At 42.4% G+C, this 72,089-nt stretch overlaps 1 long non-coding RNA gene and 1 pseudogene across 1 annotated transcript; one reads left to right on the top strand and one right to left on the bottom strand.

The window, feature by feature from the left end:
• Window positions 1–42,780: 42,780 nt before the first annotated feature.
• LOC129150173 (uncharacterized) lies at window positions 42,781–51,656 on the bottom strand. Its single transcript, XR_008556921.1, has 3 exons — window positions 51,628–51,656; window positions 43,139–43,202; window positions 42,781–42,792 (listed from the first exon to the last, which is right to left on the bottom strand). It is a non-coding gene; the product is annotated as an uncharacterized LOC129150173 (long non-coding RNA).
• Window positions 51,657–65,930: 14,274 nt separating this feature from the next.
• LOC103303429 (squalene synthase-like) lies at window positions 65,931–67,180 on the top strand (annotated as a pseudogene).
• The last annotated feature ends 4,909 nt before the right edge of the window (window positions 67,181–72,089 follow it).

Below are 72,089 nucleotides of genomic sequence, written 5' to 3'. Positions count from 1 at the left end.
GCTAATATTTTATTGAGGATTTTAGCATTTATGTTCATCAGGGATATTAACCTGTAATTCTCTTTCTTTGTAATGTCTTTACCTAGGTTGGGGTTTAGGGTAATGCTGGCCTCATAGAAAGAGCTTGGGAGTATTTCTTCTTTCTGAAATTTTTAGAATAGTTTAAGGAGGATAGTTGTTAGTTCTTCTTTGAATGTTTGGTAAAACTCCCCTGTGAAGCCGTCCAGTCCAGGGCTTTTGTTTTCTGGGAGTTTTTGTTGTTTCTTTTTTAATTACTGCTTTGATTTCATCAGTAGTTATCAGTCTATTCAAGTTTTCTGATTCTTGCTGATTGAGTTTTATAAGATTGTATTTTTCTAGGACTATGTCCATTTGGTCAAGGTTGTCCAGTTTATTGGAGTAGAGTTGTTCATAGTATTTTTTTACAATCCTTTGTATTTCTGTGGTGTCAGTGATTATTTCTCCACTTCCATTTCTGATTTTACTTATTTGGGTCCTCTCTCTTTGTTTCTTGATGAGTCTGATTAATGGCTTATCAATTTTGTTTATCCTTCCAAAGAACCAGCTCTTGATTTCATTGATTTTTTGTATTTTTTAAATCTCTATATTTATTTATTTATGCTCTAATCTTTATTATTTCCTTCCTTCTATTTACTCTGTATTTTCTTGTTGTTCTCTTTCTAGTTCTTTAAGTTGTAGGGTTAAATAATTTATTGCTGATTTTCCTTGTTTTTTGAGGTAGGCCTGTAGTGCTATGAATTTCCCTCTCAGGACTGCTTTAGCTGTATCATAGAGATGTTGTGTCATTGTGTGTTCATTTTCATTTGTTTCCAGGAAGTTTTTTATTTCTTTCCTGATCTCATTGGTAACCCATTCATCCTATCTAATAAAAGCCTAATATGTAAATTGTCCGCCACTCTAAGACACAAGATGGCCACCCCCATGTGGTCAAAGATGGCTGCCCCATGTGGACACAAGATGACCACCACAAGATGGCCTGCAGGGGACGGCAGTTGTGGGCAGTTAGGGGTGACCAGGCCAGCAAGGGAGGGTAGTTGGGAGGGATCCAGGCCTGCAAGGGAGGGCAGTTGCGGGGGACCCAGGCCTGCAAGGAGGGCAGTTGTAGGGGACCAGGCCTGCTGGAGAGGGCAGTTGTGGGGGACCAGGCCTGCAGGGGAGGGAAGTTAGGGGGGACCAGACCTGTAGGGGAGGGCAGTTAGGCGTAATCAGGCTGGCAGGGGAGCAGTTTGGCGTCAATTAGGCTGGCAGGAGAGGGGTTAGGGGGTGATCAGGCTGGCAGGCAGAAGCGGTTAGGGGCAATCAGCCAGGCAGGTAGGCAAGCGGTTGGGAGCCAGCAGTCCTGGATTGTGAGAGGGATCCCAAATTGGAGGGTGCAGGCTGGGCTGAGGGACAACCCCTGCCCTCCGCACGAATTTCATGCACCGGGCCTCTAGTGTCCTTTAAATGTCAATTAAATACATCTGATCCAGTATGTCCTTTACAGTCTCTGTTTCCTTGTTAAGTTTTTGTCCAGAAGATCTATCCAGTGAAGTCAGAGGGGTGTTAAAATCCCCTACTATGACTGTATTGTGTTTATCTCTCCATTAAAGTCCTCTAGAAGTGTTTTATATATTTAGGGGCTCCTATATTGGGTGCATATATGTCTACCAGGGTTATATACTCTTCTTGGACTGATCCTATTAGTATTATGTAGTGACCTTTGTTGTCTCTTGTGATGGCCTTCATCTTACTAGTAAAGTCTATTTTGTCAGATAGGAGTATTTCTACTCCAGCTTTGTTTTCTTTTCCATTTGCATGGAAAAATTTTTTCCATCCCTTCACTTTCATCCTATGTGTGTCTTTTGTTCTGAGATGGGTCTCTTGTAGACAGCATATATTTGGGTCATGTTTTTGTATCCATTCAGCTACCCTATACCTTTTGATTAGAGCATTTAATCCATTTACATTTAAGATTATTATTGATAGGTATTTATTTATTGCCATTTTAATTCTGTATGCCTAGGTTTCTCTTTCTGTTTCTTCTTCTCATTACAGCAATACCTTTAGGATTTCTTGTAATGCTGGCTTGGTGGTGATGTACTCCTTTAGTCTTTTTTTTTTTTTTTTGGTCTGGGAAGCCCTTTATTTGACCATCTATTTTGAATGATAGCCTTGCTGGATATAGTAATCTTGGTCTCAGATCCTTGCTTTCCATTACCTTGAGTACTTCATGCCATTCCTTTCTGGCCTGTAGAGTTTATGATGAGAAATCAGATGTCAGCCTTATGGGAACTTCTTCGTCGGTAACAGATTTATTTACATTTGCAGCCTTGATTCTCTCTTTGTCTTTACATTTAGGCATTTTTAATATAATATGTCTGGGTGTGGGCCTGTTTGGGTTCTTCTTGTTTGGGGTTCTCTGTGCTTCCTGCACTTGTGTGACTTTTTCCTTTACCAGGTTAGGGAAGTTTTCTGCCACTATTTCTTCAAACACATTCTCTATTCCTTTCTCCCTTTTCTGGCACACCTGCTATTCTAATATTGTTATGTTTCATGTTGTCCTACAGCTCCCTTAAGCTGTCCTCATGTTTTTTCTTTTTTTTCTTTTTGGTTCTCTGATTGAGTGATATTTTCAACTCTTTTCTATTTCACTGATTTGATCCTCAGCTTCCCCTAATCTGCTGTGTATTCATTCCAATGTGTTCTTTATTTGTGTTATGTCATTATCTCAGACTGTTCTTTTTTTCATAGTTACTATATATATTTTTATGCTGTTGAGCATTTTACCATCATTACTCTGAACTCTGATTCAGATACATTTCTTATCTCTGCTTCATTTATCTCATCTTCTGGAGAATTCTCTAGTTCTATTATTTGGGGGTTGTTTCTTTATCTCCTCATTTTGTTTTTCTGTTTAGGGTGTGACTATGTATTAGGTAGATCCTCTAGACCTCTCAATCTCTAGTGCAGGACAGTGTTAAAGGCTGTTTCTGACTAATTAGATCAGGCAGAGACTCAAAGCCTCCAGAGACCACCTCTGCCTACATACTGATACAATTCCAACTTGAATTGCGCCCCACCCCCGGGCAATTGTCCTCAGGTGTGGCAAGAGTATTTTTCAATAGGGTGGGGTATTTGCTTCTGCCTGGAGGCTAATTGTTAATTTTTAATCTCTTAAGTGACCTCACAGCAAGGTGTTTTCCAATAGGGTGTGTCAACTGTCTTCCCCCCAGGCAAGGCAAATGTCTATGTGGGAAAAATGCCTTCTGTTGAGTGAGGGAATGACTCTGCCCAGGAATCTTGTGTGTCTGCTTTCTGAGCTCTATGTCCCAAGTTCCCAGTCCTGGCTTCTGCTCTTCAGCTCCAGTCCACTTCACCCTCCTTCTATCAGAGCATAAGGTGGATGGCTCCACAGGGAGTTTAGTGCATGGGCCCATTAAGAGGGTGCCTGAATTTTTACCTGTTACTCCTTGGCAGAGAGCACCACACTACTTTTTGCAGCTGATGTTATGTAGGTACCTTCCTCAGTTTTGGTGCTTCTGCTGGGGGACCCAGCTTGGGGATTAGATCCCAGAGTTCTCAGTGGCAACACCCCACAGCTGAGATATCTCTCTGGGACTTCAGTTGCTGTCTGTGGGCCCCTGGCCTGCCCTTTCATGTCTCTGCCCTTCCTACCAGTCTCTATGCAGTCTCCACTTTCAGTCCTCGTGTATCAGGGTTCTCTCCTGCGAGTTTTCCATTGATTATTCAGGAAATTTTTCTGTATTTTAGTTGTAATACCAGTTTGTTTCTGGGAGCATGTCTGTGCAGCATCCACTTACGCTTCTGCCATTTTTATTCTTAATTTTTTAAAAAAAGATAAATACTAGGGATTTAATGTACAGCATAATGACTATAATTAACACTACTCTGTGATATATTGGAAGGTTGTAAAGACAGTAAATCCTAAGAGTTATCATCACAAAGATAATTTTTTTCATTTTTCTTTTCTTTTTATTGTATCTATATTAGATAATGAATGTTGCTGAATTTGCAACAATCATTTCACCATCTATATAAATCAAACCATCTTTTTATGCGTTAAGTTTATCCAGTGATGTCTAGCAACTATTTCTTAATAAAACTGAGGAAAAATTGTAGGCAAACAGTAAATAAATAAATACAGTTTTGATATACACAACAATACATACATGTATTAAAATAATTGTCTCACATGAAAAAGTCAAAATCTAGAAATGCAAAGTAATCTATATTGTCAAAAGGTGACTGGGAAATAAATAATGTTGGACGTCAGAGGAATGGTGGCATAAGGGCCCGTCTATCCTCTCCCCCTAACATTTCAACAGAATAACCACCTATAATTCAACAAAAAAAGTCCCTGCTCAACACGGAGACCTGCACACTGAAACAGCTAAGGTGGCCTCCTTGGAATAACTGGGGAGATGAGAAGGGAGGGAAGCTGAATGCGGCTACAGTGTAGCATTGTGTCTGAGCACAGCTGGGAACTGGCAGCAGCAGTTAGGGGCACTTTCCTCAGCCAGTTGGGATGAACAGAAAGCTAACCTGGCAAATGGCTGACTGTGGGAGTAACTACTAGAATGGTGGCATTGTGTGGTCATGCACACAAACAGTGCGAGTGTCTGAACCATGGGGGTGCATTGTGAATGGGGTCTGAGTTACATGCGTGAGCTGCAAGACAGCAGACACCCTCCCTACAGAGTTGCTCCCCACTGCTGGGCCTGGCTGTGGGCTTTCAGGCAAAGAAAATAAATCACAAAGCCCTGCCACTGATTAGACTCCCAAATCTCGCTTCCTGTTGCCCTCAGAGTTGGCTACAGGAGTGTATTATCTGTAGGCCAAGAGCTGTTGCAGTAGAAACAGTTTCTCTCTGTGACTGAACCCTGGGAGGGGTGCTTAAGCTGGACCCATGAAGGTCAAGGGTCACCATTACTGTGAGGGAAAAACAAACTTCACCCCCAAGTAGCAGAGGCAGTATAGCCCTATGGAAGCCGCTGCAGAGGCTCAAAACTGTGAGGCCACAGAAGATAAAAATCTTGCAATTCAGTGCCATCTACTGGAACAGAGTAGAAAAACCTCCTCAGAGATAAATGGGAAAATAAAGGCAAACAGCGGATGCCATGAACAACCACCACAACAATGATGACCAGAAAGAAAATGAAAAATCCCCAGAAAACAGGCTGGAACACCACTTGTATATGGAGAGATAATTTTTGACAAAGGAGCCAGAAATGCACATTAGAGTAAAGATAGTCTCTTCAATAAATGGGGCTGCGAAAACTGAAAAGCCACACACAAATGGATGAAACTGGATTCCAGTTTGTCCCCATGTACAAAAATTAATTCAAAATGGCCAAAACCGGTTTGGCTCAGTGGATAGAGCGTCGGCCTGCGGACTGAAATGTCCCAGGTTCGATTCTGGTCAAGGGCATGTACCCTGGTTGTGGGCACATCCCCAGTGGGGGTTGTGCAGGAGGCAGCTGATCGATGTCTCTCTCTCATCAATGTTTCTAACTCTCTATCCCTCTCTCTTCCTCTCTGTGAAAAATCAATAAAATATATTTTTAAAAAATTAATTCAAAATGGATGAAAGACTTAAACCTAAGACCCAAAACTATAAGTTATATAGAAAAAATATATATAGGTACCAAACGAATGGACCTGGGTGGTAGAGAACATTTTATGGACTTGACCCCAAAGGCAAGGGAGGTTAAGGCAAAAATAAATGAATGGAATTATATCAAACTGAAGAGCTTCTGCACAGCAAAAGAAATGGACAAGAAAACAAACAGGCAGCCAACCAGATGGGAGATGATATTTGCAAACAGTAGCTCTGACAAAGGTTTAATTTTCAAAATATTTAAGAACTTATAAAACTCAACACCAAACAAATAAACAATCCAATCAAAAAGTGGGCAGAGGACCTCTCCCAAGAAGATATGCAAACAGCCAATAGATATATGAAAAGATGTTTAACCTCACTTGCAATCAGGGAAATGCAAATTAAAACTACAATGAGATACCACCTTATACCAGTTAGAGTGACCATTATCAAGAAGACAAGCAACAGCAAGTGTTGGAGAGGTTGTGGAAAAAAGGGAACCTTCATTCACTGTTGGTGGGAATGTAGACTGATAGAACTACTAGAAAGCAGTCTGGCTATTTCTCAAAAATTAAAAATAGAGCTAACATATGACCCAACAACCCCTCTCCTGGGTATATACCTGAAAAATCATTTATACACAAGAATATATGCACCCTTGTGTTCATTGCAGCATTATTAACGGTGGCCAAGAGATGGAAACAGGCAAAGTACCCTACGATAGAGGACTGGATAAAGAAGATGTGGTATATATTCACAATGGAGTACTACACAGCCAGTAAGAAAGATCATTGAAAACATTATGCGAAGTGAAATAAGTCAAACAGAAAAAAACTAAGAACTGTATGATTTTACTCATATCTATACTAACAAAAGAGTAATATGTTAATTAGATCGGATAGACTGGACGTCTTCTGGACGTCCTTCTGAATGTCCTTCCAGACAAAGCTGTGGCAGCTGCGAGGGGCAAGGAAGGTAGGCAGCTGCGGCAGCTGAGAGGGCCGAGGAGGGCCGGGGCCAGCAGTGGCAGCAGCAGCAGGGTGATGGGGGCGGCACCTTCCCCTGATCGGCCTGGTCACCTCCCACTGAGGGAGGCCAGACTGTGGCTTAGGCCCACTCTCTACAGGGAGAATTATCATGCCCTGGGCCTCTAGTGTGGAATATAAAACTGAAACTTATGAACACAAACAATAGTGTGTTGGTTGCCAGAGGGAGGGAGGGTGGGGGAAGAAAAGGGTCCTAATATGAGGTGACAGGAGAAGATTTAACTTTGGGTGGTGGGCACATGGTCCTATATACATATTTTGTAAATTAGTAATCCACATATGAAACCTACATGTTCACCAATAAAATAAAACTTTAAAAAAGTGACTGGAAGACGCTTTGGTAATTGAGGAACATAAGAAAAAAGTTCCCAAGGGAACAACTGGAATGATGGGTATGTTTATTACCTTGACTCTGGTTATGTATTCATGAGTGCATATATATCCCTAAAAATGTATATACACTTTAATAGTTGATAGCTCAACTTAAAAATGTGATTTTATTTTTTATATATTTTTTATTGATTTCAGAAAGGAAGGGAGAGAGAGAGAGAGAGAGAGAGAGAGAGAGAGAGAGAGAGAGAGAGAAACATCAATGATAAGAGAAAGAATCTCTGATTGGTTTTCTCCTGCACACCCCACACTGGAGATCAAGCCTGAAACCCTGGTATGTGCCCTTACTGGGAATTGAACTGTGACCTCCTAGTTCATAGATTGACATTCATCCACTGAGCCACGCTGGCCAAGCCAATAGTTCTATTTTGAAAATCAAATGTATTTTAATAAAGACTGCATTTATAATGATTCCAAAGTGTGTGTATACATTTTTTGGGTCTCTCTCTCTCTCTCTCTTGATATAGATTATAGATATAGGTATAGATAGATATATTTGAAAATTGTACATTTGAAATTGTGTAGTTTATGTTATATGAATTATACTTCTACTAGAGGCCTGATGCATCTAAATTCATGGACTGGAGGGGGGTCTCTCAGCCCAGCCTGCCCCCACTCACAGTCTGGGAGCCCTCAGAGGCAGGAGGCAACCCGGCGATCAGGGGAAGGCAATGCCTCATCACACCTCTGCTGCTGCCATGGCCGGCAGCGCAAGCCTTGGCCGGCCCTGATTACCTGAGCCTCAGGCAGCCCTGGGCAGCTGGGCAGCCACCATCCGAGGCTTGCCTGTGCCTCGGGCCGGCCCTGGGCAGCTGGGGGGCTGAGGGGACTGGGGGACTCTGGAGGCAGGCACACAGAGTGGCCGGACCTGCCTGGGGCCGGGTCCAGTAATGCTGCATGCCTGCTGCCCCAGTGGGGCTGAGGGGACTGGGCATCGCCATCTTGTGGCTGTGGGCACCACCATCTTTGAGAGTGGGGCACTCAATTAGCATATTCCCTCCTTATTGGCTGTGGGCGCTGCCATCTTTGTGACAGCATGAGGGTCAATTAGAATATTCCCTCTTTATTAGATAGGATAAGGTTGTTTAAAAGTAAATGAAAACAAAAGAATGATCAATCTTGTGGCTTTAATAGCTGGGGGGATGGTGACACCATTGGCTGCATATTTGTAACTATCTGCTCATCTAACAGACTTGGTACCACTTCAGTGGCCTGACTGGCCTTGTGGACTGTGCTTTCCTTCACATGTAATGTGGTAACTTAGCTTTGAATGACATTCAGAATGTATGTGTACTATTCCATTTAAATTTTGTGTATAATACATTTCTTATAACTTTGAGGTATCCAATTTATGCTAATAAAACAAACAACTTAGAGGCTTACATCATCTATACATATAAAGAAGTAATATGCAAAGTAGGTCGGGACGCTGTAATGGTCATGACCAGTTCAGGAGGAGGGGCCAGGTGTGGCCCCGAGTCTGAGAGAACAATACGCAGGCGCAGCCTAGAGCCTGAGAGAACAACACACAGGGTCACATGATCCGAGCCCCTGCAGCACAGCTGGGAGCAGGCCCCCAGCGGACACACACAGGGGTGTGTGGTCCGAGCCCCTGCAGCACAGCTGGGAGCAGGCCCCCAGCGGACACACATAGGGGGATGTGCTCCAAGCCATCAGTAGGACATACCCTGAGGGCTTCTGGACTGTGAGAGGGGGTGGGCTGGGCTGAGGGACCCCCCCTCCCCCAGTGCATGAATTTCATGCACCAGGCCTCTAGTCTATTTATACTCCAAAATTTTCTTTTGGCCTGATAGTTTCAAATGATGTTTCATATCGGCAGAATCCTTAAAGCTATTTTCTAAAGCTTCATAAAATAGTGAGAACTTGGGCAATTTGATCATCTTGGAAAGTGAACCCTCATAAAAAATAAGTTGTAATAGTTTAGGATTTTTTGTTATATTGCTTGCATGCCCTGCTGTTGATAGAACACATTGGAAGCATTTAGTGCTATGTACTATAATTTGTTATTGATCTTGAGTCTGGTCAATCTTTCACATTTATTCTCAATTACAAAATATTTTTAGTTTTAAGTAATAATCTATTTCAAATTTTAAGAAAAAATAGTAAATAATAAAAAATTAAAAGTGGTGAAAAAGTTACCACTTATAAATATTAGAATAAAAATATCCCAATCTCAAATTTTATAATAATTTTGTCCTACATATCATAGTCAAACAAAAAACATTCCAAACTCTGCTTAAAGGAACCTATAACAAGATACTAGGAATATATGCAGTGTTAGATTCACTTGTTATTAGGAAATGATTATGCATTAACAAATGCCAGACCAAGCACATGCTTTGGGTTTTTCCTGGCCTTGAATCAAGAAGGTGCCCTTGGCCCACCAGGTGAGCTGCCTGCGTGACTTGAAGGGCATGGGAATCCACAGGCCTCTGCGTTAAAAAAGATCAATACAAAATTATACTTTTTAACCACTGATTTATAGATAGCAAGTTAAATTTTAAATACAGGTATTGGGAGAAAGTAATTTTTGGTTTTTTTTTTTTTTTTTTTTTCTGAGACTTAAACTCATAGCCCGAGCCATTGGCAAATGCATGATGAGTTTTAGGACACATGTTATTTTCTATGTCTTTTAAACAGTTCAAAAATGTGTTTTTCAAATTTATTAAAAGAGAATGTTTTCAGAACCACAGAAGCATATCTCTGAAACCCAGGAATTCCAGAGACATGGTTCAAGACCACAGAAGCAGACAATACCTGGAAATCAAGATGCTGATAACTTCTGAGGGCACTTAGAAGAGGTAGATGTTGCTCACTGCAGGTTCTGCTCTGCGGTCCTCTCCAAGCCGTCTCATCACTTCTCAGGAGTGCTCAAGGCCATTGTTTTAGAAATAGAGGAAAATAATATTTGCAATTTCTATGTAGTATGAAAAGGAAAACAAATGTGAGGCAGGGGAAGCTCAGACTTTACCACTCTATAGTTGTGTTGCCTTTGGATGAATAAACTAACCCAAATTCAGTTTCCTCATCTGCTAACATCTGCCTCATAGGGCCATTCTGAGTACAAGTGAGGAAATCTGTATAACTGATCCAGCACATTTCCTGATTATATTAAATATTCTCTAAATAGTAAGCATATTAATTAATCAATAAGGGCATATTAGGCATCTACATGTGCAAATTTCAATTATAAAAGCTGTAAGCAATAAATGAAGTGGACTGCAGAGCCCTGCCCTCTATGAATGTAGGTCACAATGAGTGGGAAAAAGCAAAGAAGACATGGCAGTCCTCGTGTGAGACTGTGCTAGGCTCAGAGTGATGGACTTAGTCTAAAAACAAAGTGACTGAAGCTCATATTTATTTATTTTTAATTTAATTTAATTTTTTTTTACAGAGAGGAAGAGAGAGGGATAGAAAGTTAGAAACATCAAAGAGAGAGTAACATTGATCAGCTGCCTCCTGCACACCCCCTACTGGGATGTGCCCGCAACCAAGGTACATGCCCTTGACCGGAATCGAACCTGGGACCTTTCAGTCCACAGGCCGACGCTCTATCCACTGAGCCAAACCGGTTTCAGCTGAAGCTCATATTTAAATGAGTCACATATTAGACTGCTGTTTCATTTCTGAGCTGTTGGTTTCTTTGTGCTGTACTGATGCTGTTCCCAGTGACTAATGAGGAGCTGGAGTTTACTGTTGGATGGTGGACTTAAGTTGTAGCACCAGTAAATTGGGGGAATTACATGACCTCTATACATAAGTCACTGTGGATAATAGGGATTCAAAGTTTTTATTCAGTGAAGAAATTGCTTTGACATATGTCTGAGATTTTGCTGCCTGTGGATTCCTCTAGTATTTTTATGGTTTCCCATCTTATGTTTAAGTCCTTTATCCATTTTGAGTTTATTTTTTGTGTATGATGTAAGTTGGTGATCTAGTTTCATTTTTTTGCATGTATCTGTCCAATTTTCCCAACACCATTTATTGAAGAGACTGTCTTGACTCCATTGTATGTTCATGCCTCCTTTATCGAATATTAATTGAGCATAGTGGCTTGGGTCGATATCTGGAGTCTCTATTCTGTTCCATTGATCTATATGTCTGTTCTTGTGCCAGTACCAGGCTGTTTTGACAACAGTGGCTTTGTAATACAGCTTGATATCTGGTATTGAGATCCCACCTACTTTGTTCTTCTTTCTCAGGATTGCTGCAGCTATTAGGGGTCTTTTTTCATTCCAAATGAATTTTTGGAAAGTTCGTTCTAGGTCTGCAAAATATGCATTGATATTTTAATGGGCAGTGCATTGAATCTATAGATTGCTTTGGGTAGTATGGACATTTTAATGATGTTGATTCTACCAATCCATGAACACGGTATGTTCTTCTATCTCTTTATATCTTCCTCTATCTCTTTTTTCAGTGTCCTGTAGTTTTCCGCATATAGGTCTTTTACCTCCTTAGTTAAGTTTATTCCTAGGTATCTTAATTTTTTTGGTGCAATGGTAAATAGGATTGCTTTTTTAGTCTCTCTTTCTGTAAGTTCATAGCAATTTCTTCACTGATACTGCTCCTAGGGCAATGGAAACTAAAGAGAAAATAAACAAATAGGACTACATCAAAATAAAAAGCTTTTTCACAGCAAAAGAAACTATCAACAAAACAACAAGAAAGCCCACTGCATGGGAGAACATATTTGTCAATGTTATCACTGATAAAGATTTAATCTCCAACATTTACATGGAACTCATACAACTTAACAAAAGAAAGATAAACAACCCAATCAAAAAATGGGCAACGGACCTAAATAGATACTTTTTGAAAGAAGACATAAGGAAAGCCAAGAGACATATGAAAACCTGCTCAAAGTCACTAATCACCCGAAAGATGCAAATCAAAATGACAATGAGGTACCATCTCACACCTGTCAGAATGGCTATCATCAACAAATCAACAAACAACAAGTCCTGTCAAGGATGTGGAGAAAAAGGAACCCTCGTGCACTGCTGGTGGGAATACAGACTGGTGCAGCCACTGTGGAGAACAGTATGGAGTTTCCTCAAAAAATTAAAAATGGAACTCCCATTTGACCCAGTGACCCCCTTCAAGGAATATATCCCAAGAAACTAGAAACACCAATTAGAAAGAATATATGCACCCCTACCTACGTTCATAGTGGCACAATTTACAATAGCTAAGATTTGGAAACAGCCTAAGTGCCCATCAGCAAATGAGTGGATTAAAAAAACTGTGGTACATCTACATAATGGAATACTATGCTGCAGTAAAAAAGAAGGAGTTCTTACCATTTGCAACAGCATGGATGTAACTGGAGAGCATTATGCTAAGTGAAATAAGCCAGTCAGAGAAAGATAAATATCACATGCTCTCACTCATTTATGGAATATAATGAACAACATAAACTGATGAACAAAAACAGATCCAGAGACAGAGAAACATCGATCAGACCATCCAACCTCAGAGGGAAGGTAGGGGAGGGTGGGGTTAATGGGGAGAGATCAACCAAAGGACTTGTATGAATGCATATAAGACTAACCAATGGACACAGACAACAGGGGGGTGAGGGCATGAGTGGGGGGGATGGGGGGGTAATGGGGGAATAAGGACACATATGTAACACCTTAATCAATAAAAAATTTTTTAAAAACAAACAAACAAAAAACAACAAAGTTTGTGTTCAGCCCTGGCCAGTGTGGCCCATTTGGTTGGAGCATCTTCCCTTGCACCAAAAGGTTGTGTGTTTGATTCTCAGTTAGAACACATGTGCAGGTTCCGGGGTTGATCCCTGGTCAGGGACCATGTGGGAAGCAACTAATTGATGTTTCTCACATCATTGTCTCTCTCTCTCTCTCTCCTCTCTCTCTCTCTCTCTCTCTCTCTAACTCTCTCTCTTTATCTCTCCCTTCTTTTCTCCAAAATAATAATAATAAAAAAAAAACAGAATAAAACAAAAACTTGTGTCCAATATTTGGTGTGGTTCTTAAAGAAGAGACCATGTCAGTGACCAAGACAAGAGAAGGAGCTGGCTTCTCACTCAAAAGATGCACACACACATATAGAATGCTCAGCAGCAGACACATGAGTCCTGAACTAAAGAACAGATAGATCTGACTGGACCCCAAAAGCTTTAGTTTTAAAGTGTTTCTGGTTCAGTTAAATCACAACTATGTTTTGCTTAAGTGCTTCCAACCCCTATTTTTAAGCACAAGCTTTTCCAATGATATTTAACAAACTGACACTAAAGATTCTTTTCCTAAATCCAAACTTAATTTTAACAGCTATAAACAATACAATATTTACTAGTCCTCAAAACATATGTGTGTATATATGTGTATATATATATGTATATATGTGTATATATACACACACACACATATATATATATATATAATTTATGTATGTATGTGTGTATGTATATGTATATGTATATAAAGATTTTCCCCCTTTAAATAAGTGGTTTAATTTTACCCAACGTAAGGAAACTCCAAGTCCATGAATTCTGAACTTGCTGTTCAAACTTTCAGCAAATCCATCAGCATCCCCACTCCTTTCCTAGGAGTCTGAACATTTGTGGAAGGTGATCAAATGCTTTCATACATACGTGAAATAGGTAAAATAGACATCACTGTCTTTTTTTTCCCAGTGAAGAGGAAGAAGTTAAATGTCAAATGTCACATGGCCAATGATGTTCAAGCCCAGTCTAATACTGGGAGCCAGGGATTTCAGTCCTGTGTCAGGAGGGGGAGGAAGAACCGGAAGTCAACTTTTTGGTGTTTGACCTACTGTATACATGTGTACATAACCCAAGCTCCAGGAAGAAAAAAATTCCCAGGGAAACGATGCCAAAGGGTGGGGACAGGAACAAAGGAACAGGAGAGATTCTGCAAGGGGAACTCACTGACTGCCCTGATTAATTGCCACCCACACAACTAGGTGTTGGTGCTGTTTACTCAGAATCTGCCAGCAATGAGGGTTCTGGATTCCTGAGGGTTGCTTCACTCCTAAGTCTAGATGAAAGTCATTATCAATTATATCTGATGCATGACCACCGCCCAGCCATCCACTCTCGCTGCCTTGAAGCCAGGCAGACAGCTGTGTGCACACCCACCACCAGGGCTGCCCTGCCTGCTCTCTCTTCCACATGGTGTGTGCTCAGGCCTGTTCAGGCCACTCACCCTCAATTTTGCCTGATACAGTTTCTGCTCATTGCTTCCTTTTGCCTTTCTCAAGGCTTAGGGGACTCTATGTGATTTGTGTTGTGGAGAAGGGGCTGTGATAAAAAGGACAGGACATATAAAAGAATAAAAGATGTTAGAATTCATCTCTGAACCTGGATTTGATTGGCTGTCAACCCACCTGAAAGAAGACCTGCCTGACCTTCAGTGGGAAGTGTCCGGGGAGGGGTACACAAGTTCCTCTTTCCAACCTCTCTGCTGCTGTGCTCGTCAGTGAACCTCCAGAGGATGTTTCCAGGGAAGGACTGGATTGCAAGTCTGAGGGCACTTCCCTGAGAGCCAGAGGAAGGCCTGGTGTAAGCACCAGGCACCAGGGGAAATTGTGTTCAGAATACACTTATTCATCCCAGCAACTTTGACTAGCCTACTGTGAAATTGCTAGTCTAGTAAAGTCCCATGCCAAACCGGGCCAGGAGCCTACCTCCTCTGCCCTTCAGCCTCACTGAGGCAAAAGTATAATTTCCCAGAGCTTCCACCCACAAGCAGCTCCTGCCTCTGTTTCACATGGGAGGTATGTTCATGAGGTGTAGGACAGCTGAGAACAGCATTCCTCTCACCCACCATTTAGATAAAGACTTCTCTCCCACTGACCACAGTTTCATGCCACCTCTATTCTCCATGAAGTTAATGAGTTCCCTTCATCCTCTTTTAAAAATAAGAATTTAAAAGCCGGGCCAGTGTGGATCAGTGGTTGAGGGTCCACCCATGAAACAGGAGGTCACAGTTCAATTCCTGGTCAGGGCACATGCCCATGCTCATTCCCAGTAGGGGTGTGCAGGAGGCAGCCCACAGATTATTCTCATCATTCATGTTTCTATCTCTCTCTCTCCCTTTCTGAAATCAATAAAAACATATTTTTAAAAATTATGGCAAAAACACCCATCAAAATTTACAATCTTAAGCATTTTAAGTGAAGTTTAGTCATGTTATGTATATTCGCATGGGTGTGCAAAAGACCTATGGCCCTCCTTTAGAACACAGTGTCCCTGGGAAGAATCGTGTGCTAGTCTGTGGCATTGCAGTGGATGAATTCTCTCAAGCTGTGAGATCGCATCCCTTCAATAATAGGAGAGACAGGGCAGAGGCAGCCAGAGAACTTGAGAGCAGGAACAAAGAGGGGCTCAGGTGGGAGGGAGGGGAAAAAGGCAACAGGGTCATAGTTCACCCCCCTAAATTTCCCACCATTGTGCCACATCACCTCTTCTCAACCAAAGACAAGGGAGAGATGCTTAAAGAAAAATGAAATGGCTACCGGAAGCAGAATTCTTCACTGATTATAGATGGCTAATGGTTAAAATACACATAGGCAAGTCATTATGTAAACATAATTTGTTAAACAAAGATAACATGAAAAACCTTTAAAAAATTCTTGACCTAAATATTTTCCAGAATAAAGTATTTTATAAAATTTACTAGAGACCCAGTGTCTCTCAGCCCAGCCTGCACCCACTCCAATCTGGGACCCCTCGCAGGATGTCCGACTGCCCGGTAGGATTGGGCCTAAATGGGCAGTCGGACATCCCTCTCACAATCCAGGACTGCTCAACTGCTCGCCTGCCTGCCTTCCTGATTGCCCCTAACCGCTTCTGCCTGCCAGCCTGATCAACCCCTAACCACTCCCCTGCCAGCTTGATTGATGCATAACTGCTTCCCTGCCAGCCTGTTTGCCCCTGACTGCCCTCCCTTGCAGGCCTGGGTCACCCCCCAACTGCCATTCCCTGCAGGCCTGGTCACCCCCAACTTCCCTCCTCTGCCGGCCTGGTCACCCCTAATTGCCCTCCCCTGCAGGCTTGATCACCCCCAACTGCCCTCCCTTGCAGGCCTGGTCCCTCCCAACTGCCCTCCCCTGCTGGCCATCTTGTGGCAGCCATCTTTGACCACATGGGGGCAGCCATCTTGTGTGTTGGAGTGACAGTCAATTTGCATATTACTCTTTTATTAGATTGGATAGAGGCCTGGTGCACAGGTGGGGGCCAGCTGGTTTGCCCTGAAGGGTGTCCTGGATCAGGGTGGGGTTCCCTTGGGGCATGGGGTGGCCTGGGCAAGGAGCCTGTGGTGGTTTGCAGGCCAGCCACGCCCCCCGGTGACCCAAGCAGAGGCCCTGGGATCTGGGATTTATTTATCTTCTATAATTGAAACTTTTTAGCCTTGAGCGGAGCCTAGCCTCCTGCTTGCTCTGTGGCTGCAGCCATTTTTGTTGTGATTTATTTATCTTCCTTAATTGAAACTTTGTAGCCTTGAGTGGAGGCCTGGGTCGGCCAGGGTGTGCAGAAAGCTTGGCTTCCTCCATTGCCAGGGAAACCCAAGCCTCCTGCTCTCTCCGTGACCGCAGCCATCTTGGTTGGGTTAATTTACATACTTGTGCCTGATTGGCTGGTGGGTGTGGCTTGTGGGTATAGCAGAGTGGTGGTTAATTTGCATATTACTCTTTTATTAGATAGGATTGGTAATTTCTAGGAATAGAATTCTCTTAATTTAAGTAGTCTAAGACATGAAGTCATCCATGCACAGTTTAGGACTAAATAAAGGTCTGTCACTTATGGACCAAAAACAGTTCTATAAGATAATCCAGGCACTATGGCTGGGAGCAAATAATACAACCAAGCCCTTGGAGGGTGCGCAGAAGTGATTCTTGCTTATTTTAAATTGTGGTAAAATACATATAGCATAAAGTATACCATCTTAACCATTTTTAAGTGTTGAGTTCAGCTGCATTACATTGTTGTGTAATCATCACCACCTTACATCCACCAAACTCTTTTCATCTGGCAAAACTGAAACTCTATACCTAACTTCCATTCCCACTGCCACTCCCCAGCTCTTGGCAACTACCATTTTACTTTCTCTATAAACTTGACTACTCTATAAACCTCATATAAGTCGAATAATATAGTGTTTGTCCTTTGTGACTTATCTCACTGAGAATAAATGCCCTCAAGGTTCATTTATGGGTAGCATATGTCAGAATTTCCTTCCTTTTCAAACCAAATAATATTATATTCTTTTTTCTATATACACCACATTTGATTTAACCATTCACCCATGAATGGGTTTTGGGTTGCTTCCACCTTTTGCTTTTGTGAATAATGTTGCTGTGAGCAAGGGTGTACGTATACATATCTTCTTGCTTTTCAAATTTCATTGCCATTAGACAAATCATGAGCCACCTCACCACATGGCATTTTCCTGTCTTGTCAGGGACTTCAGAGTCATAGTTAGGTTTTGAGTCTGTTGTTTCTTCTTATAGTGACTTTAGGCCTCATAGTAAGCAATCCTCAGTGAAAATGGTTTTGTTGACTTTTTCCAGCTTTTTAGAAGTTAGGATGGGTCATTCATCAGAGTTTTCTTGAGAATTGTAACTTGTCATCTTTCCCCTTTTAAAGTTTGAATGAAAGTCCTAACTCATGTCAGGGATAAAAATATTGGTTGAAAATGAATTAAAGTGGTGTGTAAAATGAAAAAAAAAACCACATACAATAAGAGGTTAAATCGGGTGTAAGACAATGATGTTTTCTTGGGTTAGCTAGTCTGAACATTGGTCTGAAAACCTAAATAATCAAAGAACTGGCCAAACAAATGTAGGAAGGAAGGCTTATATTGGGAAGTCATCAACAGCATGGGGACATTAAACTATACAGGAACTTACAACCTACTGAAGAAAAATTAACAGGATATTTATGTAATTTTTAAAAGCACACTTTGTTATGTTTTTAAAAAATATATATCAAAGACCAAAATATAAATAAAGTATGATGATTTCTGAGTTTCTGTAGCTTTCCTTGTAGCAACCAATAAAAGCATTATTGACCCAACATCTGACTAGTATTATAAAGCAGGTCCTGGACAGAGTGAGGCTGGATTTGGATGTCAGGGGTCAGGATTTGAATTCCACTCTTACCTGGTAAGGTACTTACCCTCCCTGGTTTATGAGGGATATTATTTGTTTAAAAATGTCTCACAAGAATATTATGAGAATGAAATGAGGTGTTAAAGTGCCTGGCACACAGAAGGCATCAAAAGCTTGCTCCTGCTCATTCTCCTTCCCTTCCACCTCTTGACTGATAAATTTCATGGGTCAGATGATGGTGTTTTTTTCAAATATTCAGGTGTGTTGTCATCTTTGTAAAAGAGTAATTTTATCTGAGTTAATTTTTGTTCAGTTGTTAAGTTAAAAAAATAAAGTCTTTTTTTCATTGATACTTTCATGTGTGAATGATTCAAGAAGAGAGAGATCTGGCCTAGACAGAGGGCTGGGTACTCTGAGACCTTTTCTATCAAAGGAACCCATGAGTTCCTTTCTATCTCTGCTCTCTCATACTTGTTAAGATGCTGGAGGATCTGGATCTATGGGACACTGGGTTGCTCTTGGGCGGGAATGCTCTGCCCAGTAGACACATGCCTTTGGTTTTACATAGACAGCCTCAGTCTCCAGAGCACATTGGCATATTGAGGGCAGCTACAGGAAAGGAATATGTGATGATTAGATTTTCCTCTGGATTCTTGGCATTTGGTCTTTTACCAAAAATGTATGTCAAATGGGGCATTTTTTTGTGTGCCAGTTGCAATTAAATGTATCTTATTATATGTTGCTTTATTATTATTTTTTTTTTTAGTGACACAACTACCCTTTGATAGTTATTGCTACAATCAGCACTCTGCTTTTTTCTTCTCTTGTAGCTCCCTGGGTAGTGTATATAGTGAGGGAAGTGGTGTATGTTGTTTAGAAATATTCTGGTTAATTCACTCCTCTCCCTTTCTTCATATAATTATCTGGAGACATATCGTGTTTACCAGTTTACCACTCACTTGGAAGAGTACTGGAGGGGAATGGAATGTGGTGGACCAGCACAAAAAACAAGGATAGGACCCTCAACTCATTTCTTACAACCACTTGCTAAACAAAAGCAACTGTGACTATGCCATACTCTGAGCATTGTGGCACCATTTCCAATGTTATTTATTCAGTTCTAAAGGAACATTATTAAGGGGCAGGTACGGGGAATACCATAAATAGACCAGGGGAAGGCCATTCCTCCATGACATCCTTCTGGGAAGATAGATATTAAATAACTAATTCCAGGTGTGGTCAGGTTCAATGATACACTGTTGAGATGCTACAGAAATATAGTTTAAGCCTTAAGTACTCAAAGGAGGCTTGAGTTGGCTGGACTCACAGGGAAGCAGGGAAAAATGGAGTCAGCCTGTTGCTTTAAACAGATCTCATCAAAATAACAAAGGCCCATTGGAGGAATGAACATCCCTAGAAACCCCAGACTTGCCCTAATTGGGAATTCCAGGAAGCACATCACAGGAATGGATATAGTCCTGAGTCCTGGGTGGGGACAGAGCAGTGTGGTCTCCAAGGACACTTTTCTACAGGGCAGTCAGTGTATTTCCACAGTATGGACCCCAAACTGGTGAAACCAAAGTTTCTTTTGAGCAGAGAGGTGGGTGAAGGGCAAACTAAACCTTCTTGGTCCATTTAATGCCTACATTCCTCAATAGGTGGCTGTACAGGGGAAAGAAGTGCGCCATTATCAGGTGCACCATTAGCATGTTTTTCAGCACAGCTGTCTACAAAACAACCCTTTTATCAACTTGGCTTTCTTGTCCCAGAATGCAGTCCTTGGCAGGAAGTTGGTTGCCTATTGACTTTACAGTAGGATAAACAAACCTCCTTTGACATACAGAGTGGCAGAAACTGTGATTTCCGTCCCACCTCCCACAGAGGCAAGGCAGTCAAGTTGAAAGAAGCAGAGGGTTGGGCTTAACATGGATTCAGAGCAAAAGACATGGTTAAAAATCTGGCAAAATATTCCCTGTGTAGGCCAGACAGGGTGAAAGGCATCAGATTCACCAGGGAAGCCTTAAGTAAGAGGACAGGGAGGACCATAGGAAAGAGAGATGGCCTTGCTTCCCAGGAGATATTAATTTTGCAAACAATGAAGTCTAAACAGGCTTTTTCTACTTCAGGTTTTCACTGAATCTGCTTCTTCTTAGTGAAATGATTATAAGTGAACTTGAATGACAAAGAAGCATTTTGGTAACTGTAACTGTTACAGTGAAAAACAAGATTAGGAATGTAGTCATAAAAGCCACTTTTTAAAAAATATATATATTTTTTATTGATTTCAGAGAGGAAAGGAGAGTGAGAGAGATAGAAACTTCAATGATGAGAGAGAATCATTGATCAGCTGCCTCCTGCATGCCCCCTCCTGGGGATTGAGCCAGCAACCCTGGCATGTGCCCTTGACCAGTATTGAACCTGGGACCCTTCAGTCTGCAGGCCAATGCTCTATCCACGGAGCCAAACTGGCTAGGGCCATAAAAGCCACTTTTATTTATATTGTTCTACTACCCATGTATGCCTGTTCAATGAGGTTTAAAAGTAGCTTTCCCCTGCTCATGAGTGAAAAATTAGGCCATCTCTATAATTTTCTGCTCACTTTTTTGTAATAGAAAATATTACAATACTGTAAGATATACTAAAAAGCAAACGTAATTAGGCAATTACAATGCTCAGTCCCAATGAGAAGCAGAGCTGTAGCCTTCGTACAACAAATCCTCTGCCGAATGTCCCTAGCTTCCTGGTGGTGCGAGGGAGGGAGAAGGTGGGATTCGTTCTTCCCTATTTCCTTACTTTGTTTACAGGTTTCCAAACAGGGCATGGACAAAGGGTAGTTGAAGAGGGAGTAGATGTAAGGAAGGGTAAGAAAGTTTTTATTTGATTGATGCTATCATAAAATAACGTCAGGGTCTCTGAGCCTAGCATATATTTATAGCTGGTCCTCTTTTGGTCATGTTTATGGACTCATTGGGGGTAGGAGGCACTGAAAAATTTGTTTATAGGTCACAAAATGATGATAGTATATTTCCTCTGAATAATTCTAGAGGCAAATGATCAACAATTAAGATATTTTATTTGGTGGCAAAACTGATGCTATGTCAATAGAGAACAAAGAATGTTATTCTCTACATGAACTTATAATGGAGGCAAATCAGGACAGAGTTCATTTGCTATATCTTGTAATATAAAGCTGACCAACCTTTTCTGCATGTGGTTTACCAATGTCCCTGTCCCTCCCCTCCCTAATCTTGGGCCTTGTCCCCTGGAGAGACATGCCTCTAGCCTTGTTTCCAGGGGGACTGTGGAGTGGGGGAGATCCTTAGTTGGGCTAAAGGAAGAGGATGCTCTTGGCACTGCATCTTGGAATTCAGATCTCATTTTATTTTTTAAAAAAATATTTTTTAATTGATTTCAGAGAGGAAGGGATAGTGAGAGATAGATAGAAACATCAATGATGAGAGGGAATCATTGATCAGCTGCCTTCTGTACCGCCCACACTGGGGATATGAGCCCACAACCTGGGCATGTGCCCTGACTGATAATCCAACCTTGACCTCCTGGTTCATAGGTCAATGCTCAACAACTGATCCATGCTGGTCAGGCAAATCTAAGTTTCTGTAGAAATAATGAGTCTCTCAATTTGGGAAATGAGGGATTACTTCTCTACAAGATTTGGGGGAATTTATGGGATTAATAAGTGAAAGTACATAGCCAAATTGCAACAATCATGTTCCTTTCCTATTTCTTTAAAATAATTTACTGTGAATGTGTGAGGAAAAGAATGAAAATATGATATTCATAAGTGTCCATTTTTGTGTTGAGCACTAGTTAGGGTAGATAGTAATATAAATACTCAAAATTACTTACAGGGATCGGTTTAGGCCCTTTTAGGCCCATAGGGTTCAGGCCTAACCAGCGGTCGGATATCCCCCAAGGGATGTGCAATTGGAGAGGGTGCAGGCTGGGCTGAGGGAACCCTCTCCCCATGCAAAAATTTCGTGCACTGGGCTATATATATATATAGAGAGAGAGAGAGAGAGAGAGGATGTTATCATCAAACATATTGTGAAATACTCTTAATTAGAGATTACATGAAATTTCATTTGTTTTGCAAGAAATTATAATTTTTTACTATAATTCCCAAGATTTTCTGCTCAAAAGCCTGAGGAAATAAATTATATTAATTAGAAAATTGATTTCACCACTCTCTCAGCTATTTTGGGGATCTTGAGATAAAGAAATACCCAAAGAATATTTGAGAAAATTCAATTTCTGTAAAATTGGCTAAAGTAGAAAGGGTCACACTGCTTCCAGGCTTAATTTGAGCTGTGAAACAGAAAGACTGTGGCATTCCCTGGTTAAAGTAGGTGTGTATCATTGTCCATCCTGGTAAATTACCATGGTACTGTCAGATAGGCTCATCTCTACATTGCCACTTCACAGAACCTGGGCGACACAGAGATGCGTATTTACTCTCGGCCAAACCCCAAGTGGCAGGGCCCAGCAGTCTGTCATTACTAAGTGGGTGAACTGTCTTCATGCAGGAAGAGGGCATCCTAGCAGAAGACAGTTGCTGAGGACACAGGTGTCTGAAAGTGTACCACTGGCTTTCCTCTTAAGCCAGTCTGGGCACTCTGGGAATATTCTCTGTAGTAATCCTGATTATAGAAACCAAATGATTGAAGACAGAATTTGTTGAGTAATTTTATGATGCTCATTCACTGTATTAGTCACTGAACTTCTTTCCCACTCTCCTGATTAATGATATCACCCATCTGTGGACAGTGAATTTATTCTCCACAATAGTCTTCCACGTGCCTTACGGACTCCCACCTGAAACTTGAGTTCCATTTTCTTTTTCCCCCTTGTTCACCTCTTTCTAAATTTCTATCTAGCTCAAGTTCTATATTTTTTCTCAGTAATTCTCTTGAGATTCACCTGGGAAACATTTTTTAACTACATATTTCCATCAGATGCTTATAACCAATAGAATGTCAGCTTTTAATAGATATTGACTTTTTATATTTTTAATGAATTATAATTGACATTCAATATTATATTAGTGTTAGGTATACATCATAGTGGTTGGAAACTTACAAAGTGATTCCCTCATAAGTCTTGTGCCCACCTGGCATCACATATACTTATTATACCATTATTGAATATATTCCCAGTGCTGTACTTTACATCCCCATGACTATTTTGTAACTACCAATTAGTATTTCTTAATCCTTTCATCTTTTCACCCAACCCCTCCCATCTTGCAACCCTCAGTTTGTTCTCTGTATCTATGAGTTCATTTCTGTTTTGGATGGATGTAGAGGGTTGTAGGCTAAATGAAATAAGTCAGACAGTGCGGGGAGGAGGGGAATATCATATGATTCCACTTATATGTGGAATTTAAAAAACAAAATAAAGAAACACCCAATAGATATTGACTTTTAATTATACAAAGATGGAGTCCATTTTTTTTTTCACTCTTGAGTTTGCAGACTGTATCATCTGGTAGTCATGTTGCATTTTTCTCCTACATTGCAAACACTTATAGAATTAAAAGTACAGCTATAATTTTCTAAAATCTGCACAGAATTGCAGGAATGGTGAAAGAATGAAGAACATACACTAGGAAGCAGAGTACTATCATGTCCTGGGTTTCAATTTTCTAGTTGCTCAGATGGAAACATCATGTCTGAGATAGACTTCCCTTACAGAGACAAGCCCTGATAGGTGTGAAGCCTCGAGAACAGTTCTGGGTGGGCTGTGAATATCTTTTAGATAGCACTCAGGTCATTCAATATTTTTTTCAACTTAAAACATTTTTTTTTCAGATTTTGTGCTTAACTTGATTAGGAACAATTTTAATCATTTTACTAAAATTTTGATAGTTGCCCTTATGAGCAAATCATTGCAACAATTTTTAATTTCTGCCTTTTATTGCTAAACACACATACACACATGCACACACACACACACACACATGCACACACATACACACACACACACACACACCTTTCCATTGACCTGACCATAGGTCCTTTTTTGGTTATACTAATGCTTCATACAAAGAAGTTATATCCTTCTCCTCTCCCAGCTTCTTTGCCCTTCTCCTCACCCACTCCAACCTCCACAGGGAAAAAGACTAAAGAAAGCAGTGATGTGTCCTCCCTCTGGCCCCATCACCTCAAGGCTTCTTTCCCCAGCAAATCCACCCTAAGCGACTCCCCATGGCCTCTGGCATGCCTTCTGATCAGCAGCTTCAAGGAGAGTTGGGCTCCTTCCGCCTCTATGTTCTTGCTGTCAGGCCCCAAAATAGTAACTCCCTTTCTTCCCTCATCCAAACACACACTCTTTCCCCCCTTGCTTATTTGCCTCACACAAAAGAAAGAAAACATCCTCACATCCTGGACTTCTGCCAGCTTTTAAAAATAATTAAACTTCCCTCACTTTCAAAGAGATGAGTTCTCTGAGACTTCTAAGCTCAGATGTTCAACTCCAGGGGGCTGCTTAAGCTTTAACTGACCTTTCTTTCCTCAAGACCATCTGATGACATAACAGTCACCTTGTGGGCTAAATAAAAGTGTGGTGTTATCTGTTTCCTGTTGTCTTGGCAGCTGAGGTTTATGGGGACCCCTGGTCTAGGGGTCAGGAGGACAAAGGTACAGCATCCATGGTCACTGGCACCTCCAGAACAAAAGGATCAGTGCATTTCCATGGTCAGAGCCTCTTTGTTCTGTCCTGCCAAGTGCATTTTGAGGTCTGATGAAAAATTTTCTGTTTCCTGTTTCAGCTCCTCTCCCCCAGTTTTCTCAACATGGGGTCTCAAACTTGTGATAAACCACCAAGTAGCAAGCACAACTAGGACCACTGCAGGAGCATTTCTTCCCACCCCATAGTTGGTGGTTTAGAAAGCAGTTGGGTGCAGTAGGAAACACTGGCCTTTGCGACCAGACTCACTTTGGCCAAACCAGCAGATCTGGCACTTCTCACAGGAGGGGGTTGGACAAGACACTGGCCTCTCTGAACTTCAGTTTCTCTACCTTAAACATTGTGGGATACCCATGACTATTTCACAGGATTTTTTTCCCCCAAAATTTTAAAAACATCCATGAAAAATTCCTTGAAAGAGAAGGCAGGCTGGAGGGTAGCAAGTGCATGGACTCAGGAAAGGAAGTTACAGAAGCAAAAGGAGAGTCTTCTGCCACTGCTTGCTGCTCCCCTACTTGCAAGTCTCATGGGGACCCTAAGAGTTTAGGAGTAAAAACGGTAAAAGGTATGTTCCTGAGAGAAGGAAGGTCACAAGTGTGCTCCAAGAAGGAGCCATAGATTTTTTTTTTTAATTGAGAGATTTTTAGTCTATGATAATCATTTGACATGTGTGTTTTTTATGGTGTCCTTTTGCAATCTCTTTGCTGTTGGTCCTCTCTAATATTTTGCCATAAACTAGGATGGTATTCCATGGAAGTTTTGAAAGAAGAAAGTGAACAACCAAGTGACTACTTAGTCCAGTGGTCCTCAACCTTTCTAATGCCGCGACCCTTTAATACAGTTCCTCATGTTGTGGTGACCCCCAACCATAAAATTATTTTCGTTGCTACTTCATAACTGTAATTTTGCTACTGTTATGAATCGTAATGTAAATATCTGTGTTTTCTGATGGTCTTAGGCTCTACGTCAGTGGTTCTCAACCTGTGGGTTGCGACTCACAGGTTGAGAACCACTAGCAGGGTAGCCTAAGACCATCAGAAAACACAGATATTTACATTATGATTCATATCTATGTCTGTTCCTCTGGTCATAACCCCAGAGGAACAGACATAGATATGCACATTCATATACTCATATCACTAGTCCTTTGTCTCCCATGGATCACATGCAAGCAAAAGAAATGTGTAAATAGAGCATTGTACTCACTAAGGGCATTTTCATCACATTTCCAGCATCTGACCGCGTGGATGCAGATTATCATCATGGCATCTTGCATGCTAGCTGGGAAGTAGGTCTCTCTTCCTTGAGCACATTGGTGGTCCAGTACACATCCTGTATTCTATAAGCCATATTTTGTATTGTTGCCACTTGATTGTTTCATGTTGTGGGAGGAATTAAGGCATTTATAGAATTGTGTTGAAGAAGGACTCAGATATTCTCCATATATAGGGCATTGGGTTCAGAACATTTTTTCATTTGGAATTATTTTGTATCTGAATATAATCACCTATGTACAAATCTGACCCGTCACACACATATATCTAAACCATTTTTAACTCTGTAAATCTCTTCAAATTGGCTGATATTGGACTATGACCTAGATGTTGAGCCTTTGGAAACCACTGAGTCATTTATGATGACTTTATTGACAGCATTAACAAAGCAAGGAATCCTCCAACTTCACACAAATTCTTATGCTGCTTTTTTTTTTTTTTTTTTTAGTATTTAATGCTTTGTTTTTGCCATAAACTTAAATAATTATTCTCAACTATCTAGTGATGCAAGATCCTGAGAGAAATCTCTCACTCTCTTTTCTCTCTCGAGCCAGGTTTCAAATCAGCAAAACAGCACCCTGTCAGCAGTGGTCCTAACAGCAGCAACCAGTAGAGCAAAATGTCTCCTATTACAGCCAGACATCCACAAAAGCCTGTGGTCATGTGATACATGATTTTAGATATGACTTTTAAACTCCATACATTTCCCTTAACCCTGGTTTTGGAACCTGTTTTATTTTATTATGAGTGTTTGGACTTGACTTCCAATCATAGGATCAGAAAAACAATGGAAAAATATGTGATAAAATGTATAAAGGGAAAATTGAGATCAGGAAGAAGAGTAGAACATAGATCATGAAGATAATAAAGGAAGAATAATTGCATAGAAGATGTACAGATCTGTGAAAAGGCTGGATATGAGACCTGTGAGATATTTCTAAGGTTCTTGAAGAACATGAGGCAGGCTCCTGCAGTCTGACAGATGGAGTGAATATGGTGGTGAACAGTGCAAGAATAGAACTTTACAGAAACAACAAAACACTTCTCAGAAGGCTCATCAAGGGGCATGCATATTGCCCTTCTGATTCTATTCATGCTGAGAATAAATACCTATGCAAGGAATTTTTAACCTTGGCACTTTTGAAGTTTCGGGGCAGATAATTTGTTGCAGGAGGCTATCCTGTGCATTGTACGATGGTTAACAGTATCCTTGGTCTCTGTCCTCTAGATGCAGTAACCCCTCCTCCCACCTGTGACAACTAAAAATGTTAATCACCAACATCACACCAGTTAACAACCACTGGCTTACAGGATAAGGGGAGGGAAGAATAGGGAATAGATATGGGATGGAAATTTATATTATTCTCTTTGGTTTTACCACTGTCTAAGGAAGTCTAACAGTAGTGATAAGCAGATACATCAAGAAATTATCTTAATTTGACTTCATTTTAACTTGGCTTTTGACAGCTCTCTTTCCACATCTTCTTGTTTTCCCTCAACTATGTCATTTTTTCATCTTTCAGTGAACCTGTTCCAATAGCTGTGTGAGTCCTCCAAGTCAAATTCATTTTCTTTTGAAAATACCTCTTTGATTCCAGGAATGGGGGAGCAATGCTATTCTGTCCTGTTGTGAAAGCTTCATTTCAGTTCTCTGTGATCTCCCTAAGTATATAGATTGCAAAACCCAAGTAGAGACAAGGAATTCAGACAATAGGAACACTCACCCGGAAGATGCCGTGTGGGTGCGGGGCAGGCTCCTCGCAGGCTCCGGGCACCTGAGAGCAGGGCCTTCCCTGGCACACGAGCCCTGGCAAACGGGAGAGGGTAGCAGGGGGAGTGAGAGCGAGTTTGGCAAACACCCTGCACTCTCACCACACCTTCTTCCCTGTCACCCCCACCCCGAGGTAGCTGGTGAGAGGTCGCCTATGTCCACCATGTTTTGCACTGCCCCATGGTGGTCAGTGCACATCATAACAAGTGGTTGAACTCCTGGTCTCCCAGTCTCCCGGTCTCCTGGTCAACTACCAGTCGAACAACCACTGGAGGGGACAATTTGCACATTAGGCTTTTATTATGTAGGATGATTAGAGATTTCCTGCTAAGAAATTTTGTTTTGTTTTGTTAACCCTCACTGAGGATATTTTTTCCATTGATTTTTAGAGAGAGTGGAAGGAAGGGATGGAGGGCAAGAGAGAGAGAAACATTATATGAGAGAGGCACATGGATTGGTTGCCTCACACCTGTACCCTGACCAGGGATCAAATCTGCAATATAGGTATATGCCTTTACCAGGAATTGAACCAAAGACCCTCCAGTGTGTGAGGCGATGCTCTCTCTAAGCACTGTGCGACACTAGCCAGGGTCCTGATAAGAAAATTGTGAAAATATAGAGAAGCAAAACAAAACAAAATTAACCATAATCCCGCACTGGTTTGCAAAGATAACTATTGCTAACATTTTTTTTCCATATCACCCCATTGGATTTCTTAAAAAGATGTACAATTTTTTAAGAAAAGTCATTTACTGCTCTTTAATAATTTCCTACAAGACATTATGCTTTTCAGAAGGTGTCACACATGTCATATATGAGTTTGGCCTTAGAGCAATGGTTCCCAAACTTCAGCATGCATCCTACTCAATGGGGGAATTCTAAAAACTATGGATTCTAATACCAGATATCTTTTTTTTTTTTAATTGGTCTTAGGTGTGGCCTGGAAGGCTGAATATTTCAAAATTCCCCAGGTAATTACATTGTGCAACTTGGGATGAAAATCTGTCCCCAGGTCTTCCTGCTAATGGCCTCTTTTATGGGGTAAGGACTGGTCTTTCTGGACCAGCACCAGCTTTCCTGCGTTATAAAAACTAACCAAAGCACAGTCTTCTTTCAAGCCCTATTGTTTCTTCATCCAGCATATAAACCCTATCTCCACCCTACTCTGGCCATCAGTCTCTATTTACACATCCCACAACTTAAGGAACTCCTCAAATAACAAACTGGTGGTGACTTGATTGCTCTCTGCAATGGAGATATGTAGGCTCAAGGGTGGAGCAAGCAATTTAAAGAATTAAAACATAGGCTGCCTCTCTCACTCAGCCTGATGTCCATTCCCATCATCCCCCAGGACGAGTGCAGGTTTCCGGGACAGGCCATGCAGGTAAAAGGTGTAGAAACAGAAGCAAGCAATCTGTGTTCCAAATCACTGTTTCCAACACTTAGACACCAGGAACCATAGAATCCCATCTTCACAGGGCTTGCCAGCTGCCTAATCTTCCTAAAGTGGATAAGAGGAGATTTATATTGCTTCTTGAACTACTCTAAATACTGAGTTTATGGCTCATCTATCATTTGTAATCAGAAAATGCTAATCATAATGATAAGAGCATTAAAAATCTCCTTGAATATTTTGTTTTAGAAACAAGATGGAGATTTATTTAATGCCTTTCCTATTTATCTGAGACATGTGGATACCTTTAAGGAGCCCATACATTATTGCTTTGGAATATGTTAAAATATGCTTTAAATGAGCTTTACAATTTGTTATAGCCCCTCATATACCCTGTAAGCCCTTATATACAGGTCTGAATGACATAATCAGAACAGGTTTGAAGAGGCCTATTTGCCTATTACAACTTACACTGGGAAGAAGATGATCTTTAGCACATGAGGCCCAGCTATGATTCCACATAGTGGTGTTGTCAGCAGACAGATAGTGCAGTGTGATGATGATCTTACACAAAGCCTCTTAAAAACCTAATGTCAAAGTGTTTCCAAGAGTGAGCCTGTTGACCAGGAAACACAAAGGAGGTGAAAACTAAAACCCTTTGGAACCATTATTTACTGCTGATAGGAATGTAAATTGGTGCAGCCACTGTGGAAACATTATGGAGGTTCTTCAAAAAATTAAACAGACAATTACCATATGACTCAGCAATCTCATTTCTGGGTATCTATCAAAAGAACTGAGAGCAGGGACTCAAACAAATGCTAATATTTGTACACCCATTTTCACAGCAGCATTATTCATAACTAGAGAATCAGTGCATGAAATCATGCACTGGTAGAGTCCCTATCAGCTGCCGGCTGCCAACTGGTTACTCCCCCTGCCCTCTGCCCCCTTCCCCCTGTCTGCCCCCACTACTGATGCCACTGGCTGGGGCCTCCCTCCCTTCCCCTGCCTGGCCAGCCCGCCCCCTGTTCAAACTCCCGGGTTGAACTCCAGATCAAGGGGACAATTTGCATACTATGCTTTTATTATATAGGATGGCCAAAAGGTAGAAACAATCCAAGTGGTCAACAAGAGTTGATTGGATAAGCAAAATGTGGTGTTACATAAATGGAATGTCACTCAGCCTTAAAAAGGAAGGAAATTCTGACAGATGCTACACTATGGATGGATCTTCAGAACAGTATGCTAACTGAAATAAGCCAGTCACAAAAGGACAAATACTGTGTGATTTCACTTATAAGAGGTACACAGAGTAGTCAAATTCATAGAGACAGAAGGTAGAATGGTGGTTGCCAGGGGCTGGGGGGCAGGGTGGAGGGGAGTTACTGTTCACTGGGCAGTTTCAGTTTTATAAGATGAAAAGTGTTGTGTGAATAGATGGTGATGATAGTTGCACAACAGTGTGAATGCACTTAATGCCACTGAACTGTACACTTAAAATGATTCATATTTCATGTTAAATGTATTTTACCACAATTAAAATAAACACCTAAAACCTTGCTTTTGCAAACTGTACACAGAAAACAACACAAAATCTCGATACAATAGAAAATCACTTTTATTGCTATAAGACTCCAAAGAAGTAAAGTCCAGGAGTGAGGAGGGGAAGCCTGGATAAGGAGAGAGCAACGGAGCTGAGCCTAACAGAGGGAGAGAAACCTGGGACTCAATAGTAATGGGGAGAGTTTTATTTTCTTCATGTAATCATGAAAGGATGAGTATTAGATACACTCATTTTTCTCTCTCAGTTTTCTGTTCATTATTTCCATTTTACTGCTCAGTAATCTTTTTTTTTTTTTTTTTTTCAGAGACCCAGACTCAAGAGTGAATGAGCAAGAGGCTCCCTCTATGGTTCCAGGAAGGCTGGTGAGTGGTGGGAGGGCAGCTGAGAAAGAACTGTATAGTCTGCATCTGAGTCTCCAAATGCTACTTCACCACACTTGCTTTATCAGTGTTCTCTCTGTTATATAGTTGTGCTTATATGTAGCATGCATACATATTTTTTACCTCTAAAATACATATTTCCTAGGGGCAAAGAAGAGAATTTCCTACAACTACAGGGACAACCATCCAAATCAAGATGTGAACATTAGCTTTGGGGCAGCGCCACAGGAGACAGAGGGACCTGGACCGCCTGCGCTTAGGGCCACACGCTGCATTGGCCGTTCTCTATGCCAGGACTGGCTCTGAACAGCACCCTGGCTCCAAACTCAGCTTCAGGGCCCAGCAACAGGACGACCCCGTGCTGCTGAGGACCCTTGCGCTGGCCACCACTCTAGTACCAGAACCCTTGAAAGCCGCAAGAGCTGTGTTTGCTGTGTTAATGCTAGCAATGCTGTTGCTAATACTACCTGCGTCTGGACGGAATGTAAAGTGAGTGACTGCCAGGTGGTGAACAGTACACAGTTCTGTTTTGAGCCCACTGCTACTCTATTGCCAACCAATTCTACAGCTAAAACCACAACCATGCCTTCCTCTTCTATAGAGACTATGCCAGTTACAACTAATACCACTTGAACTCCAACTTTACAACCTGTGTGGAAGTCTACCTTTGAGGCTGCCAGTTGCATTGGAGGAATTGTCTTTGTCTTGGGTATGCAGGCTGTAATTTTCCTTCTCTATAAATTCTGCAAATTGAAAGAACAAAACTACCACACTTTGTAAACAGACTTGTTAGATTAACAAGGACTGCCATGTAACTCACTAAAACCAAATCTTATTTTTCAAGATGTCCCACATGGATATACTATTCTGGGATCTTTCAAGTTTCAAAGGACACATATAGGATTTTTTGGAGCATCGTGCTTGAAGAAAAATCAGTTAAATCATTTTGCTCAACAGAAATATTTATAAGGTTCTGCATGAGCATTGTGGCTGTCTTCTTTTATTTTAAAGGGCTGCTGCTATGAGATTATGTTCTCTTCTCTTAACATGCCAAATGTAACTCTGTAGGTGCCCAACAACCTCATGACTCACTTGGTAGTTAAATTGAGTAATTTTATTTTTTTATTTATTTTTATTTATTTTTATTTATTTATTTTTAAAATAAATCTTTATTGTTCAGATTATTACATATGTTCCTCTTCCCCCCCCCCCCATAGCTCCCCTCCACCTGATTTCCCACCCCACCCCATGCCCTTACCCCCCGCCACTGTCTTCATCCATAGGTGTAAGATTTTTGTCCAATCTCTTCCCGAACCCCTCACACCCCCTTTCCCCTGAGAATTGTCAGTCCACTCCCTTTCTATGCCCCTGATTCTATTATATTCACCAGTTTATTCTGTTCATCAGATTTTTTTATTCACTTGATTTTTAGGTTTACTTGTTGATAGACATGTATTTGTTGTTCATACTTTTTATCTTTACCTTTTTCTTCTTCTTCCTCTTCTTAAAGAACACCTTTCAGCATTTCATATAATACTGGTTTGGTGTTTATGAACTCCTTTATTTTTTTCTTGTCTGTGAAGCTCTTTATCTGACCTTCAATTCTAAATGATAGCTTTGCTGGGTAGAGTATCTTGATTGTAGGTTCTTGCTATTCATCACTTTGAATATTTCTTGCCACTCCCTTCTGTTGAGAAATCAGCTGACAGTCATATGCGTATTCCCTTGTAGATAACTAACTGTTTTTCTCTTGCTGCTTTCAAGATTCTCTCTTTGTCTTTTGCCCTTGGCATTTTAATTTTAATGTATTAAAATTAAAATGTATGATGTGTCTTGGTGTGGTCCTCTTTGGATTCCTTTTGTTTGGGGTTCTGTGCGCTTCCTGGACTTGTAAGTCTATTTCTTTCACCAGGTAAGGAAAGTTTTCTGTCATTATTTCTTCTAATAGGTTTTCAACATTTTGCTCTCTCTCTCTTCTTCTGGCACCCCCATAATTCAGATGTTGGTACGCTTGAAGTTGTTGTCCCATAGGCTCCTTACACTATCTTCATATTTTTAGATTCTTTTTTCTTTTTGTTTTTCTGGTTGGGTGTTTTTTGTTTCCTCATGTTTCAAATCTCTGGTTTGATTCTTTGGGGTCCTTTGATCTACTGTTGAATTTCTGTATATTCTTTATTTCACACAGTGTATGCTTAATTTCTGACTGGTCCTTTTCCATTTTTTTGGCATTCTTATTAAGATCTTTAAAGGTCTCACTAAGTTCCTCAGAGGTTTTTAGCAGATTCTTGAGTAACCTTATAAATGTGGTTTTGAACTCTATGTCGTCTTCTGCTTTCCTCCATATCTTTCATTTATGATCTGCCTCTTGGTCTCCACATTTTAGCTGCTTCCTTGAGTTGATGGAGTGGCTTTGTGTGCGAGGTGTCCTTTGGGCCCAGTGGCTCAGCCTCCCCAGTTACCTGAGGTGGACACTCTTGGTGTACCCCTTTATGGGCTGCACAGTCTTGTTGTAGTTAAGCCTTGATTGTTGTTGGTATCATTGGATGGAGTTGACCTCCAGGCCAATTGGCTGTGAGGATCAGCTGTGTCTACACTGGGAGAGCTTCTGTGCTCAGTTTGGATGGGGCAGGGTCTCAGGGCGGAGCAGGCAGCCTTGGTTTCCCGTCAGCCCCGTCCTAAGAGGCTTGGGTCTCAGTGTCCCATGGCAATGGCTTCACGCACCTCTGAGAGAAAGCTGCTCTCGAGTTTTGCCTGCTGCCAGACAGTCCAGTTTCTCCCCGAATGAGTGTGGGTACCCAAAGTTTCACCCAGAACTGAAATATGTGTAGTCGGGAGGCTTTGTTTCCCTCTGGAACAAGAAAGGCAGCCACGCATTCAACTGCCTGAGCCCTCTCCACACACACACCTCCTCACCTCTGTCTTCCGCAGTTCCCCTGGGTCTCTGTGCCCCTTGGCAATGGCTGCATGCACCTCTGAGAGAAAGCTGCTCTTGAGCTTTTCCCGCTGCCAGACAGTCCAGTTTCTCCCCGAATGACTGTGGGTACCGAAAGTCTCACCCAGAACTGGAGTACGATGCAGTCAGGAGGCCCTGTTTCCCTCCAGAACGATCAAGGCAGCCGCGTATCCAGCCACCCAGCCTTTCCTCTCATGTGCGCATGTCTCTGCGTCTCCGCACCTCTGTCTTCCGCAGTTCCCCTGGGTCTCAGTGCCCCGTGGCTATGGCTGCATACACCTCTGAGAGAAAGCTGCTCTTGAGCCCTTCCCGCTGCCAGACAGTCCAGTTTCTCCCCATATGTGTATGGGTTCCCCGAGTCTCGCCCGGGACTGGATTTCAGCGCTATGGGGAGCCTTTGTTTCGCTCCGGTTCGAGAAAGCCAGCTGCGTATTCAGCTGCCCGGCCCTTCCTCTCGCTAGCGCACCTCTCTGTGTCTCCACACCTCTGCCCTCCGCCGCTCCTGCGTCTCAGTGTCCTTTTCTTTTTCTTTCTAGTTGTAGAATTTCCACTCAGCCAGCTTTCCGATGGTTCTGGATGATATCTGCTTTGTCTTTTAGTTGTAGTTTTGAAATTGTTGTGCTAGGCAGCAGTATAGGTGTTCACCTTATGCTGCCATCTTGGTTTCTCTGTAAATTGAGTAATTTTAAAGACTGAAATATGTATTAATTCCATCCTAACTCAGGATGTAGCTAAGTGACCAGAATTGAGAAGCGTGTGCTGAATGAGCATCAAACTGAACAAATTTATAAATTTAACATTCCTATAGCAACTGCAGACACTGCTGTATTTAGAAATTTCAATTTTAGTTAATTAGAAACTTCAAAACCAACCTGTATTATTACTAATCTGATTTAAAATAAATCTACATGTTGTCCCAGATGGGTGGTTCGGTTGGTTGGTATGTCATCCCATACACCAAAAGGGGTGCAGGTTTGATTCCAGGTCAGAGGTGACCAATCGATGTTTCTCTCTCTCTCTCTCTCTCTCTTCTCTCTCTCTCTCTCTCTCTCTCTCAAAAGTAATCAATAAAACATTACCTCAGGTGAGGATAAATAAGTAAATCTACATGTTTATTGAAAAAAGTTAACATTAGCAACAATGTGAGTATACTTAACACTACTGAACTGAACACTTCAAAATCTTTAAAATAGCAAATTTTATGTTATGCATTTTACCACAATAAAAAATAAAAAAAGAAAAAGAAAATAAATATTAATATATTACTATCTTCTAATCCACTGACCTCTGTCAAATTTCACTGTTTGTCCCAATAATGTTCTTTATAGCAAGAAAGAGAGAGGGTTGGGGGGAGAGAGAGAAAGGAAGGAAGAGGCACAGTGGTCCAAGATCTAACAGAAGGCCACACATTGCACTTAGCAACATGTCCCTACTTCCCTTCCCTGGGGAATAACTGCTCAGTCTTTCTTTATCTTGCGGGACTCATCAGTTTTTAAGAGAGCAGCTAGTAAAATGTCCCACAATTTGGGCTTATCTAGCACTTTACCATAATTGAGTGGAAGTTATGCATTTTGGGCAGGAATCCCATTGAAGTGATCTGGTGTTCTTCTCAGTGACTCATCTTAGAAGACACAGGACCTTGCTCAGTTTAATCACCACTGGTGTTAAGTATGGTCACTTGTTTGGGGTTTCTACACAATAAAATATTCTATTTTCCCTTGTAACAAATTAGCATTTTGTAGTGAAATACTTTGAGAATAAGAAAATACCTTGCTCTTTATAAAATTTCTACCCACTAGTTTTAGCATCCATTAATAATTCTTTCTTGAATCAAGTATCACTAGTACTTTGGTCACTCAGAGGGACGTTTTACATTTCATAGTTCTTTCCAAATTTCATAGTTGCATTCTTTTTGGAAGAACTTTATTAATTTAATTTATTTGCATCAGAATAAACTCACGGATTGTGATTTTATTCAGTGAGTTATAATCTATTACTATCATTATTTATTTTGATGCTCAATTTACCTAAAATTTGACCAGTGGAAGCCTTGGGCTTGTCTTCTGTGCCCTTTCCACAAATCCCCATCATTTCTGAGTATGTCCTTACTTTCTGGTAGAAGAAGATATTCATTCCAGGCCCATCTAGACTTTCCCTGCCCTAACCTGAAATCAGCCATTTTTCCAAGAAGTCCTGGATCCTTTTAGTGGAGAATCTTGTTTAGCAATTAAGAGGTGGGTGCAAGATACACTCATAGCTACGGTGGTATGATTGCTTCTAGGTCCTCTCAGAGAGAGGGGGGGCTAATAAATATATGTGTGTGTGCATATTCCCCATATAAATGTACACCTCTTTTGTCTACAATTAAATATATTAGAAACCATGATTTCACACAGATGCATACACCTCCAATACAACAGCACAGGGTTTATTCTGGCCTTGCCACTTTCATATTTATAATTATCTCCTTCAGTGGTAGAATTGACTTCCATTATCCTCAGTATATTCACTTGTTTTGTTCAATCCTTGCATGTATCTACATTGGTCACCTCTTCAACCATCCCCATGCTGGCCTGGCACCCTCCTTGTCATCTCTTTATCCTTGACCTGCCAGGACTTCCCTTCACTCCCTCCATGGTCCTGAACTCATCCCATTGCCTTCTTGGCCTCCCCCTCATATATATATATATATATATATATATATATATATATATATTACATAAAACAAAAAATTGAAAGCAACTATTACTATGCTTAACAAAAGTTCCCCTCTAATTTGTGATTCTCAAAAGTATGTAGAAAAATATAAAAGGTTATATCAGAATTGGGAGGGAAAAGAAGAATAAGGATTAAGGTGACATGGGAATTTAAAAGTATTCTACAGGGAATTTCTTATAAACCACACCCTCCTTCAATCGCCAACAACTTTTCTAAAGGTAACGACTGCTTTAAAAAGTTTCCCCATCTACCAATAGAACCAAAATAAATAGACTTTGTATTTGGGGGTTCTATGACAATTATTGTGAAAGTTGTTATAGATTTAATATTAGCTTTCTCAGTGGAAAAAAATTCCCTTTACCTTAAACGTTTGTAGTAGACAGGATAGACTAGGCTATGCTACAGTAACAAATAAATCCTAAAGACCTTACTTAACATAATATTGTTGTTGTTTTTTGTTTGTTTTCTCATCACAGTTGAATGAAGGTTGGGCAGCTTGCTCTTAGAACTATGCTGTCTGGATTACATGGCCTCCAAGGTCAGAGAGAGAAAAAAATGAAGGAGGCACAAAAACTTTTATCTGCCTCAACATGAAAGTGACACATAAGGTCCTTGCCCTTATTTCATGGGTCCAGAAAAAAATTGGGGAATATAAAGAACCCCACAGGTATTTAGTGAGTACAAACTGTCTCTCCAGAGTATATTATTTCCTCATTCCAACTGTGTTAAAATGAGGATGTTAAATATGGCTTGGAATTAAAGAAATTTGTTATTATAAAAACCCTTTATCTCAACCATGTTCAACCTTTTTCATCTCATAGCACACATAAACTACTAAAATTATGTGGCACAACAAAAATATGTTAAAATTTTTGCTGATCTGACAAAAAAATAATTTTGATTGATTCACACCAGACTGCTATTGACTATTGTCATTTTCTAAAATTGACAATCTAAGGTAAAAGAGCTCAGTGCCCCTGATTAAATAGTCAGGTATTGCATGTTTTAAAAATTCTTGTAGCACACTGGTTGAAAATCGCTGCTTTAACTCAGAGAAAAGTTGTGGACATTAACTTCAGCTAGAAATTAAGCAAAATTCTGTTGTATATCTAAAATTAGAAACTTAAAAAATTGTGGATACATTTTACATTGTTTTAGTTTTTTCAACCAGCATGTAGCTCATAAGCTGATGAACTCCTGCTCAACATGATTGTAAAGCATGTATGCTTGTGGTAAAATACTTGCCTTCTTAAGGGCAAAATTATTTTCTTTGCAGACATACAGGGCCATGCAAGAACTATTCCATTTTGTCAAGACTGCTATCATAATGAACTCCCTTTCAAAGAACTTGCCTTGTAAAGTGGGCATAGGATGACTTAATTGTAATGGAATTTAGTTGGTTTAGGAAGCAAATATAGACATTTAGCTAGGTATTTTCATGAGATGACTCTCACAAAAGTTAATGAGGTCATGGGTGACCTCTCTGTGTGCTGCCCTTAGAGGCCTGAGTCACCACCTGGACAGCTCTCAGGGAACTCCATGTAGACACTGAGAATAGATAAAACAATTTATAAGCCAGTCAGTCAATGTTGGTGGTAGCTTAGGGCATGTCAGGGCTATAGAAACAGTACACAATTATACAGGGTGTGAACCAGGCAGAGAACAATAGAAAGAGAGGCCATGTGTTTTTATATTGGTGATTAATAAGAAAAATGCACACTTTATTTATCCTGGGATCATGCCAGCTCGTGGGCAGTATGTGGGTGTGTGAGGCCCTTTGTAATAATAACCTACATGGAGGGTAAGCACATAGGAATCACCTTCTTCCTTTGACCAAGAAAGGTGGCCTACCCATAAGAAAATCAGTCCAACATGCTTCTCTGCTTTACCTGCCCTTTAAGGGAGGTCACAAACATGAAAAAAAAAATGGCTTGCCTAAATTAATAGTGTCATAGCCTCTAAAATCCATGGGCAAATATTCCCGACCTCAGAGAGTTAAAGGCAGAGGGAACATCTGGCACAAACTCTGTGTAGGCAGCACCAAGGACCCTGGAGAAGCTGCATGAGATAAACAAGGGAGCAGTCACCAGAGACAGTGTCTACATTGTCTTTCGAGAAGTACTTTCATGCCACTGTCTCCTGAATTCCTCTCAATAGCCCTATAAATAAAAGATAAGACAAAAATAAAAAACTCAAGGACCACCCATGATGAGACAACTGGTGGAGGTGGAACTTGTAGTCAAGTCCTCACATTCTAAAGCCATCATACCACTCTGGGTCTCTATGCTCAGATGTTTTTGTTCCTTTACAAAACCGAATGCCTCCAGGATCCAGGTAGGGCGGGCATATGAGGGAGGGCAACCAGAAGCTAGTTAGGATTTTCTATGGGGGTTAGGAGGAAGGAGAGTGGGACTCGATAGAGCCTATACCAGCTCCAGATGCCCACATTCAATCACCTTCCTTGGATTCTCACCTTGTGAAATATAGTGTTGCCTGATCCTCTGGCTTTCAGGAGAGCCTTGAAAGTTTTCTATTTTTTAGTGTGATGGTACCCAATTTGACTTGTTTCTTAAATCACACGCCTGTAGCCCTGGCCAGTGTGCTCAGTAAATAGAGCATCCACCATGCATCAAAGGGTCATGAGTTCAATTCCCAGTCGAAGGCCCTACCTAGATTGCAGGTTCAATTCTGGCCCCTAGTGAGTAAGCAAGCAATCAATGTGTCTATCTCATCTCTCTCTCTCTCTCTCTCTCTCTCTCTCTCTCTCTCCCTCTCTCTCTCTCTTTTCCTCCTTCTCTCCCTCCCTCCCTCTCTTCCACTTTCTCTAAAAATTAATGGGAAAGATATCCTTGGGTGAGGATAACAAAAGAATAAATAAAAAATAAATCACACATCTGGGAACTGAATTTGGTTCACAGGTTCTGACCCCTGCCTTGGAGTATCACTGGGAAGACAGTGAGACAGAGGATGGATGGAAGGCAAACAAGGGGACAGGAAAACCCAAAGGAAATGGCACAGCATGGGCATCTCCTTGAATAGGTAAAGATCTGGAATAAAGTTGAAACAAAGAAGAGTATCAAAATGGAAGTAATTCTTTCTTGTTCTGTCCCTGCAGAAGAGGAACCCCAGGGGAAACTTGTAGTATGCAGCCTCATGGGAAGAGCCTGCTTTTTGGCTCAGCTAATGGAAACAAGTTGTTAAAGTTGAAGGAAGATACATTGATAAGAGAATGTTAGTTAAGACTGTATAAACAGCCTTAAGAATTTTGTACATTTAGGATGTTAATAAAAAAAAAAGCAAAACAAAGAGAAGATGAAGAGTCAGTATCCTATCTAATAAAAGAGTAATATGCAAATTAACCATAACTCTGCTACGCCCACCAGCCATGCCCACCAGCCATGCCCACCAGCCCATCAGGAGTGATCATGCAAATAAATCCAACCAAGATGGCTGTGGCCATGGAGAGAGCATGAGGGAGGCTTGGGTTTCCCTGGCAATGGAGGAAGCCAAGTTTTCCGCACACCCTGGCCAGCCCAGGGTTCCACTTAAGGCTACAAAGTTTCAATTATAGAAGATAAATCCCAAGAAAAATGGCCACAGCCACGGAGCTGGAGAGAGCAAGCTAGGGTTGCCCCCAGTGACATAGGAAGCCAAGCTTTCCACCTGCCCTGGCCGGCCTAGGCCTCCACTCCAGGTTACAAAGTTTCAATTATAGAAGGTGAATGAACCCCAACAGAAATGGCTGCTGCCATGGAGCGAGCAGAAGGCTTGGCTCCACTACAGGCTACAAAGTTTCAATTGTAGAAGATAAATATATCCCAGATACCAGGCCCTCCGCTTGGGTAGCCGGGGGGCATGGCTGGCCTGCAAACCACTACAGGCCCCTCACCCAGGCCACTCCATGCCCCAAGGGAGCCCCCAACCTGATTCGGGACACCCTTCAGGGCAAACCAGCTGGCTCCCACCCATGCACCAGGCCTCTATCCTATCTAATGAAAAAGTAATATGCAGATTGACCATCACTCCAACACACAAGGTGGCTGCCCCCATGTGGTCAAAGATCCTGCCCCCATGTGGACACAAGATGGCCACCACAAGATGGCCAGCAGGGGAGGGCAGTTGGGAGGGACTAGGCCTGAAAGGGAGGGCAGTTGAGAGGGACAAGGCCGGCAAGGGAGGGCAGTTGGGGGCAATCAAGCCTGCAGGGAAGGGCAGTTAGGGGTGACCAGGCTGGCAGAGGAAGGAAGTTAGGGGCAAACAGGCTGGCAGGGGAGCAGTTAGACATCAATCAGGCTGGCAGGGGAGTGGTTAGGGGGTGATCAGTCTGGCAGGCAGAAGTGGTTAGGGGCAATCAGGAAGGCAGGCAGGTGAGCAGTTGGGAGACAGCAGTCCTGGATTGTGAGAGGGATCCCAGTTTGGAGAAGGTGCAGGCTGGGCTGAGGGACACACACCCCCTCCCCCATGCATGAATTTTGTGCACCGGGCCTCTAGTAATGACTATAAAAATCACAAGCATCTCCTTCTCCAGGGTAACCCACTATTCCTGGTGGGATCCTTGTCTAGGTCTGATTCTCTAATCCAATCTGGATAGACAAAATCTTAACCAAAAACATAGTGATATAGATTTTATCAATGTCTCATCACCCATCAATTAATCAGAAGTAAATGCTAAATAATCAATAAGTATAAATCATGGCTCTTAACCTCAATGAAATTGAGGATATAAGATTTACACCAAAGAAACAAAAGCAAATAATAAAATCACCACTTGCAGGCCCATCAAGATAAATGAAGAAGTAGAATTTAAGCGAGGAGTCACCAGCCTGATTTTATACAATGAGTTTAGTGAACAACTACTCCTTTGGACTTCTCAAAAAAAAAAAAAAAAGGAAATTTCAGGAAATAAATTTCAGATAAGCAACTTTTCACTAGTCTCATCAGTTGGATGAACAGAGGCATCCTAGTGAGCAGAGGAAAACAAGTATGACAATTCTGTCTCCTTTCTTCAGTCTGTGTCAATCTGAAGGCAAGGCCTCTTGTTCTCAGTTTTCCCGCCTGCCAGTGCAGCTGAAAGTGCAGCAGGTTTCAGGTGAGGTGGGCTAACATGATCTGCTCTCTTCACCAATATGCATGGGCCTTATTTCAAAGGGAATGCATTAAACTAGAGGGCAAGAGGGATTTTTCAAGAAAATATAATATTCCACAAAGTTACTTCTTCAAGTTTCATAACCACAAGCTAAGAGGAACATAGGTATTATGAGATTTCAGTAGCCAGGAACAGTCCTGGGCCTGCTGTCATAAGCAGATGCTCTGTATCACCTCCATGGTTGTAAATCAATAATTCAGTGAGTTATCTACTGTCATTTACAGGATTGCACTCAGAAATCTATTTAAATGTATGTTAGCCCCATTATCTTAAAAATGTACTGGCTGGTAAACAGTACAGTGAAAGACCTTAAAGCAATAAATTAAAAGAAAAAGTATCTTCTACATGTAAGGAGAAACAGGACAGCTCTTGAGTCTGGTCCTGCTGAATTCTGAAAGACAGTGACTGTAGAGACCAAATGATGCATCTCTCAGAGCTTCTGTTTCTTTGATGTGAATTCAGTAAGAATAATGGCATCACACTTAAATAAGCAATCTTTCCTGTCATTTACTGGAATATTCTAAGACACTGCTTGTTATTAACTGGAGGTCTGAGCAGGAACCACAGATCCCAGGGTTTCCATCAGGCGAGAGCCCCTCTGCCTCCACATGAGGAAATACCACACCTGCAGCCACAGGCAGGAAGAACGACTGACCTCTGACAGGAATCACATGCTGGTCAAGAGCAGTGTCAGCCCTGAGAACCTTCCTATCAAAGCCAAGAAGCACGTGGTGATCACCCTACTTGTCTGTTCTTACTTACAGCAATAAGAACAGACAAGTAGGAGTTTCTGGAAAATGGGGAGCTTTACAAGCAGTTAACTTTGAAGAAAAATCTCCACACTGTCTATAGTGTGTGGATCTGGTGTATATGTGATGTGTGGCCTGTGTGTGTGTGTGTGTGTGTGTGTAGTATGTGTATGTTGTATGTGTAGTATGTGTGTGCTATGTGGGCATGTGCTACATGTGTATGTGATGTATGTATAGAGTGTTTGTGGTGTGTGTGTGTTGTATGTGTGTGTGATGTGTGTGTGGTATGTATATGAGTGACTTACCAAGTTGTCAGCATGTCAGCAATCAGACATCCTTTTCCCGTCAGAGTTCAGTAAATGATGAAAGCTGAAAGAGCAGTGGGGATAAATAATAGGAGGTAAACCAATACATACAAGCAGTCAAAGGTTGACTCACTGATGAAAATTGTCTCTAAACATAACATTCTTGAAAAAATAAATAATTCAAGTTGATAGTGAAATAATCAGGAACACCATGGTAGACCTTTTTTGGTCGTATGTAATTTCCTGAATTCTTTTTCTAAACTTCAGTTATGATTTGTACTAGAGGTCCGGTGCACGAAAATTCATGCACTGGAGGGGGAGTCCCTCAACCCAGCCTGCCCCCTCTCACAGTCTGGGAGCCCTCAGGGGTGGGAGGCGACCCGGCGATCAGGGGAAGGCGACACCCCATCACACCTCTGCTGCTGCCACTGCCGGCAGCACAAGCCTCGGCCAGCCCAGGTTACCTGAGCCTCGGGTGGCCCTGGACGGCTGGGCAGCTGCCATCTGAGGCTTGCCTGCTCCTCAGGCTGCCTTGGACAGCTGGGCAGCCACCATCTGAGGCTTGCCTCTGCCTCAAGCTGGCTCAGGGTGGCTGGGGGGCAGAGGGGACTAGAGGACTCTTGAGGCAGGTGCAAATGGAACAGCCAGGCCCACCTGGGGTTGGGCCCGGCCTTGCCATGTGCCTGCCGCCCCAATGGGGCTGAGGGGACTGGGCGCCGCCATCTTGTGGCCGTGGGTGCTGCCATCTTTGAGGGTGTGGCAGTCAATTAGCATATTCCCTCCTTATTGGCTGTAGGCACCACCATCTTTGAGGGTGGGGCAGTCAATTAGCATATTCTCTCCTTATTGGCTGTGGGACCACCATCTTTGCGACAGTGTGAAGGACAATTAGCATATTCACTCTTTATTAGATAGGATAGTACATAACATTCTGAAAAGTGCTTTACAGGGTACTGAGAAGGCACAGCTAGTCAAGCAACCTACCCCTCTTTCTAAATTCAGAGCTATCTTTATAGGCGATTTATTTCCTTTCTATTAAAAAATCTACTGGAAAAAGTGGTTGGTAGTGCATGTTGCTGGATCGATATGGTTTATAGCTATGATTGCTGTCCCAGATGCAGGATGTGGAAACACACCTGAGTTATGTGATGAAAGGGGATTATATTGAGGCCGTACTTATACTAAAACTGGGATGGAACTGGGATTCCTCTCCCCATGCTCTCTGATGGCCTTGCAGGTCATAATTCTTTCTCTCCATCTGTTCACCAAATGTATCCCTGTCACACGACAGACTATCTCCTGCCTGCCATGTGCACAGAATCTCTTCAAAGATGGTTTTGTTGTTTTATTGCATTTCCCAACATCCAGCAGATTAAGTTGTTAATTTCCAATTATTTATTTAGCACTATGCATGTAATTTTTAAAATGCTTTATCCTAATAGTATTGTGAAGGTGGAGCTTCTTTCTTTATTGGATAATATTCTTGGACAGTAATAGTGAGCCATCTCTGATCTCCCAGAAAGAGCAAAATAACATGACTCTCCAAGATAACTGATCAACAAAGACTGTCATCACTAACTTTGATGTTTTATCAGCAGCCCCATCTATACTAACTAAAGTAAAGATAAATGTTATAAACTACATCAGCCCTGTGCTATGATGGCAGTGCCTAGGGTTTTCCTCTGTTTCCCACCTTTCAGTCCCTGGATTGAAGCCCCTCAATCATATTGAGTAGCCAAGGGAGTACAGAGACAGATACCTCAGTTCTGAGAACTCACCTCAGAGGAGAGCTGAGCTTCCAAACACTTCTATCCACCTGAGCTGGCTTCAAAATTCTTAAAATTTAAAATCAACTCATCTCAGACCTCTCTAAGTGATGCTTTGCATCTTCAAGATTCCTACACAGAAGGCCTGAAACTAGTTTATCACTGCTTCCCTGTTTACATGTCTCTGATGTGGGGTAGCTGTGCCTTGCAGGGCTCTGCTTGTAAATCTCGGGTGTGATAAGCCAGTATTGGCAGGTGTTTGCAGGACTTGTCTTCACAGTGTTTTATGGCCATCTGCTGTGTTTCCCAAAGGGCACAGCTTATCTCTGAACTACTTTGCCTGAGGTCTTCTTGCCCTCATTGTTGTTCCTGCCACATCTGCTGGCAGAACCTACCCCACCAGATATAATTAGTCACCATGCCATCTCCACCCCCATCCCCATGTAGATCCTTCAGATGCTTGAAGCTACATGGATGTTCTTAGGGTTTTGTGCCAGGAATGTGCCCATTTTAGCACTGATGTTCCACATCCTGGGAGCCCCTCACCCTAATGCTGCTCACCTGTACAGCTGGAGAGCATTCCTCCCACAAAATCAAAGCATTCCTACAGCCATGGAGGGCAACAGCCCAAGTTCCAGAAAGTATCAAGCTCAGAAGGAAAGAACCAGAACAAGAACCATCAAAACAACATCAGAAACCTAAAAACAAAACAAAACAGTGGTTGTTCTTTTCTCCATTGGACCAAGAGGGGTCAGACTCTGCTGGACCAGTAAGTCTTACTCACAAGAACTTTTCAGATTCTAACTCAGTGCCATCGAAGGCCTTAGGAAGTCCATCTCACTGTGACATTTCCACTTCTTTCTCAAATGAAGGCAAATGAATCCCAAAGTAAACAATATTCATTTAAGGTTTCAGGTACACATTCAGAGCCATTGGCGGTCAACTGCTTGGAGCCAATACAAAGAGGGTGCAGGCATGCAGCTACTTTCAGGGAACTGGCAGGCTGGCAAGTCTTAGAGTAGATCTGGGAACTGCACAGAAGGGCAGGCAATGTGACCATCTCAACGTGACAGGCGGGAGTATTACAGGAGTTCAGAGGAGGACAGGCTCTTCCCAGGCATGAAAAAGTGATCTTTGATCCAAGCCTTTATAGGTAAGAATGTTGATGAGCTCACAGAGATGAAAGGCAACCTTTCAGATAGAAGAAATAGTTTGTGGGAACAGCAGGGTACGCACACTCAAGCAGGCGTTAACCTGGCACAGTAGGTGCTCAGTTCCTACAGCATTGTTGGGTGGGGAAGTAGGTATCTGCCAAGCAAGTGGTGTGTCGCTGCCAGAGTTTCCAGCCTCACCTATTCTAGTCAGGTAAAGAGAAGCATAAAAAAAAGGAAATGGGGTTGCGGGGCACCCTGCTCCTGTGCATTTCTGAGCAGATCTTTGGGTGTTTTCTGTGAGCATGGCACTGCTGACCTGTTGGCAGCAGAACGCTGAGAGTCACTCTAGGCCATGTGGCAACAGGGTTGCAACAGTGAACCATTTGTTCTAAACACTAAAAGCCCTGAAGATATGGCCTCACCATCTAATTACTAGGATAAATGGGGAAGACAATTACCGTTTACTTGGCCCTCATTAAACTAAATCCACAACCGCCACATGGCATAGCATTATTTATCCATGTGTAACCATGGAGGGGGCAGGGAGCCAGGAAGTAGGTTACTATAGTAATTTTTCTCACCAGGTCATCACTTAAAAGGGTTATAAAGCCGACACATACCTCCCAGCTACTACAAAATCAGATGGGGCTGGGTGGCATGGGTATTCGCCAGCTGAGGGGGTCTTAGCATTATCATGCTGTAAATCATGGGATGAGAAACACTGGAAAATATTAGAACCAGAGGGCCCATAAAGGTGATACAAGTTACGGGTTATGAACATCTGGATCTTTGGGTGTCCCAGCAAAACTCTGATTTATTCTCAGAGGCCTTGTAACAAGAATAGACATCTATTGGGAACCACCTAGGGATCTAATCTCACTTTTTAGCTGAAAAGACTGAGATCAGAGAAGTAATTTAGTTTCAGTCCACAAAGCTGAGTTATGGGGAATTTAGACTGAAATCCATGCTTCCTGAATCCTACTCTTTCCTCTTAATACCAGTTGCTTATCTTCCCCACACACTGTGGACAGATTGACTTCCCCCACTGGGACTGAAAACTGAAAATGAAGCTCATGATCTATAAGCACTGGGATCTTGAACCTGAAGATGAGACCTATGTTTATTCCATGTGGGGCAGTAGCTTCAAAGGTACATAATTATCTCTACCTAGAGGTCACTGACTTTGTCACCCAGTAGTAAGTTATTCAGGGAAAACATGAGGGAACCCCCACCTGTGTAATACCTGCATGGTGCTGGCTATCAAAAGATACGCCAGCGATTTTAAGAAAATGTGGCTGAGGGCAGAACCCTCCGCTACTTCACCCTCACACTAATATAAAAGGAGAGAAGAAAGTCACTGGACAGATATTCCAGGAAAAATAAACTTTATCTTTATAGAGGAGCTGAATCAAAGTGAAGATTAAGGGTAAAAAAAAAAAAAGAAAGAGTTGCAACTTCCTGTTCAGCAATATTGACCAAGGGAGTGATAGGCCCTGGGGTCTCCCAGGATGTCTTTCCTGGGAAGGGAAGGCCAGTATCCTATAGGTTCACCATCTGTTCCAGCAACTATCTCTATGGATGCTGCAATGTCCATTCACATCAATTCTGTCCCAAGGGGAACATCAGTTGCCAAAAGAAAGCATATGCCTTAGGGAATGTGTGTGCAGGACTTGTGTAGCCCCAGACCTTTCCTTCAGTCACGTGAAACCCTGTGCAACAGTAAGTCAACACCTGTTTGTGAAACATCTGGAATGTGATTAGTGTCTAGCTAGCTTGGCAGTGCTCACCTCAGGTGATGCCTGGAAATTACATGAGAAGCCTCTGAAAAATGGCATGATTTGTACCTCCGGAGATTCTGGTTTCACCTGGGGCAGGACCTGAGCATCAGAATCTTCAAACTTTTATTTTAATGGGTAGCCAAGTGTGAGAGCCATGGAGCTAGATGGAGACATGTGGGAAGGATGGAAAGTCATCTAAAGATCCCTCTGAGGGTGACAGTGGTGGCATCTCTTCTCACTGCATCAGAATAATCTCCTGGCAGTTAATTCCCAATGAAATATCTGTTTGGATTCTGATGATGATGATGATGATGATGATGTTGATGATAAAGAAGAAGAAGAAGAAGAAGAAGAAGAAGAAGAAGAAGAAGAAGAAGAAGAAGAAGAAGAAAAGAAGAAGAAGAATTGCTACTACCTAAGTAGAAGCTACCATTTCTTAAATGCTCACATGTATCAGATAATAAGCTAATTATTTTACATACTTTTTTTTTTCATTAAAGTCTCACAGTCATCCAGTGAAATGGATATTATTATCTCCACACTGTGACATGAGCAGATGAGGCTCAGAGTTAGTGTCAGCGGAGTAAGCATTAGCTCCAGCTTTTTTGAAAGGCTTCTTCTAAGCCCAGCACCCAGGAGGCAGGGTCTCCCCCACACGGCCAACTATATCTCTTATTTCAAAGTGTCTTCTTTCAAAGGGAATGTAAGAGAGAAACCCAGATAAAAGAAATATCAGTCAACCTCGTCTTTCAACAGAGTAGCAGTGGGAAAGGCTAATGAGGCAGAGTCTGACTAAAAGAATCTATATAAAAAGCTGCTCTATCTTTTTTTCAACTAAATATGGTAACTCCTATAAGGAGCTCAAGTATTGCATGGAGAAGTTATACCCATCCTGACTTAAGGTTCTTGTAGCTAACCCTACTCATACCCTCCAGTCCCTCAGAGAGCAAGTTTATTGCTGGAACTCCCTCTGACCACAGACCACAGATGACACCCTCCATTTTGCCCTGCCCTCATTCTCCTGCCTCTTGTCCTTAGTCCTCCTGGACTTTGATGGCCTCCTTGATCACTCACCCACCCTGGACACAGCTATGCTTCCTATGAGGTCTTTGCCAGGCCCTAGAATCCCTGTTCCCACCAAGACCTGCTAGAGCAGCACTCTGCCTTGGATAGTGCCCATATCCATCTCCTCTGAGATCTGTAAACCTAGTGGGAGTGTGCTCTGCTGGACCCTGAGTTTAACAGTCTTTGATTGATGAAGACCTCAGGCCCTACAGTGTCTCAGCCACCCCTTCCCCTTCATCCTCCCACTCCCTTAGATCTATTCCATCCAGGTGAGTGCTTGCCCTGTTCCTTCTCCTCCATCCCACACATCTCTGCTCCTTTATCCACTCTCAGACTCCTTTGGGTCTTTTCCATTCATTACTCATCTGAGGCCACCTCTCTTACCACCGAATGACAATCATCTTCCTCTTCACCTGGTCCTTCAGTCTTCTAGAAACATGCTCACGTGTGAGCATCATCAAATACTTTCTTCTACCTGATAACCTTCCAACTTCACTGTGGTCCTGAAATCTTGGTGTTCAGAAGGACCATCTGCAAACATGTCTGAAATGCAGATTCCAGTCTTATAACCCTGTAATGTCTGACTCAAATATCTGGGGTGAGCCCAAGAATCTTTTAATGAATATTCACGATGATTCTGATGTGGTTGATTCAAGGTCCACACTTTGAGAAATAATTTTCTAAAGTCACTGTGCCAAGGGTCCACTATTTTTTTTTCTAAAGAGAACCCCATCCTTGAAATCTGTGCTTCTCCCTCCCACGTCTTTCCTCATCATCCCTATAATCTGGTGTCCTGACTCCCTCCCACTTCACTGAAACCAACCTTAGGATGCTAATGCTATGACCTCATGCTTTCCAAATCAATAGCTTGGTGTTCAGATCTCATTCTTCTTGCTCTATCTCTTGTGTTTGACATGGCTCCTTACCCATTTACCCACTTCTGGGAACTTCCAATTTTCTTATTTTCATGTGTGTGTGTGTGTGTGTGTGTGTGTGTGTGTTAAAATATGCATAACATAAAATTTACCCTTTGATATTTTAGGGGTTTAATCCAGTGGCATATTGTGCAGATAGTCATGAAAATCATGTTTTTATTTATTTTGGTTAGGTAGCCAGAAGTAGAATTTCTGCATCATCTGATAGTTCTATTTTTAGTTTTTTGAGGAACCTCCATATTTTTTTCTGTGGTAGTTGGAACATCTTACATTCTGAGGCAAATTATCTTTAATCAGTTGATGCCCCCCCACTCACCCAATATGGCCTTTGTTCAATGACAAAGAGAGCAGTTCACGGAAGAATCCACACCTCCCCTTCTGCCAAGATATCACCTGACATACAGAAGGTCTCAGGAGCCCTTCTCTGTGGTGAATGTAACTTAGAAATTCACTAAGTTGGGAGAACCAAGATGGCAGCAAAGTTAAACAAATGAACTGTGCCGCGCACAGCAATTTCAAAAATACAACTAGAGGACAGAGCGTCTGCCACCCAGAACCACAGGAGAGCTGGCTGAATGGTGGATTTACAACTAAGAGGGAAGAGGAAAGAGCAAACCCGGAAGGGCTGAGGTGCAGAGGTGGGTGGGTCGGGCTGGTGGTGGGGGAAGGGACGCGTGGCTTTTTTTCCAACCCGAAGGGAGATAAGCTCCCCATCACTCTGAAATCCAGTTTCTGGGGACGTGCGGGAGACCCAGACACCTACGGGGAGAAGCTGGACTCTCAGCCATCGGGTGAGAGAGTGAGAGTGACTTTCTTGCAGAGGTGCTTCCAGCAATCAGTGTTTACTGCGCTGGAGCACAAGACGCAGGGACTTGGAAACGCGGACAGGCAGAAAAAGCAGACTTGCAGCCATTGCTGTTTGCCATGCCCTAGCCTAGTGATGCCCTGAGACCCCGCCCCGCCCTGAGACCCGCCCCACCCTGAGACCCGCCCCACACATTCTACAAATCAGCCCAGGCTCCAAACAGCAGCTTTTGCATATAAATGGCCTGCCCTGTGGCAGCTTAACCAAATAAAGTGCAGCTCCAGTCAGACTGCTCCAAAACCACTCAAGCAGGAGGAGAAAACTGCAGTTGTTGCTGTAACTCCTGCTGAGTGGCCTCAGATAGTAGCTGACCTGCACCCCATTGGAGACCCAGAAACAAGGGCATCTAGTGGTCGGTGTGAGACGACACCAGATTTCAACCACTCGCATAAGGGACCCATTCAAGAGGCAGACTCAGTGAGTGCCAAAGCCCTACTGGAACAAGTCCCGGCCCATAAACGTGTCTCCTGCACAGCAACTCTTCCTTTATAGATACAGCGGGTCCTCACAGCCAATTGGCCTGGAGGAAAATTCCTCCCAGTGACACCAGCAACAATCAAGACTTAACTACACAAAGGAGGACCAAGATGGAGGCATAGGGCGGACGCCTGATTGTTGCCTACCACAACAATTTTGAAACTACAACAGGAAAACAGAGCAGACACCACCCAGAACCACCAAAGGGCTTGCTGAGCAGATGCTCTACAACTATAATAAAAGAGAGGGGTACACGGGATGATGCTGATGCCGGTGAGCCAAAGATGACACTTTAAGAACTATGGCTCTAGCGACACAATGGCGGCCTGGAACGTGCTCGGCGCAGTTCCCCCGGTGGTCTCCAGCTGAGGGGATGGCTCCACTTGCTGCCAAGCATGAACAGATGAGCCCCTGGGAGACATGGGGTGGGAGACCCCGCGCTTGCTGACCTCCGAGTCCTTCGAGAATCTCAGCGCCCCGGAAGTGGCCAGGTGCGCACGCACGGCGACCGGCCACCGCTGCAGACCCAAGTGCCAACGCAGTGACCCTGGACCAGCCCGCCACCACACACCAGGCGCACCGGAGCTTCGCCGAGCCCGCTGCTCAGCGAGTTCCGCGGCAGTCGCCCTGGAGCTTTGAGAAAATGGCCGGAGGAATTGCTGAGAAGGAATTGACCGACAGAAATTGGGATCAAGAAGACAAAGCCCCGCTGGGTCCCGAGTCCGGGTGAGGCTGCACGCCCCTGGGTCCGGGTGAGGCTGGGTCCCAGGGTCCGGGTGAGGCTGAGTCCTGGGTCTGGGTGAAGCTGCGTGCCCCTGGGTCTGGGTGAGGCCGCACGCCCCTGGGTCTGGGTGAGGCTGGGTCCCGGGTCCGGGCTAGGCTGCGTGACCCTGGGCCCGGGTGAGGCCACACGCCCCTGGGTCTGGGTGAGGCCTCATGCCCCTGGGTCCGGGTGAGGCTGGATCCCGGGTCCGGGCAAGGCTGCGCGCCTCTGAGCCCGGGTGAGGCCACGCACCCCTGGGTCTGGGTGAGGCCACGCGCCCCTGGGTCCAGGTGAGGTTGGGTCCCGGGCCCGGGTGAGGCTGCCCCCCTGGGTCCAGGAGAGGCCACGTGCCATTGTGTCTGGTTGAGGCTGGGTCCCAGGCCTGGGTGAGGCCGCGTGCCCCTGGGTCCAGGAGAGGCCATGCACCCCTCCATCTGGGTGAGGCTGGATCCCGGGCCTGGGTGAGGCTGCATGCCCCCAGGTCCGGGTGAGGCTGCGCGCCCCTGGGTCCGGGGGAGGCCGCGTGCCTCTGGGTCAGGGTGAGGCTGGAGCCCGGGTCCGGGTGAGGCCACGCGCCCCTGGGTCCGGGGGAGGCCGCGTGCCTCTGGGTCAGGGTGAGGCTGGAGCCCGGGTCCGGGTGAGGCCACGCGCCCCTGGGTTCGGGTGAGGCCACGTGCCCCGGGGCCCGGGTGATGCTGGGCCCCAGGTCTGGGTGAGGCCATGCGCCCCTGAGTCCGGGTGAAGCTGGGCCCCTGGGTCCGGGCGAGACCAAACCAGAGGGAGTCGGACCTGCATTACCACCATTGATCCACCATCCAGAGCTGAAAAGTCAGTGCCAATATGTACACATAAGGAACTGGTGGACATTGAAATTGGGTCTCAAAAGAACTGTTGGCCCAGAAAGAAACTCACTACACACTGATTCATTTGCCTGTCAGCATCACTATTATTGCCCGTCTCACATTCGGTTCTTATAATTCTAGTAACACATGATCTCACTCATCTAGGGGAAATGATGAACAACATAGACTGATGAACAAGAACAGACCCAGAAACAAGGGGGCATCGATCGGACTGTTGGGCCTCAGAGGGAGGGTAGGAGAGGGAGGGTGGGGGGAGCGGGGAGAGATCAACCAAACGACTTGTGTGCATGCATATGAGCCTAACCACCAGTTAAGGACAATAGGGGCATGGGGGCATCCATGGGGAGGGGTGTGGGATGGGAATGGGGGGATGAGGATAAATATGTGACACCTTAATCAATAAAGAAATTAAAAAAAAAAAGAAATTCACTAAGTTGTTTGGGCTCGAAGTCACTTGTTAAATTCATATCTCATTGCTTTAGTAACCAGGTTTTTAGAAAAAATAGAAGCACTAGAGTGTGTACTTTGGGGAGAGGGCTCCCACACCTCTTCTGAAAACTGTCCCACTGATATCAGATGTGGCCCTGACAGTTCCAGAAATAACAGCTTTAGAGCTGACTGAACAAGTAGTGGATCCTGACTCAACAGCCAATTAATTTCTCCCTCCCAGGTATGTGGTTTGGTGAAGGAATATCTAGTTAGCTGGAGATACTATATTTATTCACTTCTGTCAATTCCATCAAGGGGTTAGTTAACAAAGGTCCTTCTATGTGTCCCACCCTGTTTGAAGAGTAATGTGCCCTTCTGGGGGTGTCCATTTGGAACCATCATACCAACAAGTAAAAGAGAAAGCTGTGTTTGCAAAGAAATGTTGAAAGTGTAGTTATCTCCATGTCAAACTAGAGGTGAGGGACCTGAGATAGGAGAGAGGATAGAAGGAGAGAGCTTGACCATTTCCAGGCCCACTCCTTGCACTGTGCTTGCCCTTGGTCCAGGGAGATTTCCCGTGGCTTTCTAGTATATACTTCCTTTTACGACGCCCTAGGAGGTAAAATGTTGGTTAATTTGTTTAAATTCATTCTTCTGTTCCCAGAGCATGTTCAGAATGTTTCTTCTTTAAGGATTTTCCCGAGTTACTATTTAATGGCGACAGTTTTCCTGCTGTGCTCCTACTCATGCAACAAGGATGAGCAGTTTAGGGAAACCTGTGCAGTCAGTGTTTTGCTTCCTACCTCTTCAACTCCTAGAACCCTGAACACTTCACACACCAAGTGATTCATGTCATGTTAACTTCCAAACACACTTTTACCAAAACTAACATCTTTCAAATGACCACTGAGAGTTGAACTTTAAAATCTTTTTGTAACTATTTATCTTTCCCAGTCATCTCGAATTTAAAAAAAAAAAATCTTAGTCTATTTGTCAATGTGTTTAAGATTCAAATATTCATGTGAGCTAGGCTGCTTCTCCCTGGTCATGATGATTCTAAGTTTTCTCCTGCTCTTTTATAATTGGGAGACCTGGAGATCTGGTTATAGAGAGCATGTTTTATGGTCCAGAAGTTCATGAAGGAAAAGGTAGACTTAAAGAAAATGGGAAGGGATTTCAATGAATAGTTCAGTCATGTGGTTTAACCAGAAAGACTCGGAGCTTCTGCTGGACTCAGGATCCAGTCTGCTGATTGCACCCGTGCTCTGAGGAATTCTGGGAAAGAGCAGAAAGGGATTCAGTGCAGAGGGAAGGGAGGTGGGCAGATGCTGAGCCAAGGACGGTCCTTCCACAGCCTCTCCTTCCCAGCAGACTCCAGGAAGCTTAGGAACCTGGCTGCTGAGGAAATCCACATGAGAGAGTTAGAGCCACTTGTACCCTGATCTCTAGGTTTGAGCTTGAGAAACTCACAGACCAATCCAACTTCTGGTGCTCACTGTTTCTGTGAGGTGTTCCTGGCAGAGAGCCCCGCCACTTGTTCCTACTGTCTGGCTGCTTCGCCAAACAGCAGAGCTGAGCAGCCACCTCAGAGACAAAGCCTAAAATATTTATTATCAGTCCTTCTGAGAAAACCTTTTTACCAGCTTCTGTTCTTGACCTACACTGAGTAAAAAGCACCAGGAGAACTCTTGCAAGGGTTCTAGCACTTCTTCCTTATGACTAAGCCTACTTCAGACTGTAAATTTATGGGAGTGGCAAGTAAGTTAGTTCTATTTGAAGTTCAAGTGAAAATGTTATCAGCAGCCATTCCCTTGATCAACATTGACGGCTTTCTTAGATAAGCTATGAATTTATTCTCAGGCTCCCCAAGGGATTTTATGCTTTTTTTGGGGGTGGGTGCAGCCCTCACTCAACTCTGCTATAGTTGTTGATGTCAGGAAGTGAGGTAAGAGGCGTCTGGTGGAGGCCACCATGGGCCACGGGCAAGCTCGCCTGCTCCTCACAGCCTGCACATAGTACTAGTAAGCTCACTCTCACAGTTCCGCACTGTGAAGTTCTGTGTGTGATATAAAAAAAAAAATGTTACAAAAGTTTGCATCCTTTAAGAGGCTTATAATCTTGCTAATGTTCTTAATAGCTCTACAAACATCAGCCAATTATAATTCTCCCTCAAAAAGGCAGAAAACAAATAGAAAATTGGGCTCTAAGCATACCTGAAACAGGAGTGAACAATTAGAAAACACTGAAGAAATGCTTTTTGCTTTCAGCATATGTGCTATTGGGAGGATATTACTTCAAATGATCAGGACATATTTTACTCAGAATTGTTCATTGTTCCAACAGGACATCAATACAATAGAGCAGTGGTCTCAATCTTTCTAATGCCACAACCCTTTAATACAGTTCCTCATGTTGTGGTGACCCCCAACCATAAAATTATTTTTGTTGCTACTTCATAACTGTAATTTTGCTACTGTTAATGAATCGTAATGTAAATATCAGTGTTTTCTGATGGTCTTAGGCTCTACAGCAGTGGTTCTCAACCTGTGGGTCACGACCCACAGATTGAGTACCGCTAGCAGGGTCCCCTAAGACCATCGGAAAACACAGATATTTACATTACGATTCATAACAGTAACAAAATTACAGTTATGAAGTAGCAACAAAAATAATTTTATGGTTGGGGGTCACCACAACATGCGGAACTGTATTAAAAGGTCACGGCATTAGAAAGGTTGAGAACCACTGCAATAGAGAGAACCACTTAATTATACACGTTCTGGGATAAAGTGGTAAAATTGCTGGCAGCTGAATAGAAGTGTGTTAGATAGATATGTGCAAGGACTATCCCATGATCTAAACTTCTGTAAGATTGATGGGCCCCTTTCCATTTAGAATTTGCATCCCCACTGCAGGCCTCCACTGTGGTCAGGCACTTGAGGAGAGATGATGGAAAGCTATAGTTCTGTGGAAATAGAAACATTTTGGGGGCAAGCCAGGCAGCAGTCTTTTTTAGAATGCTTTGAAGGCAGAGAGCTAGCCCTTTAGTTCTGGGCAAAACCCAGCTAATGCTATAGACACCCTGGAAGAAAAGCCTGGCCACTGAAAGTCTGAGCAGCTGCTGGAGGCAGGAGAACTGAAGGTTCTAAATGCCGAATGCCTGAGAGGAAGAGACCCCTCTGCAGCCACATGCTATTCCCCCGCCCCCCTGAGAAAGGCACCCGTGTGTTATACAGCCCACGACATATGGAATTCTAACTAAACAAACCGTAATTGTCTATTTGGTAGTGAGGCTGTAGCCATTTTGTTCTTTATTTAACCCCCAAATTCCTTTGTCACACATGACATTTGCAGCCAGGTTCAGGTGGTGTGCAGGTGAGGGAAGTCCTGCAGAAAGCCTGCTCAGGCTCAGGCGGCTTGGGCCACTGTCACACAATTACTGTGTATGGTGCTCACTCACCCTCCAACAATAATCAATTCTTCATTCTTTCAATACCAGATGATCAAGGGTGCAAAATGTTCATGGATCCTGTTTCTCCTCCTCCACTTTGTTCCCTCGGAAGCACCTCCCCCGACATACAGCCCAGACAGCAGGTCTAAGGGAGAACTTTAGCCAGCAAGTCCTGGTGGGTGAACAGCTCACGAGAAAAGACTCACTAAAGAGGTTGGGTCTTTGGTCATTAATCAAAACAACTTAATTAGGTTCAATAATAATGAATGTAGGAAGGCAGAAAAATACATGCTGATAATTTTACAACAAAATTGGGCAAAGGCTTGAAACAAAACATGGGTATTTTGCACAATCCCCAGAAGGACAGCAGGGGAAAAAATGAGTTCAGTCCTTCTAAACTCATTTCCTAATGCAATTATTGTATTCTAATTATTCTGTAATACATTCATTATGATTTATATTAATACCTGCTTCTGATGTAGGCTATTATCTCTTTCAGGTCTATTTCTAATAGTTACACCTTTTAAAAATGTATACAATTGCAATGAATTGTTTCTTCATAAAAATTACTTAATTAGGTGTCTTAAGAAGAATTTCATTCCTGACACCTGACACCATAATTTTAGTTATTGCATGTTGGTCTGTTCAACCCCAGCAAGAATTCATTCCATCCCTCTCTTGTCCTCACACTGGGCACTTGGGGGCAATAAAGCTTGCTACTGTCAGAAAGGCAAGCTGTCTGTCAGACCACAAGGGACCCTTGGTTCATGCACCACTGGACAGGCCTGGAATAAAACAGCCCTACCCACTGGCTGGAACAGGTCCAGCAGGCTATCACAGCTCTACTCCCATGTCGTTTCCATGACATATATATTATATGTACCAGAAATGTTTAACCAACCGGGAACACAAACCCAACCGAGGGTGTCTTATCTTATATCAAAGCCATGTAGCCTACTAAATTACAAAGCAGAAAATATTTCCCCTGTATCCTGATTTAGAAAATGCTGAGTAAATATAACCAAGAAAAAAGATAAGCAGTACATGTCACGCAACACCAAAAAGTGGAGACACAAACATGAACGTATATACAAAGGAACCAAGTTAAAATAATAAAGGAAAGGTAAGAAAGGGACTGAGGTTTTTACCATTATAATTTTCTTTAGGAAAAGTTTAAAAATGAAACCTGAAAATCTATTTCTAACGATATCCTGACGTCACTCCCCAGGACATCCACATAGCTCTTAGGCTGGGTAAGCAAAGACAAGACTGAATTAGTAAAAGGGCATGTGTCTTCAGGATGTGGAATCACTGGATTTCCTTTCTGATGACTGCTTTTCCACACTTTGCTGACTGATTGGAATAATCTCTAAACCTACTGCCTGATATAAGCGGAGGGAAGACCACTGTGGGGGCGGAGGGGAAAGGACAAATACCCCATACCATTGGACTACACGGCCATTGCACTCACTGTCCTTGCCCTGAACCCTGCTGGACCACACCTGTAGGAGGTTTACCTTTGAGAGTTGTGGGTAGGAGGAGGGAACAGAAGGCCTTTAGGGGTGTGTTGGAGCCAGATGTCTTGCACTGTGCATGACCTGACACTGAGACAGCCAAAAGCCTGTTGACCAACACCGTATATCCCATTAGCACTCTCCTGACCACTCCACTCAACCTTTTCACCTGACTTACAGGATGCACTCCAAACTCTCATTTTAAATAAGCTGTTTTTAAAACAGTTTTGGTGCCTCTTCAGAGTGAGCCTGTTTGAGACCTCCAGTATTCTTCCACTGGAGCACATGTAAGAAACTAGGCCCCTGTTATTAAACTGTGTTTGTGGCAACAATAAGCACTGGGCCCAGAGGCCCACACTAATCCATTTTCTACCCTCAGGACCAGTTAGCATGAAGCATCTCAGCCAGGATGTTGCCAGACATGACCCTTGATCTAGGAAGGGCCATTTCCATGAGTTTCTGTTTCAAAGTTTTTAGGGTATGAAACTCTAACAGATATTGAGATATAAGGGACTAGGGGAAAGGGAATCAAACAAAAAGAGAAAAAGGAACTAATATTTACCTTTACTATCGTAAGAGATTATTCTACCCCAAACACTAGGACATGGTGATTGCCCAAGTGTTTAACTTTTATTGTAATTGCAAATTCCAGTGTGAACTGGTTTTGAGAAAGAGATTGAATTAAAACTGCTCTGCCATTTGAAAAATCTGATTAAGAGATTCCACTCTTCAGCTGGTAAGAGAACCCTGAGTTCATAAAATTATTAAGTAATCTAAATGAAGCTTAATAGCACTTAGGACTTCAAAGCACATTAACGCATTAACTAATTAATCAAAACCTTACCCCTTCAAGGTATATAAATAGCTATTACCTCACTTACAGTTGGAATAAATGAGACATAGATGGCAGGTTCGATTGCCCTGAGCCGAAAATGAAGTCAGTATCTATAGTAAAAGACAACTAAAAAAATTTCTGAATACTTAGTCTTTATTTACTCTTCTTCTTAAATTCTCTTTCCTTCTGCACCTCTGTTTAACATTTCACATTTGGTCTTGGAGAGATTTCAAATTGTTTCCTAAATGTGAATGCTTCTGATATAGGAACTTTAAAACCAAGGGGAGGGGGGGGTCCAGCCTCTGGTCAGACAGTGGAGTAGGTGCTCACCTTCTCCCATAACCACGTCAAAATTACAACTAAACTACTGAACAACTATCATTCAGAACCACCTGAAATCTAAGTCCTATAAATAATGATATAAAGAAGAAACCATGTTGAAACTGGTAAGCAGGCACAGACTGGGAATGGGATGGTCCCACACCCATGTGCAGTAAATAAAAATTGGGAGGGATGTCTCAGCTGTGGAGATCTTCCCTGAGGAGGAAGAGGTCCCAGCCCCACACCAGGCTCCCCAGGCCAGGATTCCAGTGCCAGGAAGAGACAGTCCCACAACTTCTGGCTGTGAAAACCAGCAGAAATTGTGGCTGAATGAGACAGAGAGTTGTGTAGAGTCCCAGGCATTCCTCTTAAAGGGCCCACACACAGACTTACTGAAAAACTCACTCTGAGCTCCAGCACTGGGACAGTAGCTTAAAAAGCATAAGGAATGTATGAGGAGGAGCTGAATTGTCTGGCTTTAGGTCGAAAGCTGGATGGGCAGCATTTTCCCAGACAGAATTGCTGGCAGAGGCCATTGTTTCTTTGTTGAGCCTCTCCTCCTCCATCCCCCTTGCAGGCACAGGCTGGCACCAAGTCTGGGTCTCCAGCAACCTGGCTAACACTGTTTTTCCTGCCCTCGGGATTTTCTGAGATCCAGCCTCACCCAACTTGTGGGCTGACCCAAGCTATTTACAATAGTTTTTTCTATACAAACTATCTGTTTTGGCTTATACTGTAGACGTTCCTAAAATCTCAGAAAGATTCACAGACACAAGCAGAAGCATCTGACCTCGGTGTGCCCCATGCCTCTGATTAAGTAGCCCCGAGCCTGGCACTAGCAGCCAGCCTCAGTTCCCATCTTAGCCTCTCCTAGGCATCTCCAAGCCAAGCACAAGCAGTATCCATCTGCAGATCACCTCGTAGCTCATACCAGGTGACCTAGGCAGAGCAAAGGCAATAGCTGATTTGTCCTGCACCAAAGTCCCTCCCAAGAAGACCCAGACCCAACACCCAAAGGTAACACTTGGCAGGCATCAGGATCCCACTAAAGCAAATCTTGTTTATAGGGTCAGCCTCTGCACAACAGTTCATCTGCTCTACTCACAGCCAGTCCTCATAGCCAATCAGCCTGATGTCAATTTATCGCACTGATGTGCCAACAGCAGTCAAGGCTTAACTACAACTACACACACAGACCACATAGGGACACATCTGGAGCACTTCCTTCTGGTGACCAGGGAGACTTCACCATTGTGCCCCACAAGACACCTAGTACATTAGGCCACTTTACCAAGACCTAGTAAATATAGAAACTGTACTTAATCCATGAAAACAAATAGGGAGATAGCCAAAATAAGGAAAAAAGAAATAGCCCTCAAAAGAAAGAACAGGAAAAAAATCCAGAAAAAGAACCAAACGAAATGGAGACAAGCAATCCATCAGATGCAGAGTTAAAAACGCTGATTATAAGTAAGCTCAATAAACTCAGTGGCTACTTTATCAAAGAGATGAGAAACATAAAAAAGGAGATATAAAACATTTTTTAAAAGTCAGAAATGAAAAACACAGTAACTGCAATGAAGAATACACTAGAGAGAATCAACAGTAGATTACATGAAGCAGAGGATCAAATCAGCTATTTGGAAAACAAGATAGCAGAAAACACCCAATCATTACAGCAAAAATAAAAAGTAATCCAAAAAAAGGAGGATAGTTTAGGGGCCTTTGGGAAAAGCATACCAACATGCACATAGGGGTACCAGAAGGAGAAGAGAGAGAGCAAGGGATTGAAAAACTGTATGAAAATATAATGACAACAAACTACTAACCTGGTGAAGGAAATAGACATATAAGTTCAAAAAGTGCAGACAATCTCAAACAAGATGGACCAAAGAGGCCCACACCAAGATACATCATAAAATAACAAAGGTTAGAGACAAAGAGAGAATCTTAAAAGCAGCAAGAGAAAAGCAGTTAGTTACCTACAAATTTTATCTATCTACTAGAGGCCTGGTGCATGGAATCATGCACCGGTGGGGTATCACAGCCTGGCCTGCACCCTCTAGCAATCTGGGACCCCTCGGGGGATGTCAGACTGCCAGTTTTGGCCTGGTCCCTGCAGGCCAGGCAAAGGGACCCTACTGGTGCACGAATCCATGCACCTGGCCTCTAGTATTCATAGAAGATCTTTGGTTAATCTCTTCCTGCCCTCCTCCCTCCCCTCTTCCCTCTGAGATTCATCAGTCTGTTCCATGCTTCCATGCTTGTGCATTGAGCATCTACTCCCTGGTGGTCAGTGTGTGTCATAGCTACCGGTTGAACAGTCAAACAGTAGAATGGTTGCTTAGGCTTTTATATATATGTAGATACATAGAAACAAAGAAACACAAGGGAGCTCCCATAGGTTGTCAGCTGATTATTTCTCAACAGATATTTTACAGGTTGGAAGGGATTGGCAGAAAATATTCAAAGTGATGAACAGCAAGGACCTACAGCAAAGCTTTCATTTATAAACAAAGGAAAGATAAAAGAGTTTATCACCACCAAGCTAGTATTACATGTTGAAGGGAGTTGAAGAAGCAGAAGCAGGAGATGGATAAGAATAAGAATAAGAATAAGAAGAAGAATAAGAAGAAGAAGAAGAAGAAGAAGAAGAAGAAGAAGAAGAAGAAGAAGAAGAAGAAGAAGAAGAAGAAGAAGAAGAAGAAGAAGAAGAAGAAGAAGAAGAAGAAGAAGAAGAAGAAGAAGAAGAAGAAGAAAATGGCACTGAGATCCAAGATGGCAGCAGAGTAGGTGAAAGCTACACTCATCTTTGCTCATCTTCTCCCAGGACCAAACTGGAATTACAACTAAATTATAGAATAATCATCTGGAATAACCAACCAAAGAGAAATCTTATAACCAAGAATTTACAGAAATAGCCATGTTGAAACTGCTCCAAACAGGTTGCGGAGGGCCATTCACAGGCAGTGTCCTATGTTGGCCTGCACCAGTCACTCCTAAGAATCCCAGAATAACCATTCCCAGTGGCCAGCTTCAGAGTAAATTAGATCCGGATCGAAAAAGCTTCACAAACCATATACCGAAATGGAGATCTCAGCAGGCACCAAAACCAACTGAGACGAATTTAGGTTTGTGTGATCAGCACCTGCACAACAGGTTGCATACTGTGGTTGGGGTTGAGTATCACAGTCAGCCAGCCTAAGGATTGATCCTGCACATAAATGGCCCAATAGCAATCAAGACTCAATTACAACAGGAGGGCCCACCTGACCCACTCAAGAAACATTCCTGAAGCATCCAGCTTAGGTGACCAAGGAGACTGCACCACTGGACCCCACAGGACACCTACCACATAAGGCCACTCCACAAAGACTGGGAGTCATGGAAGATCTATTTACACATAGAAACAAACACAAAGAGGCAGCCAAAATGGAGTGACAAAGAAAATGGTGCCAAATAAAAGGAACAGAGATATCTTCAGAAAATGAGCTAAGTAAAGTGAAGACATACAATTTGTCAGATATAGAATTCAAAGTAGTGGTTATAAAGATGCTCAACAGCATGAAAAGGGGCATAGAAAACATAATAGATTCTTCAGAAATGAATAATACAATAGCTGAAATGAAGAATAGAATACACTGGAAGAAATAAACAGTATGTTGGATGAAGCAGAGGAGCCAATGAGCAATTTGAAAAACAAAGTAGATAAAACACCCAAACAGAGCAGCAAAAGGAAAAAAAAATTTAAAAAAATGAGACTAGTTTAAGGGATCTTTGAAACATCATGAAATGTAACAACATGGGCATCATAAGGGTACCAGCAGGAGAAGAGAGAGAACAAGGAATTGAGAACCTATTTGAAGAAATAATGACCAAAACTTCTCTAACCTAGTGAAGTAAAGAGACACACAAGTCCAGGAAGCACAGAGAGTTCCAAATAAGATGAACCCAAAGAGGTCCACACCAAGACACATCATGATTAAAATGACAAAGGTTGGAGAAAGAGAGAATCTTAAGAGCAGCAAGAGAAAGACAGTTACCTATAAGGGAGCTCACATAAGATTGTGAGATTATTTCTCAACAGAAACATTTAAGGCCAGAGAGATTGGAATTAAATATTCCAAGTAATGAAAAGTAAGGACCTACAACCAAGTCTACTTTACCCAGCAAGGCTATCATTTAAAATTGAATGAGAAATAAAGAGCTTCTCAGATAAGCAAAAAAGCTCCAGGAGTTTGCTACCACCAAATCAGTATTTTAAGAAATGTTAAAGAGCTTGCAAGAAGGAAGAGGAGGACAAGGAAAAGGAGGAGGAGAAATAAAAAGAGTAGAATACCTTTGTGTAAATGTACCACAACTTTTTTATCCACTCATGTACTGATGGACACTTGAGCTATTTCCAAATCTTGACTATTGTAAATAACATACAATTAACATAGGGGTACATATGTTCTTTCAAATTAATGTGTTGGGTTTCTCCAGATATATTCCCAGAAGTGGAATTTATGGGTCATAGGCAGTTTCATTTTTAATTTTTTAAAGTAACTCCATACTGCTTTTCACATTGGCTGTGCCAATCTGCATTCCCACTAATAGTGCATAAGGGTTCCCTTTTCTCCACATTCTCACCAGCACTTGTTGTTTGTTGATTTATTGATGATAGCTATTCTGACATGTGAGAAGTGATCTCTCCTTTTAGTGTTAATTGTATTTCTCTGGTGATTAGTGACGATGAACATCTCTCTTACTTTTTGCAACAACATGGATGGGCCTGGCAAACATTATGCTAAGTGAAATAAACTAGTCAGAGAAAGACAAATACCATATGATTTCACTCATATGTGCAATCTAATGAACAAAATGAACTATCAAGCAAAACAGAGACAGACCCATAGACAGAGAACAGACTGACAGCTGTCTGGAGTGGGGGGCAACTGGGGGGAAGGAGGCTGAAGGATTGAGCAAGCAAGAAAGAAAATCTCATGGACAACAATGTGGTGATTACTGTGGGGAGGAGGCTGTAGTGTGGTGAATGAGGGTATAGGGGGTATAAATGGTGATAGAAGTAGACTTGGGTTGATGAATACACAATACAGTGTACAGATGATGTGTTGTGTAATTGTACACCTGAAACCTGTATTATTTTGTTAACTATTGTCACCTCAATAAATTCAATAAAAATGAATAAAATAAATAATATAAAATGGCACTAACTACATAAGTATTAATGGTTACTTTAAATGTAAATGAAATAAATGCTCCAATCAAAAAACAGTATGGTTTAATGGTGAAGAAAGCAAGATCCATACATATACTTCCTACAAGTGGCCTACTTCAGATCCAAGACACACAGGGACTGAAAGCAAAAAGACAGAAAGATATATTTCATGCAAATGGAAATGGGGGGAAAAATCTGGGGTAACAATATTTACATCAGACAAAATAGACTTTAAAACAAGTTATAACAAGAGACAAAGAAGGGCCCAGCAATCCCACTTATGGGTATTTATATAAAGAAACACAAAACATTAATTCAAAAAGATATTTGCATCTCTATGTTCACTGCAGCATTATTACAATAATCAAGATATGGAAGCAATATAAGTGTCCATTGGTAGATGAATTAATAAAGAAGAGATGGTACACATTTACAATGGAATATTGCTCAGCTATGAAGATGAATGAGATCTTGCCATTTACAGCAACATGGACAAACCTAAAGGTATTATGCTAAGTAAAATAATACACATAGAAATGACAAATACCATATCATTTCACTTATATGTGGAATCTAAAAATCAAATTAAATGAACAAACAAAACAGAAACAAACTCATAGATACAGCGAACATTTTGATGGTTGCCACATAGAAGGGTGTTGGGGTGATGAATCAAAAAGGGAAGGGATTAAGATGTTCAAATATCCAGTTATGAAAACAGTTCTGGGAATGTAAAATACAGTATAAGGAATATAGTCAATAATGTTGTAATAATTATGAATGGGGTCAGACGGGTATTAGACTTATAAGAGTGAGTACTTCCTAAGTTATATAAAAGTCTAATCACTATGCTATACACCTGAAACTAATATATCATATGTCAACTATAATTGAAGAAGAAAACATTATTTAAAAATAACCAAGGAGATTGAAACTGATTAAAGGTATAACAAATTGGAATGCTGAAAAGATCCTATCTTCTGCAAGGAAAGAAGTTAATCTGTTTTAATAATGAGTTTCATATGGATTTGCTTATGCCATTTGTTATAAAACATTTTCCAAATTGTGTAATGTGAATGCAAGATTTCATTAATAGAGCCCTGCTGCTGTGGCTCAGTGGTTGAGCCTCAACCTAGGAACCAGGAGTCCACAGTCAGGGCACATGCCCAGGTTGCAGACTCAATCCCCAAAAGAAGCCATGCAGGAGCAGCTGATCAATGATTCTCTCTCATCATTGATGTTTCTATCTCTCTTTCCTTTTCCCTTCTCTGAAATCAATAAACTATATTAAAAAAGATTTCATGAATAGAAATATAAACTATCATAAGTAACATATTCTTGATCCTGCCGTCAACATGGAGTTCGTGAAGTGCTTGGAGCACCTGGAGGAGTTTTACAACCTGCTGCGCTTCCGGATGGGGGGCCGGCATAAGGTGATATCCAAGATGGACCAGGACTCGCTCATCAGCAGACTGAAAACTTGTTACAAGTACCTGCATCAGACCAGTCGCAGTTTTGCAGTCGTTATCCAGGCGCTGGATGAAGAAATGTGCCATGCAGTATGCATATTTTATCTGGTTCTCTGAGCTCTGGACACTTTGGAAGATGACATGACCATCAGTATAGAAAAAAAAAGTCCCACTGTTACACAACTTGCACTCTTATCTTTATGAACCTGACTGGTGATTCATGGAGAGCAAGGAGAAGGATCGACAAGTGTTGGAGGACTTCCCAACAATCTCCCCCAAGTTTAGAAATCTGGCTGTGAAATATCAAACAGTGATTGTTGACATTTGCTGGAAAATGGGATTTGGGATGGCGGAGTTTTTGGATAAGCACGTGACCTCTGAAGAGGAGTGGGACAAGTACTGTCACTATGTTGCCCAGCTGGTGGGAATTGGCCTTTCTCGTCTATTCTCAGCCTCAGAATTAGAAGACCCCTTAGTTGGTGAAGACATAGAGTGTGCCAACTCCATGGACCTGTTTCTGCAGAAAACAAACATCATTCGTAATTATCTGGAAGATCAGCAAGAAGGAAGAGAGTTCTGGCCTCAAGAGGTTTGGAGCAAGTATGTTAAGAAGTTGGGTGATTTTGCTAAGCTGGAGAATATTGACTTGGCCGTACAGTGTCTGAATGAACTTATAATAAATGCTCTACACCACATTCCAGATGTCATCACCTACCTTTCCAGACTTAGAAACCAAAGTGTGTTTTAACTTTTGCGCTATTCCTCAGGTAATGGCCATTGCTACTTTGGCTGCCTGTTATAATAATCAGCAGGTGTTCAAAGGGGTAGTGAATATTCGAAAAGGACAAGCAGTAACCCTGATGATGGATGCCACCAACATGCCAGCTGTCAAAGCTGTAATATACCAATATATGGAAGAGATCTATCACAGAATCCCCAACTCAGATTCAACTTCCAATAAAACAAGGCAGATCATCTCCACCATCAGAACACAGAATCTTCCCAGTTGTCAGCTGACCTCTCGAAGCCACTACTCCCCCATTTACCTGTCGTTTCTCATGCTCCTGGCTGCCCTGAGCTGGCAGTATGTGAGTACCCTGTCTCAGGTCACAGAAGACTATGTCCAGACCAGATAACACTGATTTGTTGACCATGAAATAGACTGACCTTTTTTCAAGGATGGATATTGACGTCCCCTTTTCTCCCCTCCTGCTTTAATCCTGTTATTCTGTGGGCCTGGACCCTGGGAAACTGAGACGTGCAGATGAGAATAAAAGAGGGCACCTCACCCTCAGCACCTGGGACCTGGGGCTGTGTTCGCCTGTGCATGGTGGCCGAGGTGAGCACTCCGTGGTGTGGGTCAGGAAGTGGTTGCGCTGGGACTGCTGACAGATCTGTGTGCATCCTGACTAGAGTTATAATTAAATGTATTTAATTTGAAGCAAAAAAAAAGTAGCATATTCTCATTCTTCCTAAAAAAGGTAAATCTTTTCCCAATGTCCATATTATATAAATCAAACACATGGCAACACAACAGAGCTAGTTTTAGAACATTGCAGATTTCTCTGAACAGTAAATTTCCCAACTTTCTCAGACAATATTTCTTCAGTGCTAACACCTGATTGTCTCTAAAATATTCAAGACATACAACCTCTGATAAAGGGAATCCAGGTGAACTTTGAGATCACTGGCTTCAATCCACTAAAGTGACAGGTAAGAAATCTGAAGTCAGAGAAATGGAGGAACAAGCACAAGGGTTCAGGTCTCCTAACTCTCAAGCCACTCCTTACATAGATAAAAGGAAACCTATTTATGATGTTCATCGGCCTGTAATTTTACAGATGGCAATTAGAGGCAGACCAGGAATAGAACCCAGGTGCCCTTATTCTCGGCTCAGTGTTCTTTCCACTGTATCATGTTGGCTTTGCAATTTATTTTTCTTTGCTTTATTTTATTTAGTGAACTTTCATTTCTTTTTATTTTGTGCTTTGCTTTAGTGCATTCCCCAAAACAGCACCATAAGTAAACCATTGCACGTGGATAATATTTTCTCATGGGAACAATGATAAAATCAAGGGTTGAATTTTTAATCAAGAATGTAGCATCAAACAGATCATATATATGAGCAAGCAACAACATTCATAAAGGCAAAGATTAAACAACCACAGACCTTTAAAATAAGTTTCATCTCTTTAAGCCTCAATTACTTCATCTGTAAAACCTGTATAATAGTGGAAGCTAACTCATAATATTGAGGGATTAATGGAGATAATATAAGTAAAGTGCTCAACACAGCCTTAGCTTTTTAGTAAGTGCTCTTAAAGGACTAATTTTTATTAACTGCCAGTTATTTATAGGCACTCTTCATATTTTGTTGGTCATAATCCTCAGAACAGTGTTAAAAGGTAGGTATCATTATTATTCTCATTTTAAAAGTAGAAAATAAAGGCCCAGAGATGCAAAGTTACTTGCCCAAGGCAAGTAGCCAGCAAGCAACTTAGCTGTCATTTCAGCCCAGATGATTTGACTTCACAGTCTATAGTCTTAAGTTCTGTTCTACAAATAGAGTTAACCTGTAATAAATAATGTTAATATTATCACTTCATTTAAATAGAAGACATATTATCCATATCATATAGAATAGGACACATGCCTTGAACATTATTTCATAAATGGCTACATTTTACTATAAGGTAAGTGAAACATATCAAAATGCAAACTTATTGAGCATGACACTGGCCACAAACCCATACATAGGAGCTATATGTACAATAATTTTAGGTGCTTTATATAATATATGACCCATATTATCATAAAATATTGACTAAAATTTTTGAACTTATTTCTTTTTTTCTGAATACATTTCTTATTCAACATAAATCGTCTGAAAGTGTTGTGTGTGGTTGCCTGTTACTGTTGCTAAGGTCATCTGAGCATGCATGATGCTGCTGAAAAGCGTGTTTTTTTGTAGGGGTTTTTCAATTGTGAAAGATTTCAAGTGTACTTGCCTGGCCAGTGTTGCTCAGTGGTTGAGCGTTGACCTATGAACCAGGAAGTCACAGTTCAATTCCCAGTCAAAACACATGCCAGGGTTGCGGACTCAATCCCCAATAGGGGACATGCAGGAGGCAGCCTATCAATGATTCTTCTTCATCATTGATGTTTCTAATTCTCCCTTCCTCTCTCTGAAATCAATAACAACATATTAAAGAAAATAAAGTTAACAAAAAAGACAGAAAGTAAAGAAATGAACTTACACATACAACCACCCAGTTTTGCCAGACCTTAAGCTTTGATAACTATCTACATTGTTTTATTAAAACTCTTAGGAAAATAGGAATAGAGGATAAATTTCTTAATCTAAAAATGTTAACTGTGCACATTCTATAATTATAAACTCACTTCATGTGATATTTCCCTCAAAGTTGAAACCATCTAGATGAGTATGACCACTTTACCCCCTTAACTTGGAGGGCTGAGCTAGGATTAGAAAAAGAAATGGAAGGAGGATACAGAGCAGACTGTAGAACTATAATCATGCCCTGTGTGGTAGTAGTGGTGGGCTTTGTTTTTAATTTCCAGTTTAATTAGATGTTTGCTGTAAGAATTTTTTGTTGTTGAGATTTGCATTCAGGGCTAGATCATGGTCAATTTTAACAATCTTCCATGGGTACTTGACTAGAATGTGATTTTCTAGCTATAAACAGTGCTCTACATAGAGGGGTGGGCAAACATAGATTCACAGTTGTGAGTGCGTAAAACACAGAGTTAATTCTGGTATTATTACTTATTAATTACTAGAGCCCTGGTGCACGAAATTCGTGCATGGGTGGGGGTCCCTAGGCCTGGCCAGAGATCAGGGCTGATTGGGGCCAAGCCAATCAGGGCCGGGTTGAAGAAGAGGCAACAGTCACAGGGCCGGGCACAGAAGGAACAGACGCTGGACACAAACACCACCATTGTAGGCTCCCTGCCACTGTGCAGTTCCCTGCCTCCCTCCTCCTCCTTCCCTCACCACTATACCACCATGGCAGGCCAGTGGCAGGCCGATTGGGGCCTGCTGGCCATGGGGAGAGACAGGGTATGGGAAGTTGGCCGCCAGCCCCAAGGAGGGAGCTGGCCCTCAGTCCCCTGGGAAAGGGGTTGCATCTGGCACCACCCACCCCCGGTTCCCTGTCCCAGCCAGGGGCTGGCCCAAATCAGGTGATTGGGGCCTGCCAGCTCGGGGAGGGACTGAGGGAGGTTGGCCGGCTGGGGGAGGTTGGCTGTGGGAGTGCTATGACCACCAGGGGGCAGCTCCTGTATTGAGCGTCTGCCCCCTGGTGGTCAGTGCACATCACAGCAACTGGTCATTCCAGTCGTTCCTGTCATTTAGGCTTTTATATATATAGATTGTATTATTTGCCATATGAACAACTGTAAACCTGCTTTTGCTCACCTCTGTACAATGGAGAGGTTTGATCTTATTAACTGCATGGCTAGAGAGTGGAGGAACTGTTCCACTGTGCTCCAAACTCTCTCATTCCTAATCATTATGAATTGTTCTGTGCCAGACCATAAACTTAACTAAGCAACATAATCATGGAATTAATTTGATCCTTTAGGTGCTGGAATTTCCTTTATAAATATTCCACGAAGCAGCATGAACCCCCAGGGCCGGGGTGCTTGGCGTCTGGTGATTCATCCTCCCAGAATGGGAGCTGTAGGGAGCTCTTCCCACCTTCTCCCACATGTGGTTAAGTGTCTGCAGAAAGGCCAGGGAGTTGTTTTAGGCATTATTTACCAATTTCTTCAACAAATATTAGTCAAGCACTTGCTGTCCTAGTCCCTTGGAATAAACAGCGAACAAAGCTGTGAAGTGCCTGACCTCAGAGATTATAATCCAGGGGTAACTGAGAAATAGATTTTCCAATTTCTCCTTGCAAGACTGTCAATTTTTACTTCAATGTATTGAGATAATGTTACTAGGGCTACATAATCTCAGAATCGTGTATTTCCTTATTATTTAGTCACTTTTATAAAATCTCTCATAATACTCTTTTACCCAAATGTCAAATTTGTTGTTACTAATTGTGAACCCTGAGAAAGAAGACACCTACCAAGAAGGACCCCTAGTGGCTAACCAGGATCAAACTTAAACAGAACCTAGCAGCCATTTTTACACAGGGGCCTCTCACACAAACTGCACTTCAGGGAGAAGCCTGTACTGAACTGCCTGCCTGCACTGTGTTCCTGCATCTGAGCCAGCCCTTATAAAGGAGTTCCTGGAATCCTATTTCAACCAATAGGACTGAGGCTTTTTCCATCCAATTAGTGCAGCTATATCCCCATCAGCATCTTCACCAACCAATCAGAGTGGCTCCATTCTGACCAATCAATTGGGACAGTGCTTTCTGGCCCAATCAAATTGCAAAGATTTAGAGTCTTCCTGATCAGTGAGGATGGAGTGATCAGGGACCAGTGGCAGGGATTATCCTCTGTGTAAGTCAGCTCCCTTCTGGCTCAGGGAGTGCACTTTCCATTTTCACTGAAGGCTGCATCTCCAGTTTGAGCTGAAGACTTCTTACCAGACCAGAGGAGTGGAACAGAGCTGAGCAGGTGGAGCAGAGCAGGGAGAGCAGAGCTGAGCAGGTGGAGCAGAGCAGAGGGAGCAGGGCAGGGCAGAGTGGATCAGAGCAGGGAAGAGTGGAGCAGAGCTGGTTGAGCAGAGCAGAACATAGCTGTCTAGTTGGAGAAAGGCCTCCTCACCCCAGGGCAACCTCACAAATGTGCCGTTCCACAGTCATGTTGTTTCATAATAGAGCTGTAACACTATTGAGTTGTTCTACAGCTGTCCTGTATCACAATTGAGCTGTGGCCCTGAATAAAGTTTCCTTCTTCACTGAATACCAAATTGAGGATTCCTATTGGCTTTGAACGGGTACCAACAATCATCAGTCGACATAATATAACAACTTTCTTTAGCACTTGCACAGCCCTCTCCACATGACACAGGGCCATCTTTAGGTATTACCAGGGAGGTTTTGTCCACTCCAAGGCCAGAAC

This window comes from Eptesicus fuscus, chromosome 9 (genome assembly GCF_027574615.1).
Source record: "Eptesicus fuscus isolate TK198812 chromosome 9, DD_ASM_mEF_20220401, whole genome shotgun sequence".
NCBI lineage: Eukaryota > Metazoa > Chordata > Mammalia > Chiroptera > Vespertilionidae > Eptesicus > Eptesicus fuscus.
This window is presented reverse-complemented; position numbering and strand designations above follow the sequence as displayed.